Genomic DNA, 72,089 nt, shown 5'->3' with positions numbered 1-72,089 from the left:
GAAGAGTCCAGAAGAGAAAGGAAAAACAAACCCACCTCCAAAAGCTCGGTTAAAAAAAATCCAAGGGTTTTCCACCTGCCAGTCATTTCCCGTGGATTACAAATGCTTCCTCTAATTAATAGCACTCTGCTCTGTGAGTGTCTACTAATGATAAGCTCCAGGCAAAAGACCCAGAGCAGGGAGCTCTCCATTGATCCTAGTATTGATTTTTTTATCTTTTTCCCTGTTGTTATTGTACATGCAAATGGCTGGTAATGACTCAACATTACGACCACTCTCTTCAAGTGACATTTAGGAAAAAATTATTGAATCAGAGGGTCTAATATGCTGCTGTCCCTCTCTGTCCCCTGTGCTGGGCCAGGCTGGCCTCAACCCCCTCCTCCCTGGCAGCATCAGAGCGGGACAGGGGTCACTCACTGTTTATTCTCACCAAAATTTTGCCCTATTGTGTACTGAACCAAGCACCCTTGGTTCCTCTTGCTCCCCCCTCCAGCCATGAAAATCCTCCATGGATGGGGGGATGAGGTGAGAGGAAGGGACTGACCCACCCTCGGCATCCCCCACCCCGCAGGCAGGATCCTGACCTGAGGGGTGATTTCAGCTCTCTGCACTGAAGCACAAAGCTCCAGCACTGGGTGCAGGGAAGAGCAAATTGGTGTTCACAGTGCTGCTGGAAGCATCAGCCCTGGCCTGAGCAGGACCAGGGCTGGGTGGGCAACTTGAACATCAGCCTTGACTTCCATGCAATTGGAGTAACTTGCACTGAATCCCCAGGAAAAAGCCTTGTCCCCCCCCCCGCTGTCCCCAGGCTGTGGCACCCTGCCATCCCCAGCTCATGGCACCATCCAAGGCAGGGTTGGTGCTGTGGCCTTTGGCTGTTCCTGGCTGGCCACTGAGAAATGGCTCTGTGCCAAAATGATTAGACAGGAACCACTTTCAGTCATGTACCTTCAAACCAGTAAGTTGTTGGGGCTTTTTAGGGCCGTAATTTTAATCCCCCTAAAGCAATCACTCACTGCATTTTTAATACACATTTTACTTATCAGTTTGAATAAGAACATGGATTTATTCCTTCCACTGTTTGCTGCTACCTTCTTGCTTTGCCTAGGAAAATTAACCCGTTAAGTGATAGATCTCTTCCTTCCCTCTTTCCTCAGTACCTTTGCTTGGGACCAGTGAATTTTGTGCCGTATTCCCCAAAAATGATAGCAAAGAACTGATAGTTTTCCACAAGCCTCCCCATTTTCTTTCTGCTTTTCCCCCTGTAACATGCAAACAATGAAGCCGCGTACCCAGCCCAACATGCTACTGTGAACACAAACCAGAAGAACAAAAACCCCAGAAGCACCAAATAAATTTTGTTGAATCTTACTAAAAATAGAGCCCTGCAAGAAATGCCAGGTCTGGGTGTTAGAGGGGAGGGAGGACAACTGCAGTCTCTGGTGCTCCTCTATCCCAGACAGCTCTGGATTTCAGCTGGAAAGTCAAAGACTACAGATATTCTTGGGAAATTCCTGATGTTTTCTCCCTCTGGATGGGCCAGAAGTTATCATGAAAGCAGTCTTTCCTCTGGTGTTTTGGTATTTCTTTTTTGGGAACCTCCTCAGTGCAGGCAGAGCTGTGGCATCCATCATCCACAGCTCAGCTGGTCACGAGGGATGGCACAAAACCCACTTAGATCCCTCTCTCTGCACTCAAGCAAGTAAATTACTTGCTAAATAGCAAGGGATTGGGGTTTTTTTCCTAAAATTTTGTAATGTTTTACAAATTGAGTCCTGTGATGGAGAGATGGTTTATTCTTGCCCCAAAGAGCAGCCTGGCTCAGGAGGTGATGGGGACACTCGACTCAGAAATGGTCTGTGGCAGAACAAGCTGTCCCACCTCGGGGTACCCTGGCACAGCAGTTTTTGGAGCAGATGGAAGAGCAGCTTGTGGATGGGGGAGATGTTGGGAGTGGGGTCAGACCTCGGCTTTGTCCCATCACCGCCCTGAGGAAAGGCCCCGGGCAGGGGACAATGGAGGTGTCCGACCTCCTGACAGTGTCCATGCAGCTCCCACAACCTCAGCCCTTCCCATGGCCACAGGGCTCAGCCAAAATGAAGTGACCATAGCCCTGCCCCAGGAGGGTTTGCAAAAACCCGGGAGGTTTCTGAGCAAAGGTGTCAGCGAGGTTAACGACACCAAAGGAAAATCATCATCCTGTGCTGTGCCTCATTGAAGAGGTGACCCTTGGCACCCCAACCCCAGCAGGAGAGGAAGAAATAGGTGAGGAGTGGGACAGAGGGCAGCAGGAGCCCTGAGGAGCTGTGCTGATCCCTGGAGGAAAGGTCCCTTTTCCCAGCTGTCTTTAAGGCACGCAGAGCTGTAAATGCCTCACACACATCACATTAGTCTGATGACTCTCCAAGATGTCTAGACTGCTGTTGGAGCTGATAGGAAGCTGGCATCATCCGAGCTCTTTGAGCCTTTCTTGCTTTTTCTTTTTTTTAACTGGTAATAAGATTCTTTTCATATTATGCACTGCTGGAAAGTCCCGTTCGCATGCAGACAGCTGCTGTGTTTATAGACACCATCCAAAATGCAGCTAAACACGACAGCTCGCTTCAAGCTGAGCAGCAGGCATTTGTTACACTGATTATTTCCAGAGGGATCCCAGGAGCTCTCAGCATTTTCCCTATTTTAAAGTCAAAGCCTCGTCCTTATGCAAAGACAAAAGTCCCACATGGAAACACACTTTGGGAAGAACCTGAAAGGGAAACAAAATCCTTAAACTGAATGACAGCCTGAACACCAGCAGCTCCCATTTATGTTTACCAGAAATACAAATGCTGAACTGAACAGGCTGTTCCCTGTGAGGGTTTGAGGGTCATTCTGAGAGCGCAAGAAAGTGTTGAGCTTGCCTTTAGTGCTGAGCAAACCCAATACCTGAAATCCTTCCTTGCAGATCTGTAGAGCTAAAATGAAACTAAAGTAGGGAATTACATCAAGACTGCCTTCATTAAAAGCCAAGTCCATGAGACAGGCAGTTTGGGTGGGTTCCTTCCAAGCAATTTCCCCCCACTATAACACAACAGGAGCTATTTTACAGAAGAAAACAAAGGATAAGAGAGGTAATTTGAAATGCAGTGAAACTGCATATCCCCCCAGATGGAAACCCTACATTAAAGCAAACAGGTAAGTTACGGTTATGATAGAAAATACAGTTGGTGAGGGAGAAAAGCATCTTAAATTAAAGGTATTTGCACATATTTGGTGAGGATGCTTTTGTTGCAGAGCGATGCAGATGCTGCCTATGATGAAGCCCTGTCTCCCACCTCTCCATGCTGGCTTTGCCTTCATCCCAGCCCACTCCTTCAGCAGCCCCTCTGCCCCTGTAACCCAGCATCAGGTACAAAGCAGGTTTTAACCCAAACCAGTGTGGTGTGGGAAGAGGAGCAGGAGCAGCTCCACACTCACAAGCTCTGTTCTCGGCGCTTTTGTCTATGGCACGGGGCTGGTCACACCTCGGGGGCACTGGGGTGCCTGCTCTGCGGCTGCACAGCTTTCCCCCTAAAACACGCTCATCCCAACTGCATATTCCCTCGGATATAGCAAGGTACACAGTGCCCTCTCCTGCCAGGAGCCTGTGTTTGTTCAAATACTCCCCCTCACCTGTGTTTTTGTCCCTTTTTAAGGAATGTAAATAATTCCATGCCTTGTTTTTAAAGGATGTTGGTTACAAAGTGTCACAGAGCTTGAAAGAAGGGTGGGATTTTTCCTCTCCGGGCGTTTGGGCTCCGGCAGCGGCCGCAGCCCCAGCCCAGCCCCAGCCGTGACATCCAGGGGTGATCGGCTGAGCACGGCCCTTCTCTGGAGAGCAGAGAAAAAAGGTCATTTCCCGCTTCCCACCCATCCCCGTCCCTCTGACAGCTGTCCCACCGGGAAGGGCTCCGGAGGCCCCGGCAGCCCCAGCCCCGCCACGGGGCCGTAACCCGGCCCTGGGGGAGGATGAGGGGGATGCCACGTTCAGCTTCAGCCGGCGAGGAGCCAGAGAAACTAAAACGTGCTCACGGTTCTTTGCTGGGGTCACAGGAAGGAGACTCCAGCTCTATTTTTCAAGCAGCTTCCAGCTGCCCAAAGGCAAGCACCGTTGTTTTCTGTGATACTGTCTGGCTGCAGCCCTAGACTTTTATTTATGCACAAAAGCATTATGTGATGCAGACGGGCCATACCCAATATTCCTGACAAGCCCCAAAGCTTAAAAAGCTCAGGTCCTTATGGCATCGAGCCACACACACCTGTTCCTCCTCTGCTGGAATGTGGCAGCACCTTTGTATAAGAACATGCATCATAAAAAGGCAAACTAAGATTAAAAGTGTAATTAGATTTAAAAATCAAGTTATGAACGTTTGTTTTTTATTATTTTGTGTCTATTTTTTTTTTTTTTTTGGTAAAACAGTTGTGATCAAACAATACAAGATTGCTGCCAGAAGTTTAACAGAGCTCAGACTCAGGACATGGGCAGGTGCCTAGGTCCAGATCCTGTCCCAGCCAAGGCTAGTCCATCCTGGTTCTCTTTCTGCAGGTGCACAGAGAACGTTTTCTTTGTTTCCTTTTATTCACCATATTTAGCACAATAAAGAGTTTGTTCAGAGTTAAAACCCAAGTGGGATTTGAAAAAAAAGTACAAGAAACAGTTTTAATTTTTAATTCAGATGCAAGAGGAAAACAAGAGATGAGGCTATGACATTCATTATTCCAACATCATGGAAGTCCAGGCTGAAAAAAAAACCCAGCAAGAACAAAACTTTCAATTCATTAACAGCAAACCGAAAGAGCATTAAAGTCATTCATTCCACACACAGCTCTGACTGCATCCTGCAGAAGAGGGCAGCAGCTCCCAGCAGTGTTTCCCCATACCAGGACATGTTCTCCAGCCCAGCTGCACCAGGGCCTCATGGAGAACAGGGTGATTTGGGAGCACAGTGGTGGGTTCGGGTCGTGCCAAGCCCAGCCATTCCAGAGCACACCTGGAAGTGCCTTTTGAGCAGCTCTTGGCTACCTGCACAAACCACACAGCTACTTTAACACACTGGAAGAGCTGAGCCTGGCACAAGGAGATGCCCTGCCAGCTGTGTGCAGATCCCTCTGCTTTCTCCCTTGCTGGATGCTGAGCTCAGCTCTAGCCCCAGGCTGAAGATGAGAAAGTGCTGATTAACCCAGTTTACAACAACACTCCAGTTGTGTAGCTGACAGGGACTTGGACAACAGCAGGTAGTGACCGGACAACAGGGAATGGCTTCAAATTGGCAAAGGATGGGTAGATGCTAGATATTAGGAAGAAATTCTTCCCCATGAGGGTGGTAAGGCCCTGGAAAATGTTGCCAGAGAAGGTGTGGCTGCCCCACTCCTGGAAGTGTTCAAAGCCAGGTTGAATCAGGCTTGGACCAACCTGGGATAGTGGAAGGTGTCCCTGCCCATGGCAGGGGGTGGAACTGGACTACCTTCAAAGTCCTTTCCAACCCTAACCATTCTATGACTCTCTAACTCTGCCACCAGTTTTTGTGTGAAGGAAGTTGTGAGCTTTTACCCAGACAGTGCACAGTTCCAGGGCTGATCGACGTCCCTTTTGGAACAGTCACATCTCATCTGTCTGTAGTGCAAGGGATACCCCACAAAAGGCATAGCAAGGGGACTCTGGTCTCTCTTCTAGAGCTCAGAGGCGATTGCAGGGGAACAGGCAGCTGGCACAGGACCAGAACCGAGGGAGGCTGAGTCCCACAGCTCGCCTGGAGGAACTATTTCAAGCATGTTAAATTTTAACCACACATGGCATCGTCTCTGCGCTCCAGGGAGAGGTCATAGCAGAGAATCACAAGCTCCATCCCAAGTCAGTCCAAAATAAGAAACAATTTTTCAAAACATCCCAGCTCTCTGCAAGATAAAAGTCTGTAACAGAGCTCTTCCTCTGCCTCAGGGCAAAAATAAAAAAAATACACAGTCTTTTTCATTGCTGACCTTTACATTGTCAGGAAACTAATACAAGCAATCTTCTTGGAGAAGCCACAGGGAAGGTGAAAGGAGAACCTGGCATATGAATAAATGTAAATCCAGAGTGGTGTGGGGGAGGAAATCAACATATGGTGCTCTGCCTCATCGAGATCATAACTGGGAGAGGAAGCACAGAGTAGATGAGATTCCAGCTGTGACACCCCACTGATGTTGCTCTGAGGTACTTTGGGTTCCTATCCTGGAGCTTGGCAGCCACCCTGTAAAAGAGGCACAGAACTAAGGGCTGCTTGTTCCCAAGTCCCAGCCCCATGTGATGCAAACCTGCTGCCTCCAACAGGTCTCCCCCTGACAGTCATGTGAATCAGTTCCAGTAATACACAGGGCTTGGGGACCGCAACCAGAGGTCAGCTCCGAATTTCCCATTGACCTCCCTGATTTCACCCACATGGTGCTGTTTTAACAGTGTGACTGCAATGGGGACCACGAGGTCGGACTCCTCCCAGTCCCTCAGCTCCCAAACAGGGACCCCGTTGGCTGCCCTGCTTCTGCATTCTGCCTTAGCAGAGACGCCAGCTCCCTCCCAGCCTCCCGAGGGCAGCAGCGCCGGGATGGCTTCCTCGCCAGGCAGGCAGATGTGCTTGTGGAAATCAGGTCTGTGCAAGAGCAGCTGCTGGTCGGCACAGCTGTGCCTGTCCTTTGGGGTAGGGAGAAAACAGATTAATCAATGAAACCTAATCTGGTTCATCAGAAACTACAGCCATCTGTCAGCTTATTAATAGGCACAGAACTCCTGTAAAGCACTGCCATTAATACTCCAGGAAGATCTTTGTTTGGAGGAAAAGTTTAGGTTGCAGCAACTGCAGCACTGGGTGGGGAAGGGTGGTTGATGGTGGAATTTAAACCAGTTTATTATTTCACCTCTGCAAAATCAAATTAGTGGATTCCTCCCCACCTTCCTCCAGTACAGCATCTTCCCCCTCAGACAGCTAAAGCCTTACTTACTCGGCTTTTATATATTACACCCCAGGCCTTCTTTAGATTCCCAAAACTGTCACATGCCTGCTCATTTCTAAGGACTCTTCCTACTGAAGGGAATGTAGGTTAAGGTGGGAAAGTGTCTCAATAACCTCCCAGACCCAATTTGTGCCAGGAACACATCCCAGCTTTGTCAGGTGGGCAGAGGGAAATGTGAAGGGGTTTTCAGAGTGAGACCTGTAAAACACTTACAGAAACACAGCAGCACTTAAACCAGTTCATTTGCATTTCTTATAATCATGAGACTGAACATGTGGGGATGAGGGAGAGAAAACATCTTTCCAGATTATTTTAAACCATCAGAGATGATTATTTCTGAGACATGCATTTAAACTGCAAGGGTTGCTCTTCCTTTAGTTATAACCGAGTTATTTTTGTGCTGTGCTTGATTCTCATGTGAGAACAGGCAGCTAAAATAAACACTCTGTATCTATTCACATCAAAGTTTTTCCGAGAGGAATTGAAATATTGCTGATGTGGCCTATTTTTCCTTAACCTCCAGCTTCTTGTCCTTGAAGCATCGTGACCGGAGGAGTCGCCTCCCTCGCTGCACTGCTGCGATTTGCTCGCTCCAAAGCTGACGCAGTGGATGCTCCAGGGATGAGCAGCATGAGCCATTTTACATCCATGCCATTTTTCTCATGCCTCACCAGCTCGGCACAGCACAGCCAAAACACACGTTACAGGCTTCTCTCCTAAAGTGTGGGAAGGGGAATGCAAGGAGCTGTGTCCCTGCTGCCTGCAAAGGGGATGCCCTCCTCTCCCTGCACAGCGCTGGGACTGGGACAGTGCTGCAGAATTCCCCTCCCAGCCAGGGAGTTAAAAAATTTAAGGGTGGGCAGCTCTCAAATGGGCCACCTGCAGGTGTCAGACAAACTACAACCAACAGAGCTGGGGTAGGAAAGCAGCAGTAGCTGCTGGAGATGGCAAAAAATGAGCCATAGTGACAATGGGAGTGGGCAGCAGATGGGTACAGCAGCTCAAGACCTCAACCTGCTGCACACAAAAAGCAAAGCTGGAGGCTGAAATAAGATCCCAGCTCTGGCAAAATGGACCCTTTCCAAGTACTTGAAAAGCTCCAAACAGCAATGGGGAGGAAGAAAACTCTTAGGACCTGTGTCAAGGCAGAGCAAGACAGACACAAACAAGGTCCCCTCTTGAGCAGAAGAGGCACTGAGAGGGTGACAGCGCTGGAGGGCCTGGGGACAGTCAGCTGGGCAGCTCAGCAGGCTCCTGCTGAGGAACCATGATTGAGGAGAACTCTCCTTCAAGGTATCTAACAAAACTTGCCCAGCCAGAAGACTCCCAAAAAACCAACACAGCTCTAAGTCATGTTTTGGGAGATTAGGAAAAGACAGGACACATCCCAGGGGATGGCAGTGACAGCTTCGCTTGCCCTGGGGACTTGGCAGCAAACCCTCGCAGCACCACCTGGCAGCTCTGAGGATGCTGATGGCCAGATAGAAGGCTAAGTACAGATCTATAATTGCAAGGTAGAGGATTTTAAACGCTATGAGGCTTCAGGGAAGGCATCCATTCCTACAGCATGTAACCAAGTGCAGGGTCTGTGGAGGCTGCTGCAGTCAATGCCTCCCTGCATCACTGGGAACAGCACCAGGATCCAGCATTACAGGATTAGGTAGGCAATTATTCAGTTATCCAAACTCATTTTCATGTAAGGTGCTTGAGGAACACCAGAGCATCTAAAAGACTTTTTGCAGGGCTGCACAGAGCTCTTGAAAAGCCTCTGGTCTATTGTGTATTTTCCCTTTTTGCCTTAATCCAATATCAAGCATTTCTCCAGGGAATAATGTGCAGGCTGCTCAGCAGCATTAGCAGTAAGTCATTATTCTTCACAAATTGCAAGTCATGAATTTTAACAACTCTGAGGAAAGTGTTCATTAGTATTTTCCCAATTTCACGATTAGAAATTGAATAGAAATTTACCCATAGCTTGTTATCAAAGCCAAAAGGCAGCAACATTTCCAAGCTTCACTTTCCAAGGACTGCTGCTCTGCTATTGTGTAGTTAAAAGGAATGAATGTTTTAAACATAACATTGTTAATTAGTTAAAAGTTACAAGTATGTCATGCAAATTGACATAAACCAGAAAATACCTCAACGTGTAGCATTTGAACAGATGGCAAGTGGGTAATGTCAAATTACACTTTGCTTTGTGTAAAGAAAAAAATCCATTTAATCTTTAACTTCCTGAAGTATTCCTCAATTTCTTCTAAGTAAAGGAACTGTTTGTAGGATTTTAGTCTTTTTTTTTTAGTATCTTTGCCGTATTCTTCTTCTATTTTCCCCTGCAGTATAAGGGAACTGCAATTCAAGCAGAATCATCAGTGTCTCCTAAAATACATTGCATTGCCATTTGCTGTTACACTACTGGAGTATTCCACTACAAAAACAAAACCCTAAAAAAACCAATCAACCCACAAACTGACTCCTTTGGCCATATGGTTATTTATACTTATTATAAATTAGTATAACTAAAAATTGCAGCTTTTAATATATAACACCAAAGACTGGAAACATATTGGGGGTGCCAATACTTGTATTTATGGGAACATATGCTTCAAAAGGCTAACTTTAAAAGACTAGAACTTTTCTAAGGGGGGAATTAATCTTGTGGTTTACAGTATCTCTGTTTCTACCAGACTGGAGCAGAACAGAGCACTGCAGTTGGAGTTTCAGGGGATGCTTTGGAAACTGGGACAGCAGCGTAAGTGGTACAGGCTGGGGGAGATGGGGATGAGAAGTGCAGAGAGAGCAAAGGAAGATACAGAGAGAAGAAATGAAATGCTCCAAAGAGCAATGGAGGAGTTCTTTGGAACCTTTAGGGAAATGCACAGGTGGAAATAAACAGGAGTGCGTCACTGGGAAACGGAGCTAAACTGGGGGAGAGAGAAAGGCCAGTCCCGGGGACAGCACAGACTCCTGCTGAGGTGAAACAGGAAACCCAACCCAATTAGAAAACCTTGGCTGCCAATTATGCAGTGAGCAGTTGTTACAAACACGATGGGCCCCCCAGGAGCTCTGCACTACCCTGCTAATGCCAGGGACACTTTCTCTTACCACTGGAAAAATCTTTGGGACTCTTGGCACAATCCCCTCCCAAGCCAGCCTGTGCAGTGCACTGGGGCAGCACTCTGGTACTTTTCAGGTGGCTTTGAGTGATGCTCTAAATGCCCGAGTGGTTTTAATCTCAGGATGCCACACCTGCTGGAGTGTTTTACCAGCCATCCCAGAGGTGCCACAGGTATCACCTGGGCTTTAAGGAGAGTGCTGAGCTCCTACCTGCATCCCAAAGCAGTTGTTTCAGGTAGGGACAAACACAGAAACAAGGAGACAGCACTGCACCTCCCTACGGCTCCCACCTGCACTCTGTGCCTGGGAGCAGAGGTGCTGTTCCTCCCACTGAAGGGATATTCTTCATTCATGGAGAGCAAGGAGGTCTCTTACAAAGCCATTCGCTCCTCTGGATTATAATTAGCCTCCCTACAGCACTCCCAGAAGAACACACTAGTTTCAAGAAATACAGTAACTACCTTGATACAGCATTAATGACACACAGTTAAGTATCAACAAAATAACCCCTGTTCTTTTAACCCACTGCAGAACTGTCACATAAACAAATAGCATGTTACTTAAACCTGTACCACCTAAAACTATACTTGGTATGATAAAAACATGTGGTTCATTATTTGCTCTTCCAGCCAGATTAACTGTAAGAGAGGCCACCTACCTGAGAGGTGTCACCAAAGCAGCCAATGGTGTGTAAGCAGGAAGCACACAGATGTTTTTCTCCTTCCCCAAAGAATAGCAAGCAGCTTGTTTTAAGACCAAATATGACTGAATCAAAGCCCCAGAGTCTTACCCCACAAGGCTCATGGAATGAGACAGCCCTGCTCTGTTCCAAGCCCCAGGCAGCATTGCAAGTCTTCATTCCCAAGTGCCTCCTGGCCAACCCCTTCCATGCACTCATATGAGTACGTCACTGAACAAGAGCCTGTTTCATTGCCACCTTCACACCAAGCAATCACAAATGAGCAGGTTTTTCATTTGAATTCCAGCACTTGCTTTCTTCTTCTTTTTTCTACTCTCTTTTTTAGACCTCATTGCTATGAAGAATATCAACTTCTGAAGTCCCACTTTCCTCAAAAAAAATTTGAGTCTTGTTTAATCACATCGCTTCCTTCTTACTTTTTTAAAACTGTCCTGTCAGCATCAAGAACTTGAGGAAACATAAAGAAAAGGTATTGCATAAGTGAGGAATGTTCTTGGGTAATGCTTTGTAAAGCACTTCCCCGCTCACACATCCTCATCCTGCTTGATTTTTTTGTTGCTGTTGGTCTGCATTTAATGGATCAGATCTTCCTTGGAGCTCAAAAAGCAACCTGAAAAACATCCCATCACCTAATACAGGGATGCTTTGGGATGTACTGGGCATCCCTGCTTTATCCAGATACTCTATTGCAAAGCCCTGTAAAGAGGTAAAACTTCCATGTTCTCCACACAAGAAATTAACACTGCTGTAAAAAGAATTTCAGACTGTCCCAGGTGAAGCTTTCACAACACCAAAGGCTGGCTGAGAGCCCTCGCCCTGGATCTGGGAAGGCAGCTGCTAATCCTCCCTTTAATATCAGAAACCCTTCATTAAATCCAGGAGATCAAAGCAGCAGTTCAGTTTTACTTCCCATTCCCTGGAGCTAGAGTAGACAGCTCTGCAAGGTGCCTGGAAATCTCATCAGTGTCTTTGCAAAAATACTCACATCATCCTCGAAAGAAGCATAGTGGAACTATTTTTTCAAGCTTTTACCATTTAAACAACAACCCCCCCTCAGTAAATTTCAAAACACACTTGGCAGCAAAAGCAAGTGCTGTTAATGTGCCCCAACATTCCAGTTGTTCAGGAAAAAGCTGCTCCAAACATTTTAAAGTTTTTCATGCCAACACTTATGTTTCGGTTAACTGGAAGCTAAAGTGGTAACTGAAACTTCCATGTTTTGAAAGAAGTAATCTATACATGATTGGTTAAATAAAACATTCCACTTCAACACAGGAAGAACCAAGAAAGAAAAAATATAGTAAATAAGACAGACTGCTCAAATCTTTCATGTATACATATTTATTTGTAATTTTACAGTGGCTTTAGTACTGTTTTACGATAACGTTTTTGGAAGGAAAAAAAAAACAAACAACCAAAAAGCTTCAGAACAAGGCTTTAACTAGAACTACAGGACTAGTTATTGACAGTTTTCCTTATGAAATTCTAGTTTCCTAAAGAGTATCAGCTTAAAAAACCAATGAAGCATGACTGCTGTCCATAAAAAAAAACCCCAAACAAACCCCAAAAAACTTGCTAGTCATCCTGAAACCAAAGTCCAGCATCAGACAACATAGCCACTGCATTGAGAGGAACATGTTCCTATTGCACAAGCATCGAGAATGAGATATGACAATCAAAGCCTAATTCTGTAGGCAGAAGAGGCCACATGTATCTATAGTTAGACTTCAAAGCACATCTTTCTTCTGAAATTATATACCAACTATAACTGATATTAAGGCCATAAAACCAGAACACTGTAAGAAGTGATAGGGCTTGATGCTACTTTTGGTGACATTCAGTAAACAGAAGGTGGGAAAGAGGACCAAACCAACAAAGGATTGTGAGGGGAGTTAAACTTGAAGGCATTTCAAAAGAAATTCTCAAAGAACTACATTTTTGAGGGGGTTTATTTTGAGTCATTGGATAAAACTGGATTTCATAACTAATCACTCAATGAGCCTATTACACTCTTTAATAGCCCATGTTCTGTAATACATTAAATAATATATTTTCTGGAATTTACATTTTAATTTGTATGAAAACAGTTCATTATTTCTGCTTGTTATTCCCTCTTTAAAATAGATTAATATTTGTATAATCTTTATAAATTATCGTAACAACCAGGTAAGGCTTCAATGCACTGAGTTAACTGCACACAGCTATCTCTGATTTGCTCTTAATTAGGCATCTTGATCACACTAAACTGCTAAAACCACCTAGGGAACCACATCGTGATTTAAAGAAAGGGATAGTTAGGTATTGCTGTCTGTTTTAATTGTGTTCATTTGATTAGTGTATAAAACACCTGAAGGCAATGGCTCCAAAGAAGCAGTAGCTACCATGGAAGTTTAAACTTGTTACTTTAGGAAAATCTGGGAATCCAATGAAGCTGAAAATGCACATTAGTCATTTTATAAAGTTTGGCTTGCCACCAGTTAAGAAAATATAGGTATCAAAACCAGACAAATAACACTGTTAACCATCTGTTACATTTTCTTTTAAAAAATTAGCACCAATTTAAGCATCTGAATTCATAGAAAAGCTTGTGACACACTTGGGTTTTCAAAAATGGTTTTCCCAGTTAGAAGACAAGACAACAGCACATCCTCAGGGGTATTGAAGAGCTCTGTGATCAGCAACAAACATGAACTCTGCTTCAGGCAGCCAGCATCAAATGCTCTTCGTACCTGACTCCCTCCTCCTCTGCTTTTGTTATCCTAAGGAGCCTGTGGAGTGCTGAGCTACTGCTCAGCTGGGGAAAAAAGCCACAGGGACTTGCTCAAGGACACCCCAGCAAATACCAGGGGTTTGTTGGAGCATTTCAGAGCAGGGACAGTGTCTTCCTGTGGGAGTCACAGAGCATCTGCTGCAAGGGAGTCCCACAAGGCAGATGTCCTGGCCTCACCACAGCATATACAACTATTTTATCATGCATAGCCAAGAGCTAAGAAAAGTTTCTTTGTTTAAAAAAAGGAATCCTAGTGCTCACAGTGAGCTGCCCTTGCTACAGAACAGACATTGCTGTGTCTTTATCAAATAGATGGCCAGGTAGTCACACTGCCAATCAAGTGACCCACTCAGAAGGTATTTCTCAAATGATCTCTTACTATGTGTTAAATTTCAGCCCCCAAAAAGTTTCTTATTTCAAATCTCTGAAAGCAGGTTTAAAGAAACATGCTGATCAAGTCTATCAGAATAGCAAAGACTGCAACTAAAATTTAAACATATTAAGCATGTTTTCATTCCTTTTCACACCATATATGGTTGTATTTAGAAGAATCCTAAAGTGCTTAAACCCAGCAATTAATAAAGTTGATTTCTTTTGTGCAAAACTGCAAGCACCTTTTAAAAAAATAAGCAGCAGCATCAAGGAATAAACTTAAATAGCTAAATGGATTTTTCTCTATTTTGTTTTGAATTCTCGGACCAAAATGATTTGCCATGTTTTCAATAACAAATTGCAGAAGAGTGCATTTTATTAGTTTAATTTTATACCGGACATGTTATACACGTTTGAAATAGTGGACCCAGAAAATTAATATCCACAAAGCAACACTGTGGGACTGAAATCCAACAACTGAAATTTTAGCTACAAAAATAATCATTTTATAAAACACAAACAGAAACAATGGTTATCTCTCCACTTTCCTCCAAAGCTAATATGAGAAAAGATGGTTTACTTCAAACATTATTTTAGCTCCAGACATTATTTTAGCATGCAGAGTGGGCAAAAACCAAAACTGATTTGACAACTTGTGTAAGAAGCTTTTAAAACATCACTCATGTAAAAGACAATCTAAAATATGTAAAATAATGAGCCAGAATACACTTTTTTTGTCATATTTCAACATGTTAAAAAAAATAATTCAAGACACTCTGGAAAAGCAAAGAAATCACTAGATTCATTATAGAACTCAAGTCCAAATTCTGCATCTGGGTGCAGGTGTCCCTGGATCAAAACCAGTTTTGAGCAGGAATTACACAACACACATCCCAGGAAAGAATCTGGTTCCCAGTATACGGTCTCACTACGTTTAGCATCAAGCCCTGATAGAATCCATACAACACATGTAGAATATGCAGACAAAGGCAGCTCAGCATTTACCCAAACACTCTCTGCTGCTGCAAGGCTGAACCCGCGCTCCCCAACACCACAAAGGTTTGTCTGCACCTGGAGCTGGGACCTCCTAGCTCACTCCCAAGTGGAGGGTGGCCCTTGTGACAACACAAGGCTCACCCAGCCCATCCTTGGAGACTCCATATGTCAGCTATATTTGGAACAGCTAAATCCTACTTCATTCATAAAATTGTAACTTTAAGGAAAGCGATTTAGCACTTAAGGTCCTTCCTTTAAGAAAGAAAAATTAAACATATGGAATCGCTTTTTTCTTTTAATTAATTTGGAATAAACACATATGCTCTGTTAGGATGTAAAAAAAGACAAAACTTCAAGAGCACTCTGGTTCCTAACAGCTTTTGAAACTCTCCAACCAACTAGTTAATTTCTAGTCAATGTTGAGTTTTTCATTTTTTTGACAAGAAAATGCAAGCCCCTGCTGGAAACATTACAAAACTTCAAAGGCTGTTTGCAAACTGTAGGTTCCAGTCCTTAGACTAGTTTAGTTTTTATGATCCATGCAGACAAAGCCTTAATTTTGACCTACACTTATCATATCACAGTATTTCCTCAAAGCACACTTACAGGCTGCTTACCCAGATTGCAAAATGCCAAGCTTCTCTTTCTAAGGCTTTTTTGAGGAGAAATTATATAAGCACAGATAAAATTAACTGTTTAAAACATACTCCATTTCTGCAATGCCATTCAGCTACTCAGTGTTCAGATGTTTAACAAGTTTCTGGTAAAGTATCTATTGACAGCCAAAGATCCCTTTCTTTTTCAGGTGAGCAGTTAAGATTACAGATTGTATCTATGTTGACCACCATTTATTTTAGTCATAGTTCATAAATTGTCTATGTATGCTGCAGTAGTGGTAACACTATACAAAGTCTCTCAAAGGAAAGTAACATTCATGTTTACAAAACTGAGCTGTTTCCTTAATATATATGTATACACACACATAATCTTTAAATACATATAAATATTTATAAATGCCAAAGTGCAAAACAATGGTCAATTGCATCACTTCACATACATAATTTTAGTATTAGGAATAAAAGTGATTATATTGCACACCAAACTCTCCTTATTTTTAAACCCCTGTCAAGTTACATTGCATTTTGTTTTCCCTCAGTGAGGAGGTTCTTGTGGCATTGACAACCCTGTCACAAACCTGGCACTGAATTTCCCCTGCAGTCAGGAACAGTGATATGGGGAGAAGCTGCATGCAGTGCACTGAAGGTCTGCATGTACACACTGGGATAACCTGGGAACTGCAGCATGCACCTGGCTGCTTTTGTGTGTTGTCTGCATATGTGTCCTCTGGAAATCCATGTGCACTTGCAATTTGGTTTTGAATTAAAGTGGAGTCAAAATCCACAATACCCACAGACATTTCATGCATGCTCTGAAGGCATTCTGTAATTAAGCTTCAATGCATACCATAGCAAGAAGACATTAAAAAAAAAATAGGTATGAGACAGCTTTTCCTACAAGAATTACAAATAAACTCAAGTTAATCTCAAGGTTGGGGTTTCTTTTCTTGTGCCATGAGTATATATTCACGCTAACAGTATGTACTAGGAGAAGGTCAGATATCAGTTCCAGTCATGAAGACAGGACAGTTTTGTTAGAACATTAAAAGACAATTTGAATCACAGAATAATTTAGGTTGGAAGAGACCTGGAGGTCATCTGGTCCGACCGTCCATTGTGCTGAGCAGCCCAAGTCCAACAGGAAAAACTCAACTCTGCAAATATTCAAATCACATGGGAAAAAAGAAATAAATCTTTAAGTCTTCTAAAGCAGAAACTGTTAAAATGAACATAGAACAGTGCACCTTCAGCTGAAAAATTTAGAAGTCTTGAAAAATGAAATCCAGCAGATGACTTTGGTAATGAATCACTAATTGTTCACTGTGAGAAGGTGTCTTCAGCTATTTTAACTTACACAAATAACAAGGACTGAAAAAGGCAAATGAACAGCAAACTGTACTGTTCTGCTATATGGTAAATAGGTATTTTTAAATGTTTCTCCAGTGACAAGAATGCACTAAAAATATTTCACATATACTGTCAGTATCCAAAGATCAGAGCAAGTTATCCATAGGTTTATAACCAAACAATAAGAAAAAACACAAGCCTCAGTATCTTGCAATTCAATTAAACAGAATTTTAAAAAACAGAGATGCCAGAGTAATTCCAAAGTTAACTACTTTTTTTTTTTTTTCCCAATCTTCTGGGACATTAAAATCTTGATATTTTTACTACAGCAAATTAAGCTATTAAAAAGGGGCAAAAATTTAATATAAAAGCAGTATTTGCATAAGGAGAAAGTGCTGCTTTTCTAGATATGAGGTCTGGAACAATGGACAGTTGTGTTTTACAAGGGAAGTATGTCAGTAATGCAGTGGCTGTCTGGGCCAGTATATGTTACAGGTTCTATTTATACATTCAAGACAAGAGTATCTGATCAACAGCTAAATATAGTGCCTTTAAGAAAGTGGTGTTTTACCTCACCTTGTACATGTCTATTACTCTTACAGTTCTATAGTTCAGTCACACACATGCACACATGAGATCCTTTAGCAAAATTTCACACCTGTGCACTCCAAAGTGAACGTGCACAAAGTCACAAGTGTGTGTTATAAAGCAATTTAAGCCCTACTCTACTGCAAATGCATTTTCTAATTCAACAGATTGTGCAATGTAACAGGCAATTTTGTATTATCTGATTCTGAAAACTGTATTGATAAATCTGTATGGAAGCAGCAAATAACCTCCTCCTCTTGTCTGACACTGTGTTTAGAAAATACGTGTTAAACACATTTTTCTTCTCAGTACAAATAGAGGGTTTCCTAAGGTGAGAATAGAGCTAAGCTCTGTTAACTAAATACTTAATTTACAAGTGACTCAGAACTACTGTACTTTTATTTCTTTAATTGCTCACTAGATAGAATGGACCCATTAAAAAAAATGGAAAATATTTATGCAGCTATTTAAGGCTGCAAGTCTCCCCAAGTCATCTCTCCTTTTATCAGCTTGCAGTGAATGAAGAGCATCATAGATAAAATTTCCTTTTCTGTTTATGCTTGTTAAAGGATGAGTATCACAAGCTAGAAAATACATAACATTTTAGCACACTGTCCTCTTCCGAACAGGCACTGCTTCACAGAAAAGTCACTCATCCTTCCTCAAGATTTATTTAAGCCACTGTATCTTCCATCCACATTTAAAAGACTGAAAAAGTTAGAGACACTCAGGTGAAATACAAAGTAATGGCTTTATGCTTTAAACTTCACATTTATCTCTTCTACAAGAAGAGAGAATTGCTGAAAAGTGAAGATAGAAAGGGTTTGATATAAAAAAAAAAGAAAAAAAAGTGCTATGTGGAAGAAAAACTGCCCTTGAAACATAGTACTGAGAGCATTCCACATGTGAGCTCACACTTACACACAACACTCCAGTCGTTATATAAAGCAAACTGCCACAGCCACACGTTAAAACAAACTTCATAGGGACTATACATTCAGAAAGCCTACTAACGAGCAATACTGTACTAAAATGTAAACAACCACTGTGTCACAGAAGCCTGCCAGCTGGACTGGGATTGATGAACCCACTCAAGAGGAGTTATTGGCTAAAAGTCTATTATAACTGCTCACCTGAAATAGGCTGAAACAAAGAAAAGCCTATAAGAGTGTCTAAATTTAATTTTCTTTTGTTCTTTAGACATTGATTTGCTTTCATTCTACAACATTAAGCAGGCAATTTCATAACAACTGAGTAAAAAAAAACAACAGGCATTACTTCAGCAGAACATGCAGAACATGGAGTTTTTCTACTTGGTTCCATTAACTCACAAGCAATTCAGGCCCAATGGAAACAAGAGTTCTTTTCCATAGTCAAGTCTGCAATCATGGCTGATCATCGACATCCTTCGAGGGGTCCTGTCAAGGCATCCAGGCTGCTGTCTGTGTCTGAGGCCAATGTTTGCTCTGTTGACATGGATGAAATGTCATTGATAGATGATGACTGGGAAGGACTGGTGTTGCTATTCACTGCTGCATCTGTGCTAAGAAAACCAAACATAATAAAATCTGAGGCAAGACAATATTACAGTCACAAATAACCACGCTTCTGGGCTGTGAGCAGCACTTTCCCCACAGAAATCCTTAGAAAATCAAGGAATTAATAAAAAAGGAGAAAAGCAAGCACTAAGGGCCCCAGCACTCAAAAGCCAAGGTGACCTTTTAAGAGATTTTTATTTCTCTCCCTCTCTGTGGAGGAAAGGGAGAAAAAACTAACAATGTATAGTGTGAATAGTGACTTGAGTGTCAAGAAATCTAACAGATAGAGTTAATAAAAGACAGCACAATGTTCTGATTACTGAGCCATGAGAACAGCAGCAAACACAAGGATTCAATCATGGGCACAAATACTTTGCACTGTTCAGTATCCTGAGGGAGCCCTAAGGCTGTTTAACCCTGCAGGAAAGGGGTTCATGCTGAGCCACAGAACAGCATTCAGCACAGAAGTTACCTGAGCACCAGATGAAGTAACGTGGTGCTGATAATTTCATTTGATGACTGAGCCCTTTGGGGAGAAATCAGCTCAGGGTGTGGCACACACAAGACTAATGAACTTTTTCTACAAGTTCGTAACAATTAAAAATCAGAGCACATGGAGTTCCAAAGGCAGATCCATCTCAAGAGTCCCAAACAACAAAAACTTTGCCTACCTGCATTATTAAACAGGATTTCTTCATTCATAGACCAGCACTATGTGTGATAGTCACAGAACTACTGAAACAATGACTAACCTGAGGGCTGATCTTTTACCACACCATTCTTGCTCCTTTCTTCCCAATCCATAACTTCTTTGTATATTAATTCTTATGAGAGAATGGTGGGAGGAAAGAGAGAAGAGACAGAAAAAGCACTGTAAAATCACAGAGGATTTGCATACCATTCACATTTGTATCAAGATACAAGGAAATGGTTAAGAATCAGTCTGGAAGTAGAACTGTAGAGGTATTTATTTTCCCTCTTTCCAGCCCTACAGCAATAAGAGAATTATACAGATTTCATCAAGCATCACAGAAAGACACCAGGATTGTACCAAAATCAACATATTATATAAATAGGACAGCTGTCCACTTAAAAATAACAAATATCCCACCTCAAAATTTTATGTATACCTACAATGCACTAATATTAACTGTAAAAAAAAAATTAAAAATCAGATTTGGATTCCAAATCTGATTCTATGGAAACCTCCCTGGAAATTTTACTTTGATAACAAAATAATACATAATATTTATTCTTGAAGAACCATTTCCATGGATGTATTGAAGAAAATCTGGATATTTTTAAGAAGGTAAACAGTTAAAATATTGTATGAAACCCTCATTTACTAATCAAGGACAACTTAGGATACCTGAACAACAACCAGAAAAAAAAGAGTTGTAACTTAAATCACAGAAGCTTGTGTAAATACCCAGAGTCTTAATATACCTTAGATAACAGTATCTAAATAGATTAAGATCTTCAATTCTGAGTAACATGTTTACAAATGCATTCAATTAGATTTAGCTGATCCATTTTACTTTTCCACCTTGCAGTAATCAAAGATGATTTGAAGCCTACCCATCTGTGCAGGCATGCCCTAAGGATAATATATGTATGTATCAGCCAGAATCAATATCTGAAATTTATAAAGCTGTTCTACAAAAGCAAGCAGCTTTCAAAGTAGTCATAAAAGATGTCTATTACCCTTGGTCTTGTGATGGCAGATGTTAAAATTTTAACTGCCTCACCATTTAATGGTTTTGACTAAAACTGTAAGGTGGAATTGATTTTAGTACCACAGTGCTGTTTACTCTTTTGTTTAAGTCAACAGTTTAATCTATTTGGTCAATAAATAAGCAATGAGGTTAAAGAAAAAAAAAACACACCAAAGAACTCTCCTGCTATTTAAGATTTCTAGAACAAATGAACTAGTAAATATTGTCAAGAGATATGGCTTAAATAATGCACACTGAGAAGAGGCATGTTTCTTTTTCAGAAAACTATCAAGGAAAAAGCTATGCAGATTACAATGGGAAGGGAAAATAGAAAACTGCAGCGTTTTGTTGAGCAGACTTCAGGATGCTACACGTATGTATGAACACACACACACCTATGTAATATTCACTCCACACACAACGTGTTTCCCTTACTGATTTCTTTTCCTGTTGCCACAGGCAGTACTGCTTATTTGGAATAGTGGGTTCCAGTCTGTTACACAATCCAGCACATGCTGCAGCCACTCATTAATAACCCAAGATATGACAATAAATGTAATTTGTCATGCTCACTTCTTACCTTTCCATTCTTCAATTGCATGTTCTCTTTCTTCCAACTGTGCATCATAGATTTGAGGTGGAGGCTACAAAGAAAAGAGAAGTCTATAGTGTCTACTACATCAGGTTAACACACCCAATCTTAACTAAAAATCCTAAAAATGACAACTTTTTTAGCATTTTTTACCTTCCTTGTTGGCAGTTTATTCCCTATACCTCAAAGATATTCATTTTAGAACTCCAGAATTTGCTTTTAAGTCCTGCCTCACACTGAAAGGCTGTTTAAAGCATCAACCAAAATTAAATTCACTGTAATGCTTTACAAGGCCTTAGAGCAAGTCCCTGTCTCAAAAAGCCCAGGAGTGCCACCAAACAGGCACCTCTTTCTGTAACTAAAATGAAATATTAACAGCCACTTTCAAAACTATATCAACTCCCCACCAGCAGCTGTTCTTCAGGTGATTCTTCCCCTAATGCTCATCTGAAGGCTTCCTGTGTGACTCCTGCTAGCCAATGAATGAGTTCAAAGCATGCTCTTGACTAAAATTAAAGGTATTTTTAAAGTTATTAAATTGGAATCTTAAAAATTTATTTTAGTTGCAAACTTACAGCTTCTGCTTCAGCTGGATCATACCAGACAGTAATATAAGGATGACGTAAGGCTTCATCTACAGAAATTCTCTTGTCTGGATCTACTACAAGCATTTTTGACAATAAATCTCTAGCTTGGCTGGCTAGAAAGTAAAGGTGAAAAGAACACACATGTAAAAGAGCTGTAGAGTTTCATGTCTGACACAGGAAATGAATACTGGGAACAGAGGACATGCACTGCAACATTTCACTTCTTTTCTACAGAATATAATAAGATGGATTGTTGGGAGGGGGTTTACTTTCTCAGGAATTATCTAAAGTATAGCCCACATGAGCTGTATGCACTAGAAAAAGATGATCAGCAATAATCTCAATAACAAGTATTACTTTTGGAGAACATTAAATGACAGACATTCAATGGATTAAAATTAAGAGAATTAAACAGAATCCTGGGGACAGGGAAATAGTATGTATTTAGTAACTACTACTAAGATTCCAGAATTTGTCATAAATGAAAGAAACAGAAGATATGCAGCTTTTAATGTTGACATCTACTACAATAAATACTTTTATTAGGTTTTTAAATGAAGTGTGCTGCAGACATTTTAAATTAACATCATAGAAAAAAGGAGAGAAAAAACTCGCCTTACTTTTTAACTTGTCACGATCAGATTCTGATGGAAATATCCAGTCTGGGAAGAGCTCTTCAAACTTAATACCAGGATATTTTGGTCTGTTTTCTACATAATTCCTCACTGTAGGCTGCAATTTCTTCATGAAGTCTGCTGATGGTGTTCCTAATTGTTCAATAACTTTATTCCATTGATCAATATCTGCACCATATCTTTAGGAAAATCAGCTGAACAATTTGAAGTCTGCACTCTACAAAAATACCACTTACAAAATCTGAGAAGTTAATGGAAACTTGAACAGAGGACACAAAGATGAACTTCATGGTAGCATCAGCAGAATTCTGAGTTACCATGCAAAAAGCTACACTGACACAAATATAAGACTCAGATTTTGTAATCTGAAGGACAGGCTGGAAGTGCTGCACAATGCATTATGCTTAAGTATCTTTTTCTAATTATAATACTTCTCTAGAGTCCAAAAGGAGCTTTATTTGGCAGTTGTATCCATAGCAAAACAACTCTAAGGCCAGAAAAGAAAGGCTGCTATGGAATCTTCTGAAGTGCAATGTAACATCAGGAACACTGAAGATCCTTGAAGGTAGAGAAAAACATACAAAAAACCCTAAAGCACAAATGCATCCCATCCAAAGTAAGGAATTTTGTACCTGTCTCTTAAGAAAATCAAGTTTTGGGTTGGAGCATTTTGCAGGGGTGTAGGTTGGATGGTTGGGGGCTTTTTTTGGTTGGTGTTTGGGTGGGGTTGGTTTCTTTTCCTTTTTCAACTTCAGAAAAGGTGCAGAAGAGTTCTGAACAGGAAATCCATATTCCAGAAGGTTCTGTACCAGGTTCTTTTATTTAAATGTATCAACCATGGTAATACTCCCAGATAACTCTGTTCTCCAATTAAAAATTTAAATATTTTATAAGAATAGTATTTACAAGCCACAGGTTGAAATTGTGCCTCGTGTCTCCTCTCTCAAGTGAAGGCATTTTCCCCAGACATGGTGACACTCATTACAGAGATACCAGAGCCTGCTCTGAACCAGCCTAGCTGGGGAAACAAAGCTCATTTATCACACTGAGAAGACACTGCATTAATATTCTTGATCTTTAAGTCTACTCAGATCTACACTTTCCAGTTTTTCCTGATAAAAATGTGCAATTCTAGCAGAGCCTATCCACTGACCTTGCAAACATTCATAGCTAAATTCACAATCTAGCACTTCAACCTATCCATTCTCATAGACAGATTATGCAACTAAACAACAAATATGCTGTACTTTGAATTAAGATGTATTTTAAAAACACTGAGGTGCTTCTATTTCAGTTAGTGTGTCAAGAATACAATTAGGATTGTATGTATAGTCACTGCTCCATGCTAAGACTTTAGACTTCTGATACAAAGATTGAAAATTTTATTTGCTTATTGAATGCATTCCAATGGAAAAGCTGTATCAAAATCAAAATTAAGAAGTGAATATTGTTAACTGTCATGCTAAAACAAAACACAAAGAGATAATTAACATACATCAGGAAATTTTGTTCCTAGCTGAGAAACTGATTTTTGTGAGATCTCCACCAACCTAGATTCAAGAAGATGCTTCTCCTTTGAGTAACAGCAGCCTGGTTAGTCAGATAATCAGAGTCCAGTTTACTGAGGTCTCAGAAGACTACAGGGAGGGCAGAAAACTTAATGACCTGTCCCACTTTAGAGGTAAAAATGGGCAAAAACCAGTATCTCAGTTTCAAAGTGCTTTACGGATGGTAAAAGTTGAAAAAAAAAATTCTCAACATAGGATGGACTTAAAATAAGCCTCGTATCAGAAACCCAAGTAGGATTTCAGTATAAAGCAGGCAGAGTAAACTCTCTGTGAATGACCTCCCAGCCTTCAGACAAAGCCACTCTCCCCATTCTAGAGACTTCGGGGTCAGAAGTAATCAGGCATTTAATCCATACCAAGTCTATTTGCCTTTTGGGACTCTAGAAGAAGAGAAGCTGAAAACAGAGTCCTTATTACAATCACAACAAAGCATGACTTTTCCCAAGAAAGCACAGATACCCCTCGTGCTTTTTTGCATTGGTCAGGCAATCAGTTTCCTTCTCCATATGGGAAGACAGAACATCAAAAACACTCCACTGCTGCTAGGCTTTTCCATTATTTCACCTTAGGTATCTATATTCCCTGGTTTTTCTCCATTTCTCGCTTCCAGTGCAACAGCAACTGGTAGTAACTTAGGCCTACCCAGCACAGTCAGGAGCAGGTTCTGTGTACCCATCACCCTGGCAACACAGAGCATTTCATTCCAGCCAGAGCACTCTTGCAAGTACTCCAGAAACTCCCATCCACTATCTGGGAAAATACAAATTACTGAATCTAAGAGTAGGTTTTCCAGAAGATAGTCAAGGGCAAGCATTGGGCAATAGGCTGAACTGAGCTCCCTCCTCTAAATGCCCAAATACTAAGACATTTTAAAATTTAACTTTTTTAAATTTAACAAAAGAAAGCCCAAACACAATCAACAAATGGAAAGCTTCATGGCCATGCACAGCAGCACTGCCCATAAACCACCCTGCCAAGACAATCCTGCAGCTGAAGGTGACAACCTGACCAACGCAGTGATCACTCAGGAAAAGCCTCAACAACACAAACAGTTTTCAGTATCTCACATTAAAGAGAACTGAAACTCTCACAAGAAACAAAAATCCCTGTAAGCACAGCTAAGTACTGCCCTCTCAGAGGAGGAGACTCCTTGAAACAGACTGGTGGAACTTCAGTGACCCTGAGAGAATCACAAACCATAACTTGCATATTCAACAAGTATGAACAAAATTTCCTTCACTTATTCATGAATAAATCAAAATAGTCCATGCTAACAACATGCAGGTGAAAGACACACAACATCCATGAAGAATTGTGTTAGGTTGGTCTGAAGGCTTCAAAAGGTAAAATAATAAGTATAGAAAGGAAGAAAGGTAGAAAAAAAAGAGACTTATTTAACGTTTAGTCATTTTACTACTAAATAATGTATGATCAACTGCTGAAGATCATTGTCATGAAATTTAGCATTAAAACTGGAAGTCCTCCTCTATAAGATACACGGGTATCTGTGAACAGGCACCTGATGTTTTAGTGGTGGTTGCTCCTTGCTAATGAGCAAAAATATTATATTGACTTCAAAAACTTGGAGTACAATTATGAGGGCAGGTTCCCCAGAGAAGCTGTGGTTGCCCCATCCCTGGAAGTGTTCAAGGCCAGGCTGCATGGGGTTTGAAGCAACCTGGTCTAGTTGAAGTTGTCACTGCCCTTGGCAGGGGGGTTGGAACTAGCTGGTTTTTCAGGCCCCTTCCAATCCAAACTATTCTCAGATTCTGATTCTATGAAATCTTGGTCAAAAATATTGGAGGGAGAAATGGAAGAATAGCAATCTTATAGAAAAAGTAAATCCAAAATCAAATTTTCATAAAATGGGGGAAAAAAAAGAACCTCCAGAAAGGTTTTCTTTTTATGTTAAATAATAATAATAAAAAAGATCTCATGCAGTGTGCTTGCCATTAGGTCATCTTTGCCCAGCAAGCGCTATAAACAAGAAAAAAATCTGATTGAAACTCAAAAAATTGTGCAATAAAAAAAATTAGTCTACTGTTCAAATAAATAATAAGCAAAATCCATGCATAGTTAAGAAGTAACTTTGTAGGCTTTTGCTTAAAACACTTATCTACAAAGAACAAGAATAAAAAAGCAATAAAGTATATTTTCTGTATTTCAAACCTAGCAGAATCTGTCTTTTAAACTACAAAAGCTGAAGCTCTTAACACATTGGATTCAACTACTATAAATTACATCAAATGTAGTCTACTCAGAAAATAAAATGGAAAGCTCAACAATTTGGTTAATGACACTAATTTCAAAGAGCACAGTGGATCTAGTAAAACATATTATTGAAAACATTGTTTATACTTTTATACAGATCTAAATAACTGTGTTTCTGTTGGAAGTGGAATGGGATTCAAGGATGACTAGGGAAGGATACGATCAGTGCCTTGGAATATCACACAACCTTTCACCAATTCTCCCATGATGCACCCAACTGACCAGATATCAACTGAAAATAAAAGTGAAATGATCAAATTATGAAGTATCATGAACAAATGTGAGGAAAACAAACAAAACCATCTGCATCTACAGTAAAACACAACAATGTGGAAAACCAAACTGCTCATATGAATTTTCAATCATATCAACACCAAGTGACTATTCTGAATTTTGTTATTAGCATGTTGTAAAACGTAGTCAGTGTTTACACTTGTGAAATGACCATGAAGAAGGATACAATCTCTTCCTGGGAACAGGACTTTATGGAGGACCATTTCTGCCATAATGCACCCAACAGACCAGATATCCACTATCATATGTTAGGTGCAACAAGGACAAAAGATTAAAGACATTTTTTTTTTAAATACCGCAATTATTTACTTGAAAACTCACACTGTATTCCCACAGTCCTGCAGATAATTTATTTTTGTCCCAACCAGAACAATCTCTGCTGAAGTTCTGATCCACATCAGTATGTGCTGTACAACAAGCTGCCTTCTGCACTAAATAAAGTGTTTTTATCATTATCAAGGGCCCAGCAAGGTCCCACAAGTCCCTTGTTTTAGACAGCCAAAATTACAGGTATACAAAACCATGGCATCCACAAGCTCTAGTGATAAAGCAAAAAGCATACAAGTCCAGTGCTAGTAAAAATCAGCAAGCAAACCCCCAATAATGCAAAGACAATTTCCTTGGCAGCAATTCCGTTGGCTGAATGTTCAATAGATTACAGCTGTGTTGGTTTTAATAATATAACACCCAGTCCCTTTGAGCACTATGCAGACTTAAGAGAATACAAGGCATGGTTTATGGTAGGGATCTGCAGCATATTTTAATATATCAGAGAGGTAAAAGGGGGCACATTGTCAAAAGAAGATGTTTCAGAATAAAATTACATAGAGTAAAGGGTTTATTATTTATATATTGATATTCTGGTTTATTGTTTTTTTATATCAGCCAGCATCGGTGTCTAAACAGTTTTTTTAGAATAAAAAAACATGGCAAAAAGATAATAGGTGAATATATGACAAGATATAACTATAGCAGGGGAGAGGGAGCAGTAAATGTTAAATGGAGAAAGGCACACAGAAAACTATTATACTCTCAATAAAAAATTACACTGTAATAATTTTGATTTCCAAAACCATGATTAGAATAACAACAAACTTGACAGGGGGAAATCAGCCCTCCCTCCTCTTTTTTAAGTAGTTATGTTCCAAGAGAGACATACTTTAGACAGATAATTTAAAGCATTACTCATCATCTTACCATTCTCTTTATATCCCATTCCCAGGATAACCTCTGGTGCTCTGTAATACCGTGTTACTACATATGGAGTCATCATGAAGTTAGTACATGCTGTTCTTGCCAGTCCAAAATCAAGGATTTTTAGCGTGCAATCTGATTTTACTACTATGTTGCTGGGTTTCAAATCCTAACAAGAAATTACTTCAGTTAAGGAAGGATTAATAATAATACCCACACACCCCCCTCCACAATCAGGATAAGCCAAAAATTCACTTTACTAACGACTGCATTTTCCTGCTCTGGCGTTTGTGCTTATTTATACAACCCCCTCCCTTCCTCCCTTTTTCATAAAAACCATGTTCACAAAGAGTATTGTTAATGATCTACTACTACCTACTCTGTGGATGATACCAGCTGAGTGGAGATGCTTGATACCACAGAGCATTTGGTAAAGAAGATAAGACATTCTTTCATGATCCAATTCCATATGAATAACCTGGCACAAATTTGCATCCATCAGCTCCATAACCAAATATCTAAAGCACAAAAAAGAAAGCATTAAGAAAACTCAAGTCTTACTTTTCATATGAGGTTTAAGCTTAGCTTAAGAGGTATTTAAAAAAATTCAACTACTTTGCTAACCTAAAGGTCAAAAAGCCAATGATAAAAAACCCCACACATGACCACAGTTACAAAGTAAAATTAGCTATTCAAAAAGTCTTACTATTAAGTGTTCAATATTCCGTCACAAAATATTAAAATTCCACTAGTTTTATAAACAGTAATACAGAGAATAATTCTATCTTTATGCATCATGAAAAACTAAGACTGAATGAAGCTGATGCAGAGATTGCAGATATTGCAACATAAATGCTCTTTCACTGTATTTTACTCTAAAAAATAAAAAAATTAGGATAATCACAGTGAAAACTAAGAATCATAAAATAATTTTCAGTTGTCATCTACTTACCCTCTTCAGACACAACACTCCCTCATTTACCCAAGCAGCCTATTCACAACAGCACATTCACTGGAACCTAGGGATACCCCACCAATCAAATGGCCACGAATCCTTTCTAGACCAATTCATAATGCTTGAATAAAAAAGAAATATATTCAGTTCTGATTCGAGGCCAAAATACTGTTGTGCTGATGTGACTGGTACAGTAAAAAATTGCTCTCACGTTATCCAGACCAAGTTACTATCCTGAAGTGATGCATGCAGCTGAAGGACAAGGCACAGAAACCAGATGCATGTGCAAGCAAAGTATGGCAGGCTGATGAATAAAAGGTAAATATCCCTTTTTTATTTCCCACTTGAGCTTTTAGCTACTCTTGATTTTCAAAGCGTGAAGTCTGTAGGATACTGGAAATCCATCTCTAGGGCTTAGGCCGGTATTTGTCAGAGAAAATGAAAAATATCTAGTACTTACACATCCTGAAATTCTTCTAGTGACTTCTGTGGTGTAAATACATTTAATAAACTAATAATCTATAAAATAAAAACAAACATTAGAAGAAACATCTACTTTAATTCACATAAAACCCCACTACTGCAGAAGTTACTATGCAAAATAAAGTGCACACTGTTACTATATACACAATTTGAATGTTACTTGGCTGCACTTAATTCACATATGCCGAAAAACTGCCAATTCCGAAACAGTTCCAAACAGCAGCATGTGTGCCAAAGGAACTAAGATATAACTTCAAAAAAGAAAAAAAGGGATTTTGTCCTATGACACCTTCTATCTCCCTCCCTAGTACCTGAAATATATCCCGTTTCCACCCATAAATAATAATCTCTTCTTTTCAATCACATGCTGTGCAAGGAATTTTAACCAAGGCTGTCCAACACCACGTGCACAGAGGTGCCCCACGCCATCCCATTAAACTTAGATTATGATGTACTATTTCCAGAATGGCTAAAATTACTGTACTGCCATCTTTAATAACCACCTTGCTTTTATTCTGCTACATCTGGGCCTCACCAAAAGCTTACTTAAAAAGCAACCCTGAAAGGCTAATTGACTGCAGGAAGTTTGACATTTGACTGCACAACTTCAATGACCAACAATGTTTTAGTTCACATTAGTACCAGAACACAGCAATCACATAAACCCTATATTCTTGTATTTGAACGTTGAAGTATTGACATCAAGACTCACTTTAGGGGGTTCAAAGATTTCAAAATTCACAAGTATTGTCCATAGCATTTCACTTTTTTAGACAGTGCTGCACCCCCAAAAACCTCACCAGTTAAACACTGTATTTAATAAAAATCTTGCCTAAGCTCAGAAGATTTAAATCCAGGGAAGTTACAATGGTCAAACCCACAAACCATCCCAGTGCCAAACAGGCTTTGCTGCAGATGACTTAAAAAGGGCAAATGCAAGAGAGCAAGGCCTGGTCTCTAAAGCTGACACTGATGGCAGCCCTGTACCAACAATACAGCAAAAACCTCCTCCCCTTGGCACTTCATACCCCAAGCAGCTCACCCAAAAACTGAGCCATACATTGGGGAAAACTGCATTGCCCACAGCAAACCTTTCCAGTCACTATTTCCATTCCTTTGGTTACTAACAGCAAGTGAGAGAGCAAATCCTAAGCTTTTTTGATAACTCACAGCAACGAGAAACACAAAGCCCAACTCACATTTTTGTGATTGACGCACTTTAAAAGAACGAGCTCTCTGTAGGCCCTTTTCGCGTGGGTTTGGTTCTGAAAAGGACGACTCAGCTTCTTCACAGCAACATTGATTCCAAGCACTGTATCAAATGCAGCACTAGAAGTGTTCAAAGACAAACAAGTTGAAGTCTGTTGGGGGAAGGGGGTGCAAAAGGGAGGCAGAAGCGAGGAAGGAAAAGAAACCAAGATTTAAGACAACTAACCTGTTGGTACAACATCTAATTTTAATTCAGAAAAGAAACATCCTTTAAAAACTACACATCCTTTAATAAATACAAGTAAGTCAAACAGAAGCCACTGACATTCATCAGAGGTCTTCCTGATCTCCTTTCTGTCTTTAGACTGAAACTGCTGACTCAAGACTCACACTCAAAATTGCAAGATCTAAAAATATTTTAGGCTTATTTGAAATCAAGAAGCATTCCAGCTGCCTAGTCTGTATATTTGGAATACTTTTTGGACACTTTTGCTGACTGACAATCATTTCATATTTGCAGTGGAAATTTCTCTTTGCTAAAGGAGAATGACAACAATGTCTCCACGATCCCCTCTGCAGGGATCAATATTCTCCTGTACATGGATAGTTTGCAATGATAAAAAACTGTAGTGCCTAGCAGAAAATTACACTCATCATCTGCTTCTGGGTGGAAAAAAATGCACTGAATTGAGAACTATGGAAAACTCAGACTGAAGGGAGGAATACAAGAGTTTAAAAGTGACCATGACCATTAAATTTACCCTGTTTTTCAGCTGTGTTTGTTCCTTCCCTCTGCAGTTTGAGGTCAAAGTTTACACTTGCTTTAATAGCTATAAGAATCTAAAGCTAAAGTATCTGTACAAACAAAACAAGACTAAAGTGGGAATATTCTTCATTAGTTACACAGACTATTTGGCAAAATATATGTGAATTCCTAGCACATGCTACTCAGGAGATCGAGTCTTAAAACAGTTTCAGTTTGAAATAAGGGTTCCCACATTACCCTATTTCCATTTAATGTTACTTTCATAGGGTAGGAAAGAATTCTCATTCACATTTTTTCCAAGCACATTTAAGCTCTTTGTGAGCTCCTTTCCTATCTCATTGAGATATATGTGACACCAGACTTAAAAGGACCATCACACTACATTACTATAACAAAAGGTACAGCTTTCCTCTGAGAACAACAATACTCAAATTATATCAAGTTTCCCAGCATAAAGTCACTGCTTTCCCTCCTGGAAAAAAGCAAAACCACCACAAAGCAGAGCTCACCCAGGAGATGCTGTGTTTTCTTGGGACATGCCTCCAAATTTGAACCAACATGCCACTTACCCTACAGACTTGCTAGCATTTATTTCAGCTTAGTTCTGTGAAATGCATAAGTCATTACTGAATGCCACGATCAATCTCTGATTTAAAGCCTTTATGCCTGTGCAAAAGGAAACACAAAGTGGGAGGAAAGCAACTGGCCAGACAGTTGGAGAAATTATTTTCCTCCCAAACATGAAAGCACTGATATTTCAGTATTCATCCAAAAGATGTACATGTAAATTAATTTTTATATGTCAATGCCTTTAATGTTTAATGACTTCCATATGTTAATGACTATACCTTGTGAATCAGTATTACATCAGTAACCAACAGGGTCTGTATGAATTAGCTGTAAATCACAGGGCAGCAGTGGATAGAGGAATAATTTTAGGGGAAGTGTTCCTCTGTGATCTAACAAATCAGACGTATCAAGCCTCAGTCTAAGCACATATGAAGAACTCCACCTGAACCTCTTATTTTGGAGATTGACTAGAAAATTTAGGAAATCAAGGACAAGAAAGGAAAAAAAAGATGTCAGGAAGTTAAAGACAAAAGTTATTTTGATTCAGTTCAAAATAGATTACCAGACTTCAGATGTATTAATATTTAGGAACAAAGAAGTGCAATAAGTTAAATATCTGTGCTTTGTACATAAAATACAAAAGGTATATCCAGTTTCTCTCCTAGCCTGTTTGCAGTGTGAGCTAGGAATATCCTCTACATAACAAGTGAGTTACTTTTTCATCTTCATCAAGCTCTCTTTTACTGTTTTTTCCCAAGCATATATTTTTAAAACTACTTTTTTTTCCTACAATTTAATATCAAAGATAAAACTACATGGAGATTGCAATACCAATGGAGTTTCCCATTAAAATAATGAGAAAAAAAGTGCAAATTTAGACCTCTCCTACCTAAAGTGACACAGGTGGTATTAAAAATTTCTCATAAAAGGAACGAAATCCAGACACAAAACTCCAAAAACACTTTTCCTAATTTTTATGTTAAACATGGGATGATTAAAAAAATATCACTTCCGTGTGTTACACTAATGACTTGACAATTTTTTCAGCCAAACACAGCAGGATAGCACTCATCTTACACTGAGTTTTCTACATTTTACTTCCTAATTTTTTGTATCTTTCCCTTAAGTAAAGATTTTATGAGAAATTAAGATGTTGCACCTTGTTCAACTTGAGTTATTTCACAGGAAGATGAAAATTTATGCAATGTTTCACTCTGTTGTTCCATAAATCAAGTAGTTTCAAAACAAGTCAATAAATCAAGTAATTTCTTCTTCCCAACACATTGACCTTAACACTACCTGCATTTCATTTTGAAGCAGAGACATAGTTAAAGTCGTTTGGCTTAGAAATGCTCTGCTTCTAATGAAAGGAGAAATAGTTTCAACCACCCCGAATTCCTGCATGCCATCTGAAGCAAGCATAACTCTGAGAACACTTATACCTGGAAAATGTCAGTACTATACTGAATCTTACCCAAATCCTAACAGCCAAGATCTAGGACCCCCTCATCACTCAACCCACTGAAGAAGAATGAAATATGGTGTTCTCGTTTTGCTTGCTCATCATTTATCAGCAGGGCAAGAGGGCTATCTAAAAAATTCCAAAATAAAGACATGTTCCAACAAAAATGCACTCTTTTCCTATTTATATAACTTATTATGGTTATGAAAAGGCCAAGAAGACATGGGCAGGTGCTGTACAAGGAGTTGTTCACAGTACATGAGTCATCACACTTATTCTGCAGATTTTATAGATGAAGACAAACTGCAGGCTGGATTCAAAGCACGAACAGCCCACCATGTGTTGTGATTAAGTTAATATCACAGAGTTCCTGAGTACATCTGTTTGCTCCCCTGTTTATGGAATGAAAACCCACATCAATAAACATTTCTGCTGTTACCAAGTAAGTCTTGCCCAACAAAATATGGGCTGGCACTAAGCTGCGCAGAATGGATTGCTGCAGTCTAAAAAATATTTGAAAGTGTTTACCTTTAGCTGGCCCAGAGGTGTGGTGCCATACAAGAGACTAAGGTTCAGGATCAGCCTAAGGACTCCCACGTCCTGGGCCAGTGGAGGCTGGACACAAAGCTGGGGTGACACACCAAGGGAGAGCTGGCCAGCCCAACCCCTCACACAGCATCCCTTTCTGGTTAATCCATGGAGTGACAATGACACTGATTTGCCTCATCCTGCCAGTTAATGGCAAGGCACTGCATTGATGGCTCCTAGAAATGGACAGGAGTGATTGGGAATAAAAGAGGGGGAAGAAAGGGGGCCATGATGAAGAAAAGAGTAAAACCCAGAATCTCTCACCATTGTCACACCTTACACTGCAATATGACAACTACAAGGGCAATGGGAGAACTAGAAACAGAAATAAAGTGGTTAATGAGAAATGAAGAAATCTGTTGACCATTCTAATCTATGCAGTTATCCAAATATTAATTTTCCCTAAAAACAAAACAAAATAATAGGTTTGCACATGAACTACAGCAAGAAATTGGTTTAGAATTTATTTAGTCCATAACCCTGTAACATAAGAATTTATTATCAGTGTTTTATGTTTTGGTACCTCTACCAGAAATGCATGCAAATTTTGCTTTATATTTATAGCTTTTCATATTTAAATAAAGTATTTATTACTCACCAAACAATGCCCTGTGCCCCTGATCCTATGGGCTTCAATTGCTGGTAACGTTTTAGTACAGTGAATGTTGAATCTGCAACTTGAACACTGTAAAATTGACTATCACATTTACTGTCAGTCATGGTGTAGCGTCATGTAGTTTTGTCTCTCAGGGACCTGGCAAAGTTTTCAAGATCTCAAAGAAAAAGAAAGAATACAAATGTTCAATATCTCACTAATTTCAGGCAGACAAGATGGGAAATATTATACATATTTTAATACATATTAATTTTTCAACAGCACACCATTAAGCAAACGTTCTTTCAGTTTTGTGCATTACCACTGCTAATGAAAAGTACTTGCAGACAGACAGCAATTACAGCTTTCACACTTTAGGGAATGCATGTTCCTACTCCAATCCCTCAAACAAAAAGCATCTCAGTAAACAATTGTAAAAACAAAACCACCCAAATAAAACTCTCTACTCCTTGAAGGTTACTCCATAACTTAGAACTACTACTATGTGCTAGGACTGTACTAATTTCTGTATTACAGAAAAAAAAATATTCAAAAATTATGTTATTCAAACACTGAGTACATAGCTAAAAGTGACTGCAGACATCCATGGAGTCCATGGACAGAAAGAAATGGGGTTTTAATAAAAGACTTGGTTAAGAACAAAACTGCCCCCTAAATCCCTGCAGCTGCTGCAATTTCTCCAACATCCCTTTCAGCATTGTTCAGCAGGAAATTTCAAGGAGGGCTCTGCCTTCTCACCTCTGCCAGGTAACCCTTCCCTGACCTATGGCAACACATTCTCCTTCCCATTTTATACACACCACAACACCCGACACTATCAGTGTCCTTACAGTACTACAGAATTAGAGTTTTGTGCTACAGTTTAAAAGAGCCACAATATTATTTCCTGCCACAATAGAGAGTAAGTCAAATCCATCTGTGAAGAATGAATTAGAGGTAATTACATCAGAGAGCACAGTAATGGACTAAACCTCTTTAGCTCTGATGTACTACAGTAACAAGAGCACAGACCACCAGTTTTCCTGGGTGTCCATCCCTCTTCCAAACCTTACAAGAAAATTACCTCAGTAATTACTGAAGAGCTTGCTAACAAATTCTCCCCTTTTTCATTTTACATTCACTATGACAGTGCCATTAGAGCCCAGAGTGATTTGCACAGACAGATCACTTGAAACTTGTTCCTTAGAACAGGAAATGCAAACAGCCCCTTCCCCCAGAGCAGCTGTGTCCTGTGCTGTCTGCTTTGGCTACAGAAAGAACAGCTCATCTCTCTCCTCACTGGCCCCACCAAGAATCTGTGAGCCAATGCAAAACAGAAAAGCCTCAAGAGCAACCCAGACACCCACCCTAGAAGGGCACAAAGCCACACAAATAACTTTTAGTTGCTTCAAGAATTAGAATCCGGATTTCTCTCTTCCTCAGTGCAGGTAGGAGGGAGCAGCATCTTTTCCATGTTTTATGTCAGCAGATAAACTCAAGGAATCTGCAGTAAAATAGGTGGAACACTTTCCAGTCCTATTAAAGACTAAGTTTAAACCAAACTGAAATAGTCTTAAGAAATTGCCAAGAAATGTCTAGAGTCCCTTTTACTTTCTAGTTTCTCAAAATCTATGCAGCATTTTAAGAGGCAGACATTCAACTGGGTCATCTCCAGCAGCAATTTAGACAGTCAGTTTACTTGACATTTCCTCTTAGAAGCTTTAGAAAAAAAAGAGCTTTAGAGGAGAAACAATCAGCAAAGGGAAAATGTAGGCTACCAACTTTCTGCCTCTGTCACAGGGAGAAGGAGGGAAAAAACAACATCTCCTACACAACACAGGCATATTAGAGGCAGTCAGATGCAGTTCCACAGCCAGCTCACACTAACGTGAGACCAAAGTGATGCCTCAAGAGCAGCTCCCAACTTCCCCAGTACATCCCACTCTTCTTTCCAACCCTTTTCATTACTCCAAAGCTATGCTCTCTGAGGTACCAAATTTTTTGATGAACCATTCCTGAGCAGCTATGGTATTTTCACTGAATCTTCATTATCAGAAGAAAGTTACAGCTGAAAGGTCAAGATCCTCCCTCTGCAAGGACTTAAGAGACAAAACCAAAAAAGTACAGGTTTTGCATAAATTGGGTACCGAGTTACAGGATATCAACTTGTTAGTTACACAAGAAACTACGCTGTACCTCTTCAGGGGTTAATGAAACCCTTTCTGTAACAGAGATAAAAAAATAGGGGAAATGAAATTATCCTGAAAAACCCCTCCCTTTAAGAATCCTTGTCTGCACAAAGCCACCTTTTAAAAATCACCAGGCAATCAGGAAGCGTTTTAGACAAGACCCACAGAGAGAACTGGGCTTCAGAACACACAAGCTTCATGTACTTCAACACGTTTGCCATTCTCTGTGCAAAGCACCTCTCCATCTCGAGTCTTAACTTTCACTTGGGCTTCAAGTTGCTTGGATGCATCAGGACACATATTACTTCAGACATACATATTAATGTAAAATTAGGTGCCATGATTTGTTCACAGGACTTCAGACAATCCATTCTGGGGGCAAGAGCCCCCAAATAAAAACAGATTTCCTGCTGTCCAAGTAGGAAGTATATCTGTCAAATCAGTTTCTTAGTCCTTATCCATTATTCTCCTACTAGAAAAATAACCAACACACCAAACCTGCCAGTAGTAGGCTTATACAGAATTCCAGTGAGAAATCTTTAAAAGCTGAAAGCAACTGCACTATAGAATATATCCTATATTAAACAGTCACTTCCCTAAAATATATTTATTAAAATGGCAAGTTATTATTAACCAGATCTGTCCTCTGGATATCTTCAAGTCAAAAGCATATGAAACAAACAGACCGGGAACACATTCCCAGAGTTGTTTTGGTTACAGAAATGTTATTACTGACAATGAAACACAAGAACAACACGAAACTTAGCTTGATTTTTAAGCCTTAAGCTAAAATTCCACTGCTGACAGTATTAGCAACGAATACACATATACGTAGGAAATGTGTGTATGAAAACATACGGGAATTCTGTGCAGAAAATCTCCCCTTATTCCCTTGTTCACCCTTGCAAAAGTACTTCAACCTCAGGTGTGCTCTTTTAAGGACTATCATCTAATAGTGTCAAGGGGTATTTTTAATCTTTACAGCAATATATAACAAAAGGTAAGAGTCCAGCTACAAAATCACAGCGAGCTACACCTCACTCCTCTACTCACAACCTTTAAAGTGTAACAAAGCACCAGCTGAGTAATGCCGAAGGATTACAGCAGAGTTTAGAGGTAGTTTGCAACTGCAAACTCTTGGAAAGCAGACATTCTTCTTTAAGCAACCCACGTTACTACTGATCAAACGAAGATTTCACCACTATCTGCTACACACACACGCGAACACTGAAAGAATCTCAGCACTCTGCCAGAGCAAGCTGGAGTAAAGAGAGAAAAAGTTTAAACGTGCATTTCGCTGTTTATGTAAGAACCGAGCAAAACCACTCTTCTCATATCTTTCCTAAAACTTCTGCTGAGAAATCGCTTCGGCTCCAGAAAGCCCGGGCTCGACGCGGCCCCATCGAGAGGGAACCGCAGCCCTCGGTCCTGCTCCCCTCCCGGGACGGGGCTCTGGGGACCGCCGAGCGCGGGCCGCCCGCACACGGGCACCGGCGGAGCCGGCACGGAGCGAGAGTGGAGCGGGAGGAGCAGAGGCGGCTCCCGCCAGGGCCGGTACTGCGGCACGGGCAGGGCGGGGGGCTCGGCCAGAGGAGGACGGGCCCGGCCTTGCCGCTCCCCCGCGTCCCTCCGGCGCGGCCCGGCCCGGACAGCGGCCCGCGGGGCGACCCGGCTCTGCCCGCGCCGCGGCGGGCGGGCGCCGCGGGACAAGCCGAGGACTCCGTCAGGCCCAGGGCTCGTCCCGCCCCGGCTCCAGCCCCGCCGCCCCAGCACGCCCCTCACGGCCGCCCCCTCACCTGGGTCGGACGCGGCGGGACCGGCCGCAGCCGCCGCCTCCCGCTGCCCCAGCCACAATGGCCTCCCGGTGCTCCACACGGCACCGCCCCTGACTGACAGCCGCCCCGACCAATCGCAGCCCCCCGCCGGAGGAGCTCAGCCAATCGGACTCGGGGGCGGGACCTGCTGGCTGCTATATAAGGGAGGGCTCTGAAGGCCCGCAGTGACGGGGCAGTTCGGCCGCCGCCCCCTGTGGTGGTGTCGTCGTGTGGCGTCAGACCGGCACGATAATCGTGATGTCATCTTATGACGTCAGCCTGTCACGAGCGTTGTGATGTCATCGCATGATACCATCTGTCGCGATAGTCATGATGTCACTTCATTGCAGTACCATGTCATGACTGGCTATGGCACCAATCCTACTGCCAGCTCCTCGCAGCTCCAGCAGGCCGGGAGAAGCCCTCCGTGGCATAAACGCCTGCCATGGACAAGAAGCCCTCAAAGTGGCAGGATGACATCACATGGTGGCAGCCTGTCACCACGTCACAACACACCACGGCCTCGTTGTGCTGCTGCACGCCCTGAACCGCTGGTTCTGCCACAGCCCTGGAGCACGGACTTCCCACAGCTTTTCCAGGGGCATGGCTCAGAAGGGAAGGGATTTATTCCCTCCCCGAGCTATTTTCAACCGCACTCAAAAATCATAAGCCTTCTATCCATTACGTACCCCCCACCTTGACATGAGAACTGCTTGTTTTTTAAAACAGGTGCTGCCTGAAAATACACTCCATTTTCCACCTCTCTTAGGACTGATGAGAGCTTTCATTTCTGTGATTTCTGTTCTCACAGATGATTTTAGAAAAACGCACCTGCAATTTTTTCAATAAAATCAATTTAATGTAGCATATAGAGTAGATGACATCAATATGCTTTGATAGTTCAATTTTTAATATGAAGAGAATACTAATTCTAGATAGAGAGTAAAAGGGGCCTTCTCATCATTCTACCAAAACATGTTAGATACAGTGTTACATATTCTTGGCATTTAGGTCAGATCAGTACTATACTTTTCGTTATAATTTTGGTTCTTTTATGTGATTATAAAAAGTACTAGGGCAGTTTCCAGTAAGTAGCCTCTATTACAACAAGCTGGTGTAACACTTTCAACCTCAACCTAAGTAAACATTCAAACTCCTCAATTTAGAAGCAAGCCTGCAGAGGAATATCATAAAGAAAGCTTTACTAGTGAAGTATTTAGTTAATAAAATGCAGAAAAACTAAATACTATGCTTTCTGGCCATTTGGAAATAAAAACCAAACAAATGAGCAGGGAACTTCTTGTGTGTATTTACCTTATTTTTTTGCAGGTTTATAAGCCCCCCCCTACTGCAAGTTGGTTTGCAACTAGCAAAGTGTTCTTTTGCAAACATATATGGTACTAAAAGAGGACTTGATTCAGATCTGAGATAGAAGTCATCAAGTTAAAAAAAAAAAAAAAAAGACAACAACAAAATAAACAAAAACCCAAACACACAAAACCAAACCACAAAACAAGAATTATATAATCTTTTAATTGTATTGTCATTTCATTGTACCCTCTTCAAACAAAAATATCACTTGAAAGACATCCAGTTCCCTTATTCTGTTGCACTATACATGTTATGCAAATAAGAGCTAGGGTGGCATACAAAACAAATGTTGTTCTGGCTTTTCAAAACAGTTGAAAGAAGCAGAAATTTAAAACATAGCTGGGAATTTACAGCCACAGAAGAACTTTGTAAATGACTGGTTAAATATGAAACACAGATGCAAAGGGGGAAGGGAAGCTGGGAAAGAAGAGGGGACAACAAATTTCCAGTTTGATGCTGAAGAAAGAAAATCCCTAACACCTGTACACAAGTATCAACACGCTCAGTATTTACAGTCTGAGCATTACCAATGTTACAGATAAGCAACGTACTAAAAAAATAACTTAAAAAAAGCTATACAAATTGTACTTATAAATACTATATCTTTAAAACTAGTTACGTAGTGTAGGCTAAAAAAATGTTCACAGTTACTCTGGAGAGAGCTGTATATATATATATATTGCACAGTAAAAAAGTTCATTCAGTATACCATGTGTAAACAATTTTTATCTTCTTTGGCAATTTCAGAACTTAGAGGAGTATTTGCCATGAGCAAAAGCACTTGGGTACAAGGCACATCAAAAGCTTTTAAAGCTGCAAGATAAATCCATCTGACACTTTCCAGTTAGCACTGTCATTCTCTTTAGAAAAAACATTTACCTATCAGTTCAGAACAACACATTCTACAAGTATAACTCAGAGGTCTCGTGACAAACACATCAGCTGTTCTTGGCTGTTATTCGACAGTAACAGATTTGGCCAAATTTCTTGGAAAGTCCACCTAGAATGAAGAGACAGACTTTCAGTATGACAGAGTAATACTGACATTCTGCATTTGACAGTTCATTTAGTGTGCTCTTTCAGACTTCCTAATGAGTTCTGCTTTATTCTAGACACATTAACACACACACAACAGGCTATAGATCTGCAGATAATGACTCGCAGCTGAATTCATCTGTGCTTCCAAAACCCGCCTAACAAATACATATTTGTTTTGCACAGGGTACCTTTCCAAAGCAGTCATCACTATCAAACTGACACACCAACACATCAACAAACCAAGCTGTGCAAAGCACTGACCTATTTTAGGTTAAACTACAATATCACATTTCAAGACTGAGCTCTCTGAAAAAGTCCCATTTGCACTCTTAACTAATCAAACTAAGCAAAAGAGCTTTAAAATTTTTTTAGAAGGATACTAATTTAAAAATACAAAACTGAAGAATTGGCACTGAAATGCCACCTCTATAACCACACTCACTATGAACTTCACTAGCTATTTTCATAGCTATCTCTTAGATATGCCATATAACTGGGTCTCTCACTTTACACTGGTAGGAGGAAGTTCAAAACGGCACTAAATGGAGTGTTAAATATAGAAAACGCTTACATCATATCCTCTGAGAACAGCCAGGTGGAATGAAAGCAACTGAAGAGGAATGACACTCAACACTCCTTGAAGGCAGTCAACTGTATGAGGTAGCTCAATGGTTTTGTAGGCAAATTTTGAGCTTTCAGTGTCTTCTTTAGAGCACAGAATGATTGGACGACCCTAAAAATAAAATTTTGCATTGTTAAGTGAACAGCTAGCCTAGAACTACTTCGAAATATTGTTCATAGCATGCCTACACATGTTTGAAGACACTCAATTAGCTAACAAAGGCAATACCAGTCTTGCATAATGGCTCTTGACTTTCACTATAATTGTAAGACTTGAATGTTTTCACCCTGTGGAGTTTTAATATTATTCCATTTGCTTCAAAACAGAAAAACCCCAAAACAAACAAACAAGCCATATGAAATCAGTTTTCACTGCTAATGTTAACCTGTAATAACAACCTGCAATGCAGATATAGCATCTTATTTATAACTTGATAATTAAAAATAATCAGCAGTACGTCCCTTTCCAGATGCACAGTCAGCAGCAATACAGTGTGCACAATCTCTTTTCCTGTGACATGGTATAAGTTGATTAGTTAAACACCATACCTGCCGAGCAGTGACCTGTTGCAGAGCATTCTGGCACTTGGTGAAACAAGGATCCTTCATTATCACCATGATAACAGGCATTTGTTTATCTATTAGGGCTAAGGGCCCATGTTTCAGCTCACCAGCCAGGATACCTTCCGAGTGCATATAGGTGATTTCTTTTATTTTCTAAAAAAAATGAAATGCCTCAAATTATTACTAAATCAGCTGAGAAATGACAGCCACAAGAAGCAAAACACCAAGGCTGGACCTCTGCCACTTAAATACATGTACCCAGTATCAAGTATTAGTGAAAACACATGGGTGTCTGCTGGGATTTCTAGCAGGCTGTGGGCAGCAGCAGAGCTCGCCCATGCACATGGAGTGACCAACAGGAATTTTAAGAACCAAACACCCAGCACAACCTTGGCTACTGCAGTCTACCTTTAACACATCAAACTCCTCTGAGAAATGGGTATGTGTCCATTTTACCAGAGTGTTCATAACATAATTCATGAGTTTCCTGCATGAGCATCTCTTCTCAACATCAGCACTTAAATCAGCAACTTAAATTGTTAGTTTCTTGTTTTTAAACAGACTCATTAAACACTGTGTTTATTATGTGAAACAGCAAACTGGTATCATATCCAGGTTCACCCTATGTATGTGTTGAATTAAATGCTCCTAGATATAGATAGCAGTTTTACTGCAGAATAATCAAATTGTAATGAAATATTAGAGATAAACTATGCTGCAGAAGCCACAAAATCTCTTTTTCAAGAACATTAAACAATATTGAGAAGTTCCTACCAAAGCTCCTTCCAGACAAGTGGCATAATTATACCCACGACCCATAACCAGCAATGATCTTTGTTTGTACAGTTCAAGAGCCAAATCATGTATCTTCTCATCCAAGGACAAGACTTCTTTAATCATTTCTATTGAGGCACAGAAAAAAAAAAAAATTTAACTGGAAAAAATAGTTCACTTGTAGTAGAATGTTCTAATTATCTAATAGAATAAATACACTTAATACAATTCAACCATTAACTTAGAAACTTTGACTGCAGTTTAAGGATATTTTCTCCAGCCTTACAGTAATAAATTTAAAGCAACTATTGGTTTAAGCAGTGCTCATACATCCCATTTGAATTTCTAAAGGAAGTTGTGAAACATCCATTTGAAATTCACCTTGAATTAGTTTCCTTTTATCCACCCTGATTTAAAGTGGGAGGCTTAAAATATTTCTAACCACGAATTTAGGAGATCAAGTAATATTTCTCATACAAAACTACCTTATTGTAATTAGAAAACCCAACCCATGAAAATTCCAATCTTCCTGCCAAGTTTCTTGGAAGGGCGCTTGTAAAATTGGCAAATAGTGCAGAAATTAACAGTCCATTTTTCTCATATTGTCTGCCTTTCAGTATGAGGGGGAGAGTGAAACTTAAATGAGAAAGAAATATCCCTGAGTAGTATTTTACACTGCCAACATCCCCTACGCCTCCTCAAACCCAAAATATCAATATACCTGGCAATGATTTTAGTCCAGTTATGATTTCCTGTCTCCTTTTCTGCAAGGAAATTCTGTCTTCAGACATCATTAGGCCAAACATTACAAGAGACACGAATTGGCTGGTATAAGCCTGCAGACAAAATAAAAACATTTAGCAGCTAATTCTGCAGAGAGTGAATATGATCTCAGTTTGAAATGCTGCAATTAAAATTTTAATTGTATTCCACAGGGCTGAAGGATGAAAGTCAAACACTGAACAGCAATTACCTTTGTGCTTGCCACACCTATCTCAGGTCCTGCATTGATGTGCACACCACAGTCAGTCTCCCTGGATATTGAACTTCCAACTGTGTTTGTGATGCCAACTGTCAGAGCACGACGTTCTTTACAGTACCTCAAGGCCATGAGTGTATCTGCAGTTTCACCTGGAAAACATTCACATCTTGACTTCAGGTTGGCGAGGATAATAATGATTCCTGAAAAGCATGAAATTCTACACAAGTGTGTTCTAAATAACTGTATCCACACTTACACGATGCAAAGATGCAAGCAATCTTACAGCAGTCACTCAACAGCAAATGCAGCTCACCTGACTGGCTTATAAAAAAGCACACATCATCCCTGAATACAGGTGTGTTTCTATCCAGGAAGTCACTGGCAAGTTCCACCATCACTGGTAATTCAGTTAATTCTTCCAGGACTTGTCGAGTCTGTATTCAAGCAGCACACAGTATTTGTTAATATTGCCACCTGCTAACATTTGGACATTTTACAAGTCAGAGAAAATCTAAATGGATTCTTATTAGAAAAGCTGGTAATTAGAGCTCACCAGAGCTTTAAAAACCAAGGTGGAAAAAGTTAACTTCTAGCATGGTAGGTAATGGCATTGGAGCATTAATAAAGAATGTAGCACTAAGGAAAACTAAATAAAACAGTGAGACCCCTCAATGAAAGACAGAGTTTGAGATGGAAGAAAAAGCAGATGAAGGGCTGTTGTCTGAAACCCCAGCAATTAAGTTAAATGTGCATTTCAACCAAGGCTGGGAACATACAGCCACTGCAGCGTGGTAACTGGTCCCACAGCCAATAATGATCAGTCTTCGGCATCTTCTGATTTCCTTCAAGTGATCCTTCAGCCCCCCCAGCAGAACTGCAAACAAATAAATACACATATATCAATGGTGTGTTTAATTTTCTAGATAGCATGTTTACAGATTTCAAACTTAGTGCAGTTTGAAGGGCTGTTCTCAGTTACCTGTGCTGCTCTCAAAGTTCACCCTGCCTCTCATTGTGTTGACAACTGATTCTGGTTGTTCAAAAATTTCCTTTTGCATGAAGGCACTGAAGTTACCTATTTACAAAAACATGACATGGCAATGCTTAGCTTTGTTATTTTAAGTCTATTCCAGTTACAAAGAGAACTTTTAAGATGACCTGTGGTAACAAGCTAACTTGACTGTGTAAGCTTAAACAAAAGCTTAGAACAGGCAAGAAGAAAGGAAGGATGGATAGTTCACTCTGGTTGGTTGGTTCCATCTCCCAGCACTGACAAGGTAAATAAATTCCTTCATAAGGAAACTGCTCTGTTCCACTTCAATTATTAATTTACAGTAAAACTTTGCCAACAACGACAACATGCTAACATTATTATATTTTCACTAAATACTGAAATGAATAGAAGTATCTATGACTTTTCCAAGGCTAAAATAGGTAGGGTCCCAGACTGTCCATTCTCACTTAGTCTCAAAACTTGGAATTGTCAGCTCCCAGTACAAACAGCCTGAATAAAAAGTAATTTTCACAACCAATTAGCAGTTTTCTGCCTCATCTACTGCATAAACAGTAACTGTCCATCTTTGGTGATACTCATTTACAGATGTTTCAACCCACCCTTCATGATTTGCTGCAATTCCATCTGCAGGGTCTGGATGGCCCGGGAAGGATCATCACTAGCTGAACGCTCCAGACGGTGAATTGAGAGTTTCCCATCAGTTACTGCTGCAATGTCATCATCTTCTAAGAAGATCACTCTGTTGGTGTGCTCAATGATAGCACTACAGAGAAAAAAAACAGAAGCAAGACAAACCTGACACGTCAGAATTGGTAACAGCAAAGCAATTAAATATGCCACAAGAGCATTTCCAGCCTTGCTTTGCTCTTCCTTTCAGACATAACTACAGACAGAGCCATCCTAAAGGCAATGGCTCCATCTGCTGCTCCTTCTGCACTCTCACAGCAACCCACAGCAGGAGGCTCAGGAACCACTGCTGCTCTGAAGTGGCCTCCCAGGGTCCCTGATGGATCCTGCTAAGGTCACACTCTTGTTTCCAGGTAAATGTGTGCCTGATGTCCAGGTTCCTGCCAAGCTTGGAACTGCACCGCTATTTTACTCCTCTGATACCTGAATTAAAGACATCACGACCCTGACTAACCTATAGTCTGCCCAAATGCTCAGCTGATAAGTGCCCATTTGTACCCAAATTACTTTCCTACACTGGATGTATTTCACATAGGGGTCAGCAACTGGCAGATACTGCACTTCTGAAGGTTTGTCAACAGCATTTGAACTGCAAACATTTTTTTGAGCATCTGAGCCTGGGGGCTTTCTGATGTTACCTGGATTAAAAGCTCTTCTTTCAGAAAGCCACAAGACAGCATAAGATTTCCAGAACTCACTTTTAAACAAAAAACCAGTATTTTCAGAAAAGTTGAAGTATTTTACTACCTTGCATCTGAAGCAAAGAAGAATTCTACTGCCTTATCCCCAACAGCATGAAGGCAGGTTGAGCTGTCCAGTCTTTTCATTCGGGAATTGCAGATGTTCTTCACATTCTCAATGTTGCCTATTAAAGAAATGAGACGTTCTAAATGCAAAACCAGTTCTGTTCAAGTTAAGATTACAGACTATACAGGTTTGGGTATCACAGTTACAGAAATAGTTTGGGGGATGGGACTTTTACATGAACTACACATTCAGTAGTATAAAAATACCCTCAGCCAAGAAGCTATTTCAGGCATCGGCTGGTAGCTTTATGGTACAAGAACCAATTAACCTAATTTCTCATCATAAAGTAACAGTAATTTTAGTTCTTAAAAATAATGTATTTTGATTTATCAACTTACATGTTCTATACAAAACAGGAATCTGTTCAGTTGAGAGTTTGTACTTGCTCCTAACCCCAATGAGCAAAGGACTGCCTCTCCTACAAAAAGCAAAACACTCCAGTTCATAAAGAAAAATGTGCATACAAAGAGGTTACAGGACATCTGTGAAGCTGAAAAGACAATATCCCATCTAGCTTCCTAAACAGGAAGAGCCTCCTTCAACCACGATCCTAAGGCCATTACATGTCAGGTGTTATATAAACTTGGTTCTTCTGCAAGATTCACCAAATATTATTATATGAGTAAGTACCATGTGCTTGGTGATTCTTTACCCATAAACTACATCCAGGTATAGGAAATTGTATATGAACCAGCTCTTTTCTTTCCAGTAATCAGAAAACAGCTTAGTACAGGCTCCAAATTGAAACTAAGTTTACTTTGCCTCTAAAGTGAGACAACAATAAACTCCCGTGCTCTTTAGAATTGAAATACTGTTACACTCTTTAGCCTTTCAAACTCAGAAACATCAACCATCACTACTGCACCTCTGAAACTGTAGAATATTAAGACCATTTTTTAACTATCTGGGTTACATGTCACTTTGAAGACCTTATTAAAAAAAAATCACAGGAATAAAAGAACAAGTCACACTCAGATTACAAGATTAGCTTCTCTTAAATCCCTCAGCCCTAAAAACCCAAACCTGAACCACATATAGAATAGTTCATTTCAGAAGATGTTCTCCAGTTGGAGTGATGGTACAGCTGGCTTTTTCACAATTTCAATGTAGTCTTATTTTAGACCACAGAAGCAATGGGCTTTTGGGTTGTAACATAAAACAGTCTTTATTCCCACGTCTACATCACTTGCTATGTTAATATCTTTACATTTCCTGAAAGTTGTTTTCCAAGTCATAAATAAAAGTAGAAGTTCCACAGAAAGACACCATAAATGCTATGACAGCTATAGAACACTATTTGTATAACCTGTTACTATGTCTTTTAGCCAACATGAATATACTTATCTCAGTCTTTACTCAATGGGAATTAAAACTGAGTAATATCCCTTCTCTCTCCCCTTTTTGATATAGGAAAAATGTTATCACACTCTTAATACAAATTTAGAAACACTAGATACACTGAGATTCTTTATTGACTCGCTGAGTTTTGGTTAATTAAGCACTTTAAACATCAATATTTTAGTATCTTTAAGAGATGCTGGCTTTTTTTTTTACCTAATAAAAAGCATGCATTATGTATAAAATGGACTTTTACTAACCTGGTAGCAACAGCTTCACCTGGGTAATGGATGCTCTTGAAAACCAATGCAAAAGCACCTTCCTGGAAACCATGAACACAGAGGAGAAAAAAAAGATCCTAAACAACTTATCTCAAATAGTTGCATCTCATTAAACTGGGGCCCCTCTCTGAAGAGGCACTGAAGGAACTGCTATCAGGAATCTCATCCTGGAGGGCAAACTGCACCTTTAAAGGAATTGGCTGTGGAGCAGAACAAGCTGACGTGCACATTAACAGTGCAGCAGCTGAAAGATCAGGAAGCGAGCACTTAGCCTTTCTTTATAAATAAAAACAATAACTTCTAATGCAAAGGTTATGAAAATGTCAGAGATGTTACTCATAATCAACATGAAGAGTGTTAGACATTTACTTTCAGTCAGACCTTCAATCAGAATTTGCATGTAGAGCATTACCATGCAGTTTCAACTAAAAACCTGGAGTTACTATTTCTAGTTGAAGCAGCAAATTCTCATTAATGTATTTCAAAAACAAAACACACAAAAAATCCATAACACCATAAAAAAAAATCAAAAATAACTCTATAGTACTAACAGAGCTGGCAAAATCCTGGAGGAGGATTCCCAAAGCAGGAGCCAAGGTCCCCCCACCCTGCAAGCAGGACAGAGATGGTGACATTCCCTCCTCTCACAGGGCTCCACTGAGAGCACTCTGCCCCTGTTCTGGGGTCAGGTGAAGCCTCCCTTCCCCTCAGCTCTGGGGCTGCACTGCTGTTCCCTCTTGACCCACAAAGGCCTCGACTTCGTGTGGATTCCAGCCCCGCTCCAAGGAATCCTACAGAGCTGCTTTAAAGAGGAGACGGGGAGGTGAAAAGAGTGTAAGAAACTGCAGGAAGGGGAGGGAAAACATCTGCCCGGAGACTGGGGGAGGAAACAAAGCCAGCTTTCTCCAAGTTTGCAATGCATCTATCAAAGTTTTTAAGCATTCACATACTGAGTAACAGTAGATTCCCACTTCACAGTTTGGAAACTAGTCCAGCTTCTTAGATCTATTTCCAAATAGGAGAGCCAAGGCATTGGCCAAACTTGAATCACAGCAGTGTTTCAACACGATCAGAATAACCTTTAAGAACACACTGCCATTTATGAGAGACTTTAACCCCCAGAGGCTCCTATTAATTTTTTTTTAAGTTAAACTGCTTTATTAAAAAGCTGCATTAACTTCTTGCTAAAAAAACCAAACCAAGACAAAACAAAAAACTCAACAAACAAAACCCACTGTTACTGCAATTTAAAGATTTAACAGTGAAAAGCCTTTAAAGTCTCCAAAATTTTAGTATCATTTCTTGGTCTATTAAGCATTGTTTAGAAGCCTAAAAGTGTTATTTGCAGCACCTTCTAAGAACTCCTGCAGAGGATCTTAATGCATAAGGCAGAATGCTAAGGAACCCCACAAGTAGCTTATACTGTGGTACAGGAAAAAAAGTAATTTTCCACTTACCAACTGTTGAATAACTCTCTCTACCAAGGCTGAAAAGCTGGTGTCTTCACTTTCTCTGTTGTCATACATGTATTTGATCAATTTGGGGATTGTTTCTGTATCCGTTTCAGATTCAAATTCATAGCCTTTGCTCTCCTGAAATATCATATAGAAGGGTAAAAATTGTGTCCATCCTCAGGCCAGAAATGCTGAAGGGCCTCTCAGCTGCCTCCCACCAGAAACTGCAGAGTCAGACAGCTCGGAGCACTACATTGGACCAGTGGATACAAATCACTACAGATAAAATACAAGGACTTATTGTGCCATAGATAATCTTTGGGAAATACTGTAATAAGACACGTAGTAAGACTTGCTTAGCATCTGTCAAGCCCCAAGAGACAGGAGGGAGCCCACTCCACACACCCTCTCAAGGAATTTCAGCACAAACTGCTACTCTACTCATAAATACTTTGCATTTAGGATTACAGGAACATATTGCATGTACTAGCTCCTGAGCATCTTTATTAGGCAGACTCTTTCACACAGCTTTTTTATAGATTATATCAAGAAACTTGAATTCAAGTTCCACCAAGGTCATGAAAGATCAGATGATACTTTGGAGGAGTATTAATGTTCTAGTTTTAGAATCAAGTTGCCACAAACTCACCAGAAATTTTCTCAGGTCCTTATAGTTTGTGATGATTCCATTATGGATGACAACAAATTCTAAGAGAAAAAAATATGTGTATGTAGTCATGAGCAATGAAAAATTAAGATATTTAATTCAGAACACAAAATTACAAGGGGAAAAAAGCTTAGAAGTACACTTGAAACTATAGCTATAGCTTCAGACCTACAGTTTATCACAACATGGACAACAGAAAGCAGAAGCCTACAAATTCTAAAAGCATACAAAGGCAGTTCCAAATTAAGAGAGTTCTAAACGACACCCAGTAGAAGAGCACCAAGCCATCTCAAGTAAAGAATGATTTGAAATCTCCCTTTTCTGGCCCCATATTGACACATTTCTATTTTCAGTCTCACCTTTCAAAACAAGAATGTTGTACTTCAATTAACATGCAATTTTCAGAGAACAGATCTCATTAATTTTTAGTGTTACTTTGGCCTGAGAAGAGGCTGTTTTATACATGTTTAAGCTAAATAGAAAGGCAACAGCTTAGCCCTAGTACAAAAAATAGATATCATAACAATAGTGAGAACCTATGTGCTCTGTGGATTGAATTATTTCAGATCCATCTGGTTTGAGTGCTCCAGAGATTACATACCATTCCTTTTATCTGATCTCTGAGGGTGACTGTTTATTGCGCTTGGTACTCCGTGGGTCGCCCAGCGAGTGTGAGCAATTCCAAAATGTGTTTCAAAATCTGTTTTTGAATCCAGGTCATCTTGTTCTATACAGGAGAAATTCAGTTTACTGAATAATTAATGTTGCCTCTCTCTCTCTCTCTCTCTCTCACACACACACACACACACACACGATTAGTAAAACACAAAGAGAATTCCTACAGGCAAAACTCTAAAAGCTATCTTCTGGCTTTTTTTTTAAACCATTTGCTTTCTTGACATTACACTTCAGAAAGTTCAAGCTACTGTGATTAAAACCTTGCTTGCCAAGACTTGAGCGTTTTTAGCCAATACTAACAGCCAGGCTAACAGACCCCATTACTACAAATTATAATGTAAATGTATTAAAACACAACTTCAGCTTTTCACAGATGGAAGCACTGCATAAAGCAGATTGTGATGACAGCCAGCTGCTTAAATGGTTGTAAATTCTGTCAGAGTGCACATTTCAGCCATGCAGCACAGAAATCACATGAGTAAAGCACCAAGGACACCCAGGTTTGGAACAAAGGAGCAACCAAAAGAAGGGAGTATAGACTGACAACTTCACAGTGCTATATCTGAAGGTCAGCTTGCTTTTTGAGCACAGATTTGAGGGGCACAAAAAATTCAGCTGCTTGGACTCCCCAATGCAGTTATTGCTGACACGAAATCGTAACTGCAATTTTATGGTCTGACTTTCTGCTGAGATGCAGATGGTATCTGACTGGGAGGCCAAAGTAAAGGGGTCATTTTTAACACTTACTGTACAGCTCTTCTTCCAGGGCCTTTACTTTTCCTCTTTTCTTAACTAGTTTGATGAATCTTTCTTTATCTTCATTATTATTTCCATCAATTGCCACTCCTACAGCACAGGACATAGTCATTAAGTGTTATTTAAAGCATGAAGTACACTAGAATAAGGAAAAGGCTGAGAAAATACAGGCTCACACCACTGAAATGAGTATTTTTAAATTACCCTTTAAAGGGATATATTTGAAGTCTGTTACTTGACCTGTGCATGTTCAGATGAAACTACATCAAGTCTATATCCATTGCACAGATTAAAACATACATGAGCCATCTCAATTGTGTTTGACAACAGACTGAAATACCTAGCCTGATGAAATGAGCCAACTCAAATTTAATACAAATTTAATCTTCCCCATCCTTCACTGGGATTCATATGCACAAAAAAGGCTGAGGCACAAACTACATGGCCCTATATAGAGATCTTCTTCCACACCCTGTTTGTTTTGCTTATGTGTACTAACCTCAACCATCTAATTACAGAGCTAAACACCCAGTTTTAAGTCCTGAGGAAAGCTGTAGCACTCCAAGAACCAAGCTAATTAGTTCTGATCTGTTAATCTGTAGAATAAAGAAAGAAAAATCCAAGATGCCAGACACTGAAAGCACCCAAAAAAGTCATGGAACAAACTGTTGGTTGCTAAAATTAATTTGTTGAGTTCGTTAACATACCTGCAGAGTCATATCCTCTGTATTCCAGTCTCTGTAATCCTTTTATCAGGGTTTCATATATTTCCTTCCTAGTGCGAGGCACTCTGTAGTTTAGATAAGCAAAAATTCCTGTTTAAAGTGAAAAGAGGAAGGAGGGGGAAAAAGAAGCAAAGGCTTTTAAAAAAAATTTTCACCACTCCAGTCTCGATTTAAAACTCTTTAAAACTAGTATCAGGGAGAAATCCTAGGGGCACCCAACCTCCCATTTAGTACAATTCCTCCTAATGCATTTTTAAATGGAAAGAATTCAAATACAATAAAGGACTCAGAAGCCTCATTTCAGCACAAACTCTACTGGAAAGTTTCACTCTCCTCATGTTACCCACCAAGAGTTAAACAGTTAGGAGAGGTTAAAAAAATTCTACTTTTCATGAAAACCACAGCTGAAAATGGGAACATTGTGATCTATTTCATATCCAGACATTCAAAGAAGGAATATATTCACCAGTACTAACACAAGGAGACTTTTGTAATCCAAGTCATGGCCTTAAATACCCATGGGTAGGTACAAGGCACAACATCTATTTCTGAAAGGCTCCAGCTTAATCCTGTATACAACAGTCACTTCAGCAGAAAAAGAATGGAGAAGAAAACATGAGGAAAGGGCAGAAGTCAACAGGGTAGGCCAACAAAGGAAAGAAACAGAAGGTACAAAACAGGGTCACCCAAAACACAAGCACTCCCCCCGTGCTGCCTCAGCACAATCCCGCCTGCCAAAGCCAGCCAGGCACACGAGAGCCCTGTGCCTGCCCCGTGTCAGCTCCTCCAGGGGCATCGCAGGCACAGAGCCGTGAACTCACTCCCTGCCTACTCGGCAAACAGAGCCTGGAAGAGCCTGAGAGTCTGATCCCTCTTCTCTTGAATAGACCAGTCATCAACCAAGAAGAGGCTTTTTTAGTTTGGGGTTTGGTTCTCCACCCTATTTTTTTTTTTTTTTCTGGAAAGCAAAAGTACAGTGGCATTTTCTTGTTAGAAGGATGTTGAGGATGTTGTTTTATCTTTAGAAAAGGTGTAATAAAAGAGTCACCTGCAAAGGAAAACACAGCCATTCCTTTTCGCTGCCTACTGCTCTTCCTGGGATTCTGATATTTATATGGATACATTAGGCCCTTTTATTAACTCTTGCAAATCTGTATCCCAGTAAAACAGAAACAACTAATTTCACTGTTTCAACAGTTTCTCCAAGCAACAAGTCAGGACTGGAGACTACAGTTAGAAAAAAGCCAGACTTTAAGAGCTCAACAGATAAGCAGTTCAGACGAGTGTTTTAGATAGAGAAAGCCTTTGTTTGAAATTTAACACCCTCTTCCCCCTCAATTAAGGCTTTTGAACTGTAAATGGCCATAGTGAAGAAGCTGTTATAATGATACACCAATAAATCTCCCTTATAAATATTGCTGTGAATTTGGTTACTCCACTGGTTTATAAGCTATTAAAACTGCTGATTTGACAGTGAGACAAAGAGAGTATTGCATTTGCCTCTGAATGTTTTGGAAGGATTAAAGGGTGGATAATACTTTTCTACTTCAGAAGTGAGATTTATGAGGAGCTCAGCCTAATTATTTCTGGTGCATCCAACATTAACAGAGACATTAAGACAATAGTTGCATTTAAGGAGGAATTTGGGAATTTGAACTGCTTAATACTGTTCTTCATGGATGCTTTGAAAAATAATGCCTCTTGTTATAAGCAGTCACTTCAGACTGAGAGTCTGTTGATCATTTTTCCAGATAGATATTTACCGTTCTCTGGCACTAACCACCAACCTCAAGAACAGCATTCTTCAATTTCTTCAATACAAATTTCTCAACATCATTCCAAAACATTGCCACACACCTCATTCCAGATCCAGCTCTACTTTCTAGGCCAGATTTCACAAGGAATTTAAGCCTCAACATCCTTGTATGTTCCATGTGGCATCTTTCACTACACAGAGCTCCAGGAAGAACCTTCCTCTGGGACCGTCCTTACAATGCTACCAGTGTGCTGCAATTGTTAAAAAGATCCTTGTTTCAGGGAATTGTAGCTGCACTTCCACACAAGTGCATTAGAAGATGCAGAAGTCACCAGAGGCCATTTAAAATGAAAACAATTGCAGCAGCCTGACTTCAAAGGACATGTTATAAACTCTTTCAGTTAAGAGAAATAAATCTTACTCTAAGCACTGAGAGTGACACTTTCACTAGTACGTTTCTGTTTCATAATTTATCCACTCGTATTTTTTCCCTCCTCCGTCATCATTTTGGCCAGATTTAAAGCACATTACTCAAGTCGTGTAGAAACAACTTCTGATAAAGACTCCTTGTAACTTAATTCTTTCTGGACACACACCAGTATGACTGAATCTCAGTTGAATCATACTTATGATAAGAGTTTTGTGAGGCTAACAAGTTACTTTATGATGGCCTCCCCAAGGTATTAGATGCTGTTTCCAGATCTTGCTTCCCTAAGAAGACTCAAAAACATAAAATCCAGGAAAAGCACCCAGTAAGTGTTTTACTTGGACACTGGCCTCTTGATCTGAATGTTAAATCCAGTTTATAACTTTCCATAATTACAGTTTGCTTAGAAGGATGAACTAGGTCAATCACATATGCCTTACCTTTAGAAGCAGATATTAAAAACAGAAACAGAAGGTTGTTAAAACATTACTAAAACCAGCTTCAATCACGTGCAGACACTGAAAGCAAGGCTCTCCCTTTACATGCCTTTAGAGCTTCCCCTTTCAGGATTACAAGCAGAGCGTCGAAGAGGAAAAGTAAATTGAGTATTTTTCGTGGGAAAATTCCACAAGAACTCTTGCAATTGCAAGACTTCACCAAAATCAAGAAGGGGGCAGCCTATACTTTAGGTTGGAACAAAATTTTTTATTTTTTGAAAAATAAAATTATGCCTCTCTTGGGGTAAGCACATTGTTGATGCCAGAAACTTAGCTTTGAGAGAGTCTCAACTTCATATCCTGATGAAAATAACTTTGATTTAAAATGGGTAGATCATCAGTCTAAGTACATCTTGACTGTTTTTTAAACCCTGAATACTTTTGCTTGAATACTTTTGCTATACTGTCTTCTTACATGTGAGAATGATAACATCTCAACTTTGCTTCCTTAGGAGCATGTTTATAGCACTATTTATGACCTATGTATTTTCAAAACATAATAAAAGGGCTATAAATCTTCACATGCTACCTGAAGCCAAAGAAAACACAATTGGGTGTATTATCAGCACTTAAACCTGGAAAGATATGAAAAAATAAAAACAACAACAAAAAAGTAATTTAGAAACTGCTGGTTGCAGTCTCAAGAACTCCTACACTCCCTACAGAGATCAGCATGGCAGGCTGGGGGATATCTTTCATGAAAAGAGATGTAATATAAAAGGTCTCTAAATGCTGATGGGAAAAAAACTAGCTCTGCTCTTACTTACCCTCCATGAACTGCTGCTCTTTGCCATTTCCATACTGAGTCACTTACTCCACCCCAAGTCGGACGTTTCACTGAACTCCTTGCACATTGTTAACATCCTCATTTCCCAATCAATACACAGCCCAGACACACAAAGTTTCTGATATTACCATTACCTGTCTCACTCAGTGGGAACACTTTAGGGTGTATCAGGCACTGAGCCAGGTCTCTCACCTGAAGGGCTTTTGTTTAGAAGACACCGAGTTTGTCTCACTGATAGTGATCTGTCACGTAGGAGCTCAAACAATAGGAGTTGAAACAATATCACCTCGTGTTTCCATTCAAGTGAAAGAGGATTCCTCAGCTCCTTGCTCTGTCTGAAGTTACAATTAAAAAGGATGTGGAGGCAGGGAAAAGATACCTAATTCCAAAAGTTCAATTTTAGGAGCAGTAACTCAATTCACTTAAAGTCTGCATCCCACAAAAGAGGTTTTGTTGATGACGACGACGAAGTACAAGTGCAAATTTTTCTACTTTCATCAGACCTGAGAGGATGTCAGGGACAGATAGGCAAAGTTTCACTAAACTTTCCTCCTTAACTAAATACAACTGCATTAGCAGCTTCTGAACCCACACTTTGATTTCAATCTGATCCAAAGCATATCTAAGCAACTGTATACACGGTGTAGGAATTATCTTTACCATCTCATCTTTATTAGGTACAATGACGTGAATAAACTCAAAACAGCTAAGAATTAAGCTCCTTCACTGCCTTTGTTTAAAAGCCACAAACTCTCCCTTATCGCCGCTGTTCGGAAGTGAATCACGATTAACCAATCCCTAGTCCTGGATTAGGAAAGACAGAGCCCAACGCCTCCCGTGCATCAGAGGCAGCGGGACCGGGAGCAGAGGTTAACCACGCACCCCGGGCACCCCTGGGGCAGCCGGGCGGTGGGAACGGGGCGATTTCCATCCCAAGAGCCGGGGACACGCCGCCAGGCACGGGGGGCTCGGGGACAGAGGAACGGAACAGCGATCGCCGCTCCTTGGGAGAACGGGCGGGCCGAGGAGCCTCACCTTCACCTGCCAGGCGCTCCCTGTCCTTCCCATCCCCCAAACGGACACAGCGGGGCCAGTCCCGAGCGAACCCGCAGCCCCGCTGGGCTCGGGACAAAGCGGCCGTGTCAAAGCTCGGCCCGCTCTGCCCGCGGCTCCGGCACTCACCGCACATGGTGGCAGCGCACGGTCCCTCCCGCTCCTGGCAAACGCGGCTGTGGCCGGCGCGGCCCCGCCGCCCGCGGCTCTTATAGCTCCGGTTGTAGGGCCGGGCCGGCCCTGCCTCCCCCGCCCCCTGCCCGGGCCCCCGCAGGGGCAGAGCTCGGCGGGGCCGCGGCCGCTCCCGCCCTGCCCGGCCGAGCTCCGCTCACGGGGAATCACGGAGTTATTAAGCTTGGAAAAGACCTCCCAGATCACCGAGTCCAGCCTTTGACCGATCACACCTGGTCGAACAGAGCACTAACTGACACGTCCAATCATTCCTTGAACACCTCCAGGGATCGGGATTCCACCACCCCCCCGGGCAGCCCGTTCCAATGCTTGCCATCCCCTTCCATGGAAAAATTCTGCCTGATGTCCAGCCTGAACCTTCTCTGGCACAGCTCTAGGCTACATCCTCTAGTCATGTCAAGACAGGATGAATCCCGTGTCCTCCTCAGGTCTGGTGACTCAGGCTGACACAGGGATTTCCGGGGTGACACGAACCCCAGAGAGACCTGGCTGTGTGACCATGGGTGGCACAAGGAGTTTTTTGTGCCCTGATTCTGGTTTTCCACCTCACAGTGCCATGAAAGGAGCAGGGCAGGCAGCAAAGCAGTCCATCCTGTTAGGGCAGCCCCTCTTGGAGCTGGGCAGGAGAAGGGATCCCCCGTCCTCCAGCCACAAGAATTTACAGACGCACTCAGCAGCTACCTGTGTCCGCACAGGCAGGACGGGGAGCTCCTGCCCCCGTGCTGAACGTGGTCACCAGGCTCACCTGAGGGAGAGCCTAAAATCCTGCTCAGCCCGTGGTCTCCTCCATGTATTTGGCAAGAAAGAAACTGCTCCAGGAGCCTTGTCCAGCTGCTGCCTCCTGGTCCAGGCTCTCTCCTGGGGGCAGGCACTGCAAGGAGGAGGAAGGCCATGGCCCCTGGCGCAGGGTCAGGTCTGCAGACATGGCCCATGCAGCGCCTCGAGCTTTATCTTCTTTTAAAGAAACTCATCTCTTATCTCAAAGAGCCTCCTCCAACCAAAAGGAATGAATGGCGGCTTTTAAAGCGAGCGAGCGCCTTGCAGCACATTTGGACTGACAGCGTTCACAGAGCAGCTTAAGCTATTATTCGAACAAACATGACTTTTAAAAATACACAACGTTTTACAAAATAGTTTCTTCCTCCTTATTACAAAGTACCAAAGTATTTTATAGACATGATCCTGGTTATCTCATAGAGTTCTTGAAATTCAAGTGCAAGGTGTCTTATTTAAGCTAGACTTTAATGGCTCTTTTCCTCTTGCATCTGTTTTTGCAGATAATTTTTTATCTAAATTAGTGATTCCCTCAAACTTTGTCACTTTTCATCTTGATGGAGAAGTTGAATGAAGGATAAAGACTGGAACATTAACATTTCAATTACAAAAAAAACCCCTTTTGTGCCACTTTAAGAAAGAGAAACTTTGCCTCAATTTTAAGGTAATAAACTATGTTTAAAATATTTTCAGGTCATAAAATTAAAGGTGTTTAAATTCTCTTTTAAATTAGTTTATATAAGGGGTACATTAAGTGTATTTTTTACTTAATGTGTGAAACAGCTATGCACACCATACTCCTTAAAACCCAGTATTTCCTTCCCCCAGTCTCCCAGAATAAGACCAAACAGGGCCATGATTTGCAGCCATTGCAGTCCGAGCTCTGTCACTGACCTGGCACATGACATCAGGCAAGTCATTTTGACACTCCATTCCAGTTTTTCTTGTCTGTTTGGGTAACTGCTCCTCCTCTAAAGTAATCTCTGATCTTGCTTCCCCTAGGCCAGCCAGAGTGGAGGGGGACATTCCTAATCGCAGCTCTGCATATTAAGTAGCACTGCTATTTATATTAAATTATATACAATAAAGGCAAACTTTTTATTTGTTCCTTGTGGAGCATTTTAACTAATGAGTGATGCAGTCAGTAGGAAAAAAACCCTTTTTTTTTTTTTTTTTTAACATCACTGCAATACTAATTGCCAAAGATCACGAGTTAGAGCCCAAAATTCCACTCATGCAAGACATTTCATGTTTCCATGTGACATTCCCGGGGAGAAAACTAAACAAAATGAGATTCAACTGCTAGTAAGAGCTGCATTAATTAGCAGTTACTGTCACCTTGGTAACTTATCAGTCAACACTTCCCAGACACATTTGTCTGATGCCATTTGGCTTTTACATGACTTTTTGGAAGTGCATTAGAGAATACACTAATTCTATTTACTGGTGCGTTTGTTTGGCTTGAAGGACACATTTTACAGCACTCAGATGAGATGATCAAACTGATCCCATCTCACAACTTCATAAACTCTAAAAGCCAAAATATTTGAAAGTATCACCGATTGTATTCAACATAGTAAGAATCCAGAAATTCTGCCATACTCTGGAAGAGTGCTCTTCTCATGAGACCATTAAAAAAACCAAAACAAAACAGAGCAGTTTTGACAGAGTTTGTAAATTGAAGGTTACAATTTTCCTGCCATAAGAGACAGGCAACTGACAAGCAACAGGGAGGTCAGCTGGTTCAACTTCCCAGTAAAGTTTGAACATGAATCTGAAGTGACACCCAAAGGATGAGGAATTTTTGCCCAGCTACATCTTTCTCTGTTTTTTTCTGTCTTCACACAAGTGATGAAAAATAGAAGTAGGAAACAGTAGGGTACAGGATGGAGATCACTCTATCGTTGTTTTAGTGTCAGGTAATGAGGAATTTGCCTGGGGCACCAATAGGCAAAGGCGAGGGGCAATGAAAATCATTGAGCATGTGGTTGGAAAGAGGAGGGATTTATTTTTAGGCTCCCTCTGAGCCTAATACAGGTCCTAGTTCTCACAGCATTTATGATCTGCCCTGAAAAGAAGCCATCAGCTGCTTTTAAGGACATATATTTCAAAATGCATTTGCATACTCAAGAGGTACACATCTGAATACCTTGTTCTGTTCCTTGACACCCACGGGGACTGAATTTCCTGGTGAGGAGTTTCAGTAAGTTCCTTGTCCCAGGGAGTGAAAGAACCAAACCTCTCTCATTAGTAAACAGGGGCAGGAAAAAAGCAGTGGATGTGAAGTGCAAGAGAGAAGAAGTGTGATAAATATCGGGAAAAAATTAGGAGGAGCAGTTATGCAACAGAACAGGCCACAGAAGCTGGTTTGTGGCCCTTTCACTGGTGACACCACTGGAATAGACCCTGTCCTGTGAGTCACCACTGAGTGACCTGTATGTGGTGTGAAGGACATGGAGTGACCAAATGGCAGTCCCTTCCCACTCCAGCACTTGCATGATTATGGCTGGGTTATAAAACCCCTTTTAAATTGCCCTTTTTGGACTGCTGGTTGAGTGGCTACAACATTTTCTAATAGCCTGTCTCTAGATTCGTACTAGAATACACAGCACAGGTTCTTATATTAACAATAACAATCAATTATTGAAATTAATATAATATATTTCTGTATTACATATAATTATATACTATATATTTAGAGTTTTTCTTGCTTCGAAATGTGGAAGTTGAGAGCCTAAAAGCAGCCACTGTACTTTATAAATCATCATTCCCCTCAACTAGGCTGCTGCACTTCTGCAATTTTTATGTATTACTCCAAATAAAAATATTTAAAATGTGGAAAAATTCTGAACATTCTCATCAGCATCACTTTCATTTTAACAAAATGGGACAGTGTTATTCCCTACCAGAGCTCTCAAGAATATTTGGGCTGACAGCTTGGTCTGGATCTCTCTGATTTCTTCCCAGTCTGATAACGATGACTGCTGTTAACCAGGAGTCACTCCAGTGAAGCTGAATTTCACCAACAGAAAAAACAAAAACGAAGTGCTGACCTTGCTGTCATGTGAAGAAGGTCAGGCTGTGCTTCAGGACACCCTCTGCATCCATTTCAGCTCCACAGCGAGTTTGGAAAACAGTCAGCAATGCCTTTGAAGTGAAGACAGCAACACCTTTCTTCTGCTGAGAAGTTCAAAAGAGAGGAAAAAAATGTTTGTTATTTTGATGGTTCTCTCAGTGGAGGTGTAAAGTAGCTGCTCACCTAGGATCTGTCTAGGGCTAAAACATTGGTATTTTCAGTTTAAAAGTACATAGTAGTGATTAACAGCTTTTAATTTGAGAACAGGAGAGAGTTAATCATCACTTGTCACTGTCAAACAGTTGACTTTGAAATTATAAAAATTATGTGTGGTAGGAGGAGTTACATGTAAATGTGAATCAACATCATACCTATGACTGAGGATCAAGTAACCATGATTTAATTCAATGATGGCTTTTCAGCTGAGTGTTGTGAGGAACATGTGTAATGTAAAACCAACCCAGCTAATTAACTAGATCTTAAATACTTTAAAAAACACAAAGGCACATTTAGTAATAATTCATCTAAAGCATTGTGTTTTAAAGAGCATTAAGTGGTTTCCTGAGGTTTTGATGTAAATTCCTCATAACAGGAGCTGCAAATAAATTGATGGCACGTGTCAGAGAGAAAAATAAATGCTTGGAAAAGTCTGTAGGTTTTTCAAGCAAGCCAGCTTTTGGTGCTGGATTTCTCAGCATATTGTGTGGTCCTTCAGGTCAAAAGTGAGAAATGCTGACAGACTAACAGAGATATCTGCATACCTGCCCTCCCCTGCCCCATTTCTGGGGATCAGGTCCATCTACTCACTATTTTTCATAAATTCAGGATTCTCTCAGCTTACATGGTGTTGGAGGGAGCAAAGCTAGCTACTTACAACAGCTGCAGAAAGCATGTCCACCTAAGAAGTCAAGAAGCTTAAAATCCAAAGATGCAAAAAGCATTACAAGAAGTGAATTCTCTCCAGTAATGCATGAAAACGTGGTTTGGCTGAAAGACTTTGAGCAAGGAACTGGCTGAAGAACCAAAAAGCTGCTGCAGCTACTCCATATGGCTCATACAGCTACATCACACCCCACACAGGCCACAGCATCACCTCTTACTCCTGCACTGAAGGAAAGCCTCACTCTCCTTCCACAATTCCTGCAGAGCCCTCCTGGCAGCAGCCACCCTCTGTGTCCAATAATTCTGCTCTTCCCCAGCTGCACTGGCTCACTCATCACCACGGAGCAGAGCAGAGCAGGGTGAGGTGTAACTTCTGCACTGCTCTGGTTAGTTTTATTTCTAAGTATGAACCTGGCTTGCTATTCAGGTAAGAAAAATTCCATTCCATTCTTCTCTCAATTTGTTTTCACAGCTTCAATGCCTCAAGGATTTATGCTGGCCTTTGAGAAGAACACCTCTGAAGCTAGAAAATAGTTTTGCTGCTGGCTGCCCCCGGGTTTCCCCTTCAAACAGTTCTCTGGCAAGAAGCTTGATTTTGCAAATAAAAACCTGTTGACAGGAACACATACCTGTACTCTCCACAAAGCCAAGCTGAATAACAGTCCAGTTTTCTCCACTGTCTCACCCCTAACATTGTTTCTGTCACCACTGCCCAGCAAGAAGCTGCTATAGCAGCCACTGGAATGAGTTGGAGGGAGGCAAGGTGCTGGGAATGTGAGTTACTGCCATACAGCTCCAGTTATCAGCAGTTCTAGGCTGAAAGAAAACAACCCCAAATTTCTAAAAGCAGACCATACAACAAGAAGCATCTGGCTTTACCCCACACATTCAAATCTATTTGTTTTACCTATCCCTATCCCCAAATCCTAATCTGTCCCTATCACTTCCTTCTAATTGAGATAGGCATCAAAGGACTACATACTGGGAACTTAAACACCACTTCTTCCCCTTTTGTCCCACTTGGGACTAAAATAAATAAATGGGGGGAGCCCAGATTGAAGCTACAACAGTAATTTTTGGGACTGGTGTATTTAATACTGCAGCTTCAGTGCTACTGTTTATTTTAGAGGAGGGTGAAAGTAAAGTACCTTAAGTCCAAGCACAGGTAACCAGGGATTCCCCAGCTTTAATAAATAAAAACCAGTTATGATAGATATGTGATACTATTGTTTAGCAACTGATACAGTATTGAACAAAACTCTTCTCGCAGGTGGGTTATTTTCTGTCCCAGACTCACAGCTATTGTGCTGATGTTTGCTCTTGCCTACAGATTCTATATCTCTCTTTCTTCTGAGCTTGACACAAATCACAGCTACAGCTTCTTCAAATTGTTTTCCTAACAGCTTGTGATCTTGTTCTTTTGGCAGCTTATTCAAAGAAAAATGGCATCAACTCTGCTTAAATAGAAGCAGTCATTTTCTTTCACTGGCAATTAATGACTCATCTATATCTCTGTTTCCAGGGATTTGGGGTTATTAGATCTGCCATAATCTACCAGTTGTCAAAATCAGATTTGGGCACATCAACATTGGTAGAAATAAAGATATTGCACACAGGAGATTCCAAGATAACTTTTCTGTCACCAGCCATATGCAAAACCAGTTCAGTTTTTGTGCAGTTCCTCTGTACTAGAGATTAAGAAGCATCTAAACAAAATAATGCAGAGCATTTTGTTTACTACACACACAGTATTGCTACAGAACAGGGTGATAGAGACCACTGAGTAGAAGTCACAAGTTGATAATTAACAGAAACAGTGCTCTACAACCTGTGAAAGTGTGCAGGATGATATCCTTAAGTTAGCTTGGAATGGAGGAGAAGTTGTGCAGTGAAATGGCAGCTCCCCCACGGCGTCACCTCAAGTGCACATCCCACACCACCTCCTCTGCTGCCACTGCCCCTCGGGCTGGAGAGTAAATCTGTCCCTGATGGCTTCTGCCAACTACACGGTGAAACAGCTCTCATGACCAAGCTATGAATTGCACTGTTTTACTGTCAGTAAAAATTCCTTGTATTTTCTCTTTTTTTATTTTTCCATTTTGGTTGTAAATAGAGTTTTCCTCTATTAAGCACAGGACTTTTGTATTACAGTAAAATTAGAAATCCCCTTCGAGGTTCCCTCACTCAGATGGACTCTATCTAGTCCTAACAGCTCCAATTATTAAATGGATTTAGAACTTCATGTTCAGAGTGTCCCATGAGATGCATGAAAGGATGGCATCCATGTGGGGGTGTTTATGTTCTTGCACTGCAAAGTTGCCTTTGGCAACCAGAGTTCCTGTGGTATTGTCATTGGGCTCTGGGTACTTTGGTGTGAACATACCAGATGGGGTAAGCTGAGGACGATGTTTTGCTTCAAAATTGAGTTTTCTGCTTTCTGTCAGCCTGCAGTTTACCTCATCATTGTATGTGGCCAAGTGGGAGACAAGATCATGGTTTTTCATCTCCACTTTTAACTGTGCTTCTTTGAGTTGTGTGCTGAAACTGAGCATGTATTTCTTAAATGTTTCCTATTGTTTCTGCAATTTAAAGAGAAAAAATACTATCTCATGGTAACTTGGACAAAATTTAAGGAAGAGGTTGGGAAGTAAGAGAACGTTGCTAGAAAACTAAAGAGGAATAGATGTTTCTGTTTTCTGTATTTTAGTTGCATCTTAAAATGAAGGGATTTACTCTTAAAAAATATTCTCCCCCAGTCAAAACATCTAATTTCAATTCAAGTCTGAAACCTTTTTTATGTGCTGTACATTTTGACAGCAAAGACAGGCAGTTTTCAACTCAGTTGACCAAAACTGGCTGGCAAACTTGAAACCCAAGCAGCTAAATCCCTTATTTGTACAGCTGCAGGCACTGGGCTCTCCTCCACCCCCCTCAGATGATCATGTTGCAGGACATCCACTCTGCATCAAGGCTGTAACCCTGAGGTCCTGCAGTAGGACATGGAGTGATCACAAGCCTCTTCTGTCCTTACAGGCTACAACAGTTCTGCCCATGTTTTGAAGGGAAGTATTGCTAAAATCTTCTAACCATAATAATGTTTAAACTGGTGCCTGTACAGCTACAGGCACAGCATTGCTGCAGCCTGAGATCTGAATGCAATACAGTCAATCCAGGCTCAAAGCTTGGATATGTTGTTGTAATACAGCTCGATTACATTTTACATTAACTCAAACACAGGTAGGTGTTGAATTAAATGGCCAACATTTAACAGGAGTGTGAGCTTTTATGAATCTACCTGGCATGAAAAATTGAAATTACTTCTAAGCAACATAAATGAATGCAGTTTTAACTTGGAAGTGCTAAAAATATCACAAGTTCACGAAACATTTTCAAATAAAGAACCATTGTATTTTATATCACATATCTTCTGAGTTCATTTACAAGAAGCATCAGTAGAAGAAGGTAGAAGGAACAGCTTCACAGCCTGTCCTGCATCTGCCACTGGAGTTACAACAAGAATTTTCATGTTGGAAAACAAATAGAAGCATGTCAGTTCACAAGAACCAACATCCTTGGCACCAAGGACCAGAATTTTGCGACTTTAGCTTTGCAATGACTTCTGTGAAGAGTGATTTGCTTCCTGAAATGTGTCATGCCAAGAAAATCCCAGATAGGAATCTTTTGCTTTTCCAAGAAATGGGGGATTATCATCTGCCATAATTACACATTACAGTTTACAGAAAAAAATTTCCAATTTCGTTGTCTCTTAGTCACATTGCTTACTGGCTGTCTGAGTGCGAGGAGCACAGACGTTAAATAACCAGCTGCAGCACCTTCTCTACGTATTAGATTTGAGAGGAGGGCTGCCAGGGGTTTAGCTAGTTCTTAGTCCAACTGGAGACAGTCATCATCCTGTCTGGACTGGGGCAAAGCTTTTTTATGACATCACTTCTGCTTCAAGGCTGCTGTGACACACCAAATCTGCTTCCCCGTCTGCATGGGAGGGTAACACCTAACTCAGCTTGGAAATCCAAGAGGACCAAGAATGAGAAGCAGAAACAGGGATTTATAATTTTTTTTTTTTTAAACAACCAATTCCCCTGCTCCCAGAGAAATTTATCTAACACTTCTGAGTCCCAGGCAACGCAGTTTTGGTAACCTGTATTTACCTAAGGCTTAAAGGCTTTCCCAGACTTTACAAGGTGTGTGTAAACCATGAGCAGCACAGGCTCCAGAAGCTCACGTTGAAACATCCTTTGTAGCAGATCCACGTTGTGTGCTGGTAGATTTTAGCAGGAGAGGTTTCACATGCCTGTTTTCCCTCTCCACCTTCCCTTTCCTTATGGAAAGGCGGCTCTCCAAAGCCACATTATTTGTTACGGTGTTGCTTGTGCTTGTCAGAAAGCTGTTGGCCCTGGACCAGAGCCCAAGCTCTCCTGGGGCTCAGCATCAGAGGAGTGTAACAAGATAGGAAATATTTGTTGTCTGAAGGATAATTGGAAGTAGAATAGCAGGGAAGGGTGGATCCTGGAGCAGGCTTAGAGCACAGGATCTCTTGGAAAACACTCTAGAAAGAAGCTGCCAGGAGCTGAGACAATGCCATTGCCCCCATAAAGAGGGGGAGCCTGGGGCAACAAATCTAGATGGTGGGAATGGATGAAAAACCTACAAAGTGGAAGAAACAGATATGAGATTCTGAGAAGGGAGAGCTCAAAGCAGAACCTGGCCAAGAGCACTGCCAGACCAGCAGCAGGGCTGGTGCCTGCCTTGGGAGGGCTCAGCACTCCTGTGCTTTCACTCAGGCAAAGAATTTTTTACTCCTGCCAAACAAATTCCACCTCCATCTTCTTCCAGGCAGTTGCAGTATTGAAATGCTGCAGTCTGCTCTCACTAAGTGCCTAGAAAACAAACTCAAACCAATCCGCTCCTGTCTTGAGACAGGATGTCCCAGGTTAACATTTGCTGTGCAGTTTTTATTCCTGAGCAAGAGAAAAAGTTCCTTGGAGGGGAAAAACTGCACAGTTTGAACTCTTCAGTGAATAAATTAACATCCCTTCTCTGTCTCCTCCCCTTTCCTTTCTGAGGTTAGTACAACTGCAGGCTTTAGTTCGTGTTCTCCAAATAAACCTGAATTCCAGAGAACGTCTTAACAGCTCCTCTTCTCAGGAAAGGGTTTGCTGTCACAAATAAAGCAAACCAGGAAAAAGTAACTTTCAAGTGATTTTCCTGTCCAGTCACTTCTTTGGTGAAAGAGAGCAAAGAAACTCTTTAACACCCCTCATGATGAATTTTTAGCTCTGTTTGTTTTGACTTTTTGTAGCTAAGCCAAAAAAAAATTTAAAAAAAAATTAAAAAAAAAAACCCAACCCACGTCTGAAAATTTCCACTAATGAATTCCAGACTTCTGGACTGCAAAACCATCTGCTTTCTCCCAAGTCATGTTGTCAACAACGAAGCACAGCTGTATGAAGGGTAACAAAATATTGCAGTTGCTTGTGTTTCTACACCCTCAGATTTGCAGGGTTATTGAAGAACAGCAGAGAAACCCACCAGGTCCAATGCAAGGCTTTACCTTTAACTTTGTGAAAATCAGCAACTTTATGCTGATTGGGTTAAGCAGACAGGTTACATAGGTGAACCATTTCCACTGGTTTTGAAAATTCTTACAATAAAAAGCCAGTGGATGGCAAAGCACACTACCAGGGCTTTTACCACCCATTCTGGGAGGCAGGAGTTGGGATGCTGCACATTACTGATGTTAAATAGCTCTGATGTTAGCTGCTGTTGTCCAGGCATCCCATCAGCTCCAAGGAGACAGTAAGTGTATGAACTAGAAGGTCCATTGAGCTTAAGGTGTCTCTCAAACCAAATCATTGCATTAACACTGCAAACAGGACAAATTTTGTCCAGCTCTGTGGCCATCAGGGACATCCAAGCCTGCTCATAGCAAGGGCATAGCTTGGAGTGCTCCCTGAATGTGCTGCTGGCATCTGGAGTATCCTCTGCAAAATCAGCAGCCATCAGCCTCATCCCCCCATTGTGCCATGTGATGGGAAGAACCTGATTAAAGCCTTAGCACTAAGCCCTGTCCTCTTTTGAAAGACACTACGGGATCTTCAGTGACTCTGAGAGGTTCAGGCCCACCTTTCTATGCCCTCCTGCAGACAGCAGCTCCAGAAGCACAAGGTTCCTGCTCACACATTTGGCATCATCACTGAGACTCGACAGCAAAGGCACCAACCTGAGCCAGGCCCTGCCTGTAAAAGACAGGTTCCCATCACAAACCACAACAGGCAGCCTGGTGTTCCTCTTGAATAGGTCAGGGGTTTGTTTTTTGCCTTTGGAAGGTGATTTCTAACAAAATTTTCTTCCGATAGACACAGCTGAAGCAATTGCTTCTTACTTTCAGCCCATTAAACACATCCTCATCAACTGCAGAGGAAAATATTGTGAAGTAAATAAAGTTTTAGCAAAGTCTGATTCTGACATCTTTGGGAGCTCCATCCTTCATGCCAACTTCTTCCTTAAAAAGTCCCAGATGCATTTACAGTTTTTAAAGAAACACAAACTAATTGATCAATAGAATTAATATAGCAAATTCAATGCCCTAATAAGAGGGCAAGGAGAGTTGATACCTTGGAAGGCTTCCTACATGTTCCTAGAATGTTTTTAATTTCCAAGTTTCTTCATTTCCTTCCTTACACCCTTTCTTTTAATAAGGCATGGGGGAAAAGAGTCTTTGAGATAGACATTTAGAAACTGAAACCAGATATTTAACATAGAGCCTGTCAAATATTTCAAGTCAGAAATACCCATCAGTGCATAAATAGCTTGTGCTTCAATTGTTACAGCCTACATGAAGATATTTTTTCCAGATAGGCTGGTAAAAAGCACAACTTTGAATAGAGCACATCTTTCCTCCTAGGGACAGAGCTCCTATAAATTTCCATGAACAGAAATAAATATTATTTTGGTTATTTTTCTGACTAGCAAAATACAAACCCCAATACTAAATCTTCTGCTCTGTATTCTGTTAACAGTGTAAACCACAGCTTACTCACTGCTTTGAACCTGCTAATACTTAACCAACTTAAGCTTCTTTCTTATCCTTTAAATTGATGGATTTTAAATATACAAAAAAAACCCAAAACCAAACCCAAACCACAAAACAAAGACCAAACAATAAAAGAAACACTTCTCCTTCATAGGCATAACCTGTCAGGTACAATTGGTGATGACTACCTAAATAAATAAAATACAAGCAAGGGTCACCCAGGAGTAAGAGAAGTTCAGCCACACAACAGAGTGATTTACCTGATCTACAGCAGCTGAGTTAATTCATAGGTGGAGGCTACCAGCTTTTCAAAGAAAGATCCCAACTACACAGCTGCTTCAGGAACCCTAGTTCTATTTTCCATTGAGGTGGTTTGAGGACTTAGGATGAGATCTGAGCTTTTGGAAGCATAAACTACATTTATGAATGTTGCATCCCTCAGGCCTTTCTGTAAACTGGCTCAGAATGGAGCAGCCCTCATGGGAGTGCTCAAGAGCAGCAGTGGTACATGTGCTCTACCTGCTGCACCACCCACCTGGGTGTGGCTTTGCAGGTCCTGAGCCTGGCCCCAGGGCTACCCTCTGGATTATCCCTTGCATCAAAATAGGTGAGGATGAATAGATGAAGCCTATTTCTTCCTTTCTTATTCAGACTGGTGGATTCTTGGGTTTAATTGCTTCTTATCAGCTCCAGGCCAGGTGGTCACTGGCTATATCCAAGGCCGCAGGGAATCTTCTCCCACTGCTAATTTGCATCCAGTACCTGTGTGTCTGCTTATGCTTGTATCTGTCACTTTTCCTTAGAAAAGCAACCAGCTGCTAGGAAAATTCCTAAGAAAGCAAGTCTTTATTGCTAGAAGCTCCCACGCACAGAAGGATAGTGCTAGGGGCAGTAAATGCACTTTGGGGCTGGGGTAAGGGCTGCCTGTTATAGCTGCAATCTCAGATCTGTGCCTGTGGCTTTTAATGAACAGAGCTGTATGTAAGACAGATTATTCACAGCACCTACAAGTCAACATTTGCATTTGGTTTTAAAAGGACAAAACATCTGCTGGGGAGATAAATATGGTGATAAATAGGTATTCTTATTCCTCCTCATGGGATAAAGGACTTATCAAAGGTCCCAAAGAAAGCCAGTGTGTGATGCTGAGGATGGAGCACCTGTAGTGTCTCTGTCCCAATCACAACAGTCCTTCTCTCACCTCTCAGATCACACTTGAAAACCAAAGGTAATGAAATATTTCATCTTTCCATACAAGAAGTCTCTCAGATGATCTAGTCAGGTAGGACCTGCCCTTTTCAAATCTTGCTTTTGAAGACTCTTCTTACCTTGCAATTCTTGCTGATGTGTTATTCTACACTTGAGAAAACACATCCAAGAGGAGACTGAATGCATTTTTTGTGGCCAACAAAAATAAAGGAGCAATTCCAGTACTCATCTCTTCTTTACCTGTTCCTACTGTCCTGTCATGTGCATTGCTAGTGAAACTGTCAAAATGCAATAAAAGCTTTGGCCTCTTGGCAACAGAAAGAAGAGAGAAATGTTCCCTGGGTAAGCTACATCCAGTTGTTGTTCCCTTTTTATTAAAGGACCATGTTTCATAAATAGCATTTACTGACAACTTAGAGGAGGTTTCAGTAATGACTGACATGGTTCATCTTTTAATGGATCTGTGCACTGGGCAGAAAATTAAAAGGCAGGTCTGCAAAATTAGCAGGAAATATATCCTTTTCTGGTAGGCAAAATTACAATTCCTTTCTACCAAATTTGGCTTAGATTTAACAAAACATATTACACAGATGGAGATTTCTTTCAAAATCAAATTAGCCATCCTAAGCTAACCAAAATTTAATGGTTCTGGTAGAACAGTTAGATGCAAAATAAACTATCAACCAATATTAGTTTCATTTTCTCTTTTAGATTGATGTATTGTTTGCTAGTTGGTTGTGTTTTATTTGAGCATAATTGTTAGAGTAATAACACTATAAGGAAAAGTTCAGCCTCTGATTTTATGAAAATGTTTATTTCCAGTATTTGTGGTTCCTCTGCTTTCCATGTTTTGATTCAGGAAGAGAAAGAAGTTGGGTTTTAACCTTGCTCAAAATGAAACTAAACCCACAGACATTTTGTCAGGTCTTTTGTGGTAAAACAGTATCCTCACTGTTTGCAACCAGCCTTTCTGCTTCCTAGCACAATGTGAGGCATCAGAAGAATGTCGTTGGGAGAGCAAGCCATCAAAAGGAAGGTATCTTCAGGGGAAGATGTCTAAAAAGCTTCCAAGAAAATGGCTTAGCACATACATTATATCCCCCAGCACCCCACTGTTAGCAGCTGCACGCAGAGTTTCAGCAGTCACCTCATAGAAATGGAACAGCAATTTTCACCGAGACAAGAAGTATCAATGGATGCAGAGTAGGAGCCCAGTTTTACAAGGGACCCCCCACTCCTCATGACTTTCCTTTGAAGCACAATCCCTCTAGCCCAGATGCTGGAGTTCCCAGTCTGCAAACTGTTCAGAACAGGCTCTGAGCAGCTCATTTCCCGACCTTCACAAAGTGCTGTGAAAGCACAATGTACCCCTTCAGGGACATGAAATACCTGTCGATTCTGCTTTCTCCTTAGGGGTCTCTCCAAGCTGAACCCTACAACTAAGCTTGTGGCATTCTCCTTTAGCTCTAAAGCACCGGTTAGGCCAGGGGAAAGGTTAAAGGGTTGAAAGGTTAAATGAGCTTTAGCAGATCCTATTTAAATCTCCTGCTCCATCGTTGATTTTTTTAATATAAATGTAGGGAAGTCACTAAAGTACAGATCATTAAAAATACTTGAGTACCAGTTTCCTTGGGTTTATAATGCCTTGTGCTTAGGCAACTTGGGAATTTAAGTCCTGAGCCTCAGCAGCACTTTCAGCCCTCATTAGCCACTTTTCAAGTTACACATGGGAAGAGCACAGTTAAGGAGGAAAAGATGTCCTTTGGGAAATAAACTGCACTGAAACATCAAATCTACCCACGACTGACCTGATATGAAAGATGATCAGATGATAAAGCAGATGCCCAATATATCTCTCTGACCTGGTATGTGTATCTGAGACAAGGAAGAGTTCTCTCTGCCAGAATAGCTGTGAACCCTTTCCCAGATGTGTGTATGTAACATATCCATCCCCTACCAGCCAAACCCATCCCACACCTTTCTCAAGTGCCCCAGCTGCCCTCCAGCTCTTCTTTGTGTGGGTGCTCTCTTGCTTTCCTTCTCGATGTACAAGAACAGATTCCACTTTCTGATCCCCACCAGCGATCGTT

At 40.8% G+C, this 72,089-nt stretch overlaps 2 protein-coding genes across 3 annotated transcripts; both read right to left on the bottom strand.

The window, feature by feature from the left end:
* Positions 1-12,142: 12,142 nt before the first annotated feature.
* MAPK9 (mitogen-activated protein kinase 9) lies at positions 12,143-38,598 on the bottom strand. Of its 2 annotated transcripts, none has more exons than XM_069028502.1 (12): positions 38,517-38,598; positions 34,535-34,709; positions 30,541-30,670; positions 29,319-29,377; positions 28,283-28,421; positions 27,907-28,072; positions 26,576-26,647; positions 22,562-22,744; positions 21,930-22,054; positions 21,343-21,406; positions 19,800-19,871; positions 12,143-19,047 (listed from the first exon to the last, which is right to left on the bottom strand). In XM_069028502.1, exons 2-12 carry the CDS (start codon positions 34,654-34,656, stop codon positions 18,905-18,907), a joined length of 1,275 nt encoding a protein of 424 aa, XP_068884603.1. In that variant the 5' UTR covers positions 34,657-34,709; positions 38,517-38,598; the 3' UTR covers positions 12,143-18,904. The 2 variants fall into 2 exon arrangements, with proteins under 2 accessions (XP_068884603.1, XP_068884605.1); XM_069028504.1 differs by having other exon boundaries at positions 18,944-19,052.
* A 1,476-nt stretch (positions 38,599-40,074) lies between these two features.
* Positions 40,075-57,019, bottom strand: GFPT2 (glutamine-fructose-6-phosphate transaminase 2). Its single transcript, XM_069029001.1, has 19 exons — positions 56,942-57,019; positions 52,275-52,382; positions 51,559-51,657; positions 50,735-50,860; positions 50,116-50,174; positions 49,470-49,604; positions 47,992-48,053; positions 46,732-46,811; positions 46,334-46,451; positions 45,499-45,662; positions 44,864-44,959; positions 44,661-44,758; positions 44,198-44,318; positions 43,876-44,033; positions 43,624-43,738; positions 42,903-43,030; positions 42,114-42,281; positions 41,515-41,676; positions 40,075-40,905 (listed from the first exon to the last, which is right to left on the bottom strand). The coding sequence occupies exons 1-19, from the start codon at positions 56,946-56,948 to the stop codon at positions 40,861-40,863; spliced, it is 2,049 nt and encodes a 682-aa protein (XP_068885102.1). The 5' UTR covers positions 56,949-57,019; the 3' UTR covers positions 40,075-40,860.
* Positions 57,020-72,089: the final 15,070 nt, after the last annotated feature.

Source organism: Aphelocoma coerulescens, chromosome 13 (assembly GCF_041296385.1).
Source record: "Aphelocoma coerulescens isolate FSJ_1873_10779 chromosome 13, UR_Acoe_1.0, whole genome shotgun sequence".
NCBI lineage: Eukaryota > Metazoa > Chordata > Aves > Passeriformes > Corvidae > Aphelocoma > Aphelocoma coerulescens.
This window is presented reverse-complemented; position numbering and strand designations above follow the sequence as displayed.

Bases quoted from the DNA above. Each gene is read 5' to 3' on its own strand.
- GFPT2 (XM_069029001.1), bottom strand. The intron at 46,812-47,991 runs GTTAGTAAAAGT...TGCTTTTTGTAG, and splicing joins GGTGAAGCTGTTGCTACCAG to GAGAGGCAGTCCTTTGCTCA. The intron at 46,452-46,731 runs GTAAGTTGATAA...TTTCTTTAATAG, and splicing joins TCCTGTTTTGTATAGAACAT to GCAACATTGAGAATGTGAAG.
- MAPK9 (XM_069028502.1), bottom strand. From the start codon at position 34,656: ATGACTGACAGTAAATGTGATAGTCAATTTTACAGTGTTCAAGTTGCA. The intron at 30,671-34,534 runs GTGAGTAATAAA...GAACACTTCTAG, and splicing joins GGGGCACAGGGCATTGTTTG to TGCTGCATTTGATACAGTGC. The intron at 19,048-19,799 runs GTTAGTCATTGT...TTCTTAGCACAG, and splicing joins GGTAAAAGATCAGCCCTCAG to ATGCAGCAGTGAATAGCAAC.